The 60948-nt window shown below is 37.7% G+C and overlaps 1 protein-coding gene across 2 annotated transcripts; it reads right to left on the bottom strand.

Moving 5' to 3' along the window:
- Nucleotides 1-2164: 2164 nt before the first annotated feature.
- Nucleotides 2165-51203, bottom strand: SPPL2A (signal peptide peptidase like 2A). Of its 2 annotated transcripts, XM_087821450.1 has the most exons (16): nucleotides 51120-51203; nucleotides 37065-37184; nucleotides 36543-36725; nucleotides 36019-36108; nucleotides 35439-35572; nucleotides 31977-32128; nucleotides 29245-29341; nucleotides 28702-28803; nucleotides 27506-27587; nucleotides 26674-26748; nucleotides 23538-23594; nucleotides 23290-23343; nucleotides 22756-22858; nucleotides 17640-17720; nucleotides 16131-16291; nucleotides 2165-6444 (listed from the first exon to the last, which is right to left on the bottom strand). In XM_087821450.1, the coding sequence occupies exons 1-16, from the start codon at nucleotides 51180-51182 to the stop codon at nucleotides 6370-6372; spliced, it is 1629 nt and encodes a 542-aa protein (XP_087677576.1). In that variant the 5' UTR covers nucleotides 51183-51203; the 3' UTR covers nucleotides 2165-6369. The 2 variants fall into 2 exon arrangements, with proteins under 2 accessions (XP_087677576.1, XP_087677585.1); XM_087821459.1 differs by lacking the exon at nucleotides 23290-23343.
- Nucleotides 51204-60948: the final 9745 nt, after the last annotated feature.

Raw genomic sequence — 60948 nt, 5'->3', positions numbered from 1 at the left:
ATCAAAGACACGTCATTTTGCTCTTCTATATTTCAGCATACGTACAATGGAGCTGAAAAATTCCCATCCCCTTGCGACACTGTAGCCATCATAAGGGTGGTAGTGCAAGGCATTACTCACCTGTTTGTAGTCATGCTGGTGTGAACAGACCTACACCTACTGCACTGCCAGCCGCATAAAAGTAGAGCACACACAGTAATGTACTGTACATAATACCTGATGAGAATAAACTACTATGTTGCTGGCTTATGTATTTACTATACTTTTTATCATTATTTTAGACTGTATTCTAAGTTTACTGTAAAGCAGAATGCCCTGTCATGCTTGCATTGGTCTCACACGTTTACTGTGTCTCTTGATTGCATCATTTTCTCTTGTGTGATTTCACCTTACGCTGCTTTGCACAGTGACATGCTGTACAGACTTGTAGCCTAGGAGCAATAGGCTGTAGCTTGTAGCTTAGGTGTGTGGTAGGCTGTGCCGTCTAGGTGTGTAAGTGCGCTCTATGATATTCACATTTCCACAAATTAGCTTAACAACAAATTTATCAGAATGTATCTCATTGGTAAGCTGTGCATGAGTGTACATCTGTTTAAAAAACAATGGACATGATGCCATGATCACATCTAAAAAACCCCAGTTACTTGGTATTGTCTTCTATCTGGTTCATAACCAAAATTTCCAACAGTAGGCTCACAAATGTCTTTAGTTGGTTTGTTGAATTGGGATCCAAACAACATCCACACAAGGGATTTGGGTGTCTTGTCAGAGAAGTTTCTTTTAATTTAGAGCAGTCCCTCACTTGCCCCACTATGCTATTGATTTATTGCAAGAACCAGCTCAGCTGTACTTCAGAATGCTGCATATTCTGTAAGTTTTCTCCCTTGAGTAGTGTCATTTACCTTGTCCCCTCATCCTCCACATTTCCCATAGTTAGAAGTTTGTGCTCTAGATTTGATTCCATTCTAATTCTATTGTGTGTTGTTTTTTTTTGCCAAAACCCTTCATGGTGCTTTGTGCTTCATACTACATCACGATGAAAGGCGACAATGTCTGGTTGCCCCACTTTCAGTAATGCTGATTTATCAGTGATTTCGGGGTCTGACAGCTTAAGCCCTCCTTTCATCTAATGGTTTCATATGCTGATAATCAGCCTACACTAGTTATTTTATTTGGGATTTATAAAATGGCTATTTCCGAATTCTATCACTCATGAAGAGACACAGATCTCCTCCTGTACTCCGTGTAGCTGGGAAATGTCCTTCTCTGACTCTGGCAGAAAACGCGAGGTTTGAGTCCTGGAGAGAGTAAAACCGGGTGCAGCTGGCCTGGAGAGCACCAGTCACAACTGAGGGCACACACGGGTAACAAACTGAAAATGGTGTTGGAGTGAATGCACATAGAATGCTGAGACTCTCCGCTTTCCCCAACCACAGGACTCCAGGGGACTGGGAGAGAAAATGATACAAACAACTTACTATTTAACCATCTGCTAATACAGACGCCTATTATGAGGAAAATAATTCAACAGATTTTTATAATTTGAAATTCGAACCTTAATAGAAGCATTATTATAGAAACTGTAAAAAGCATGGGAGTGTACAGTGAAGAATATATCCCCTCTTCCCCGTGCCCTGGCCACCGTGCCCCGTCCTCCCAGAGGCAGACACTCTTGCCAGTTTCTCACGCATCTTTCCAGACATGTGGGCCTGTGGGATGAAACAAGGTTCCTCTGCAGCAGGCCATGGGGGACACAGGGCTTCCTCAGCATGTGGTCAAGACACACACACTACAGAAACATACCTGGGCCAACCGCATTGGAGTTAGAAAGAAGTACGATGGCCCAGCCGGGCGTGGCTCAGCGGCTGAGCGTCCACCTGGGATCCAGGCGAACGGGGTTCGATTCCCGGTCAGGGCACATGCCCAGTCGGGGGCGTGCAGGAGGCAGCTGATCAGTGACTCTCTCATCATTGATGTTTCTCTCTCTCTCTCTCTCTCTCTCTCCTTTCCTCTCTTTGAAATCAATAAAGATATATTAAAAAAAAAAAAAGAAGTACGATGGCAGCAGGATCTTAGCAATTTGTGGGAACAACTTCAGCAAAGCTAAAAATGCCAAGAATGTTCATCATAAGATGTACGATTATTTCTCGGTAAAAAAAGTATATACATTAATTCAGTAAATATTTATTAATGGATATTATGTATCACTATAAATTTCCAGTAAATCTGTCAGATGTAAATAACCACACAATTTTATAAGTGATTATTACCACTTGTACCTTATGGAAACACGATCGCGTACATGTTTAGTTCATTTTCAATTATGTTTCACCATTCAAAATAAGCATTCAAATTTTATTTTAAAATAGAATTTATTGCATACCATAGTGAATTCAATACATTAAAAAAATGTTTTTCTTGTCAGTATTGGCACATAACGAAGAGTTTTAAAGCACTGCTAATTTAACACTTCAAAAAGTCTTTAAATTTTAAACCATGTTCCATAAAAAAATAAAGCCTAATAGTGTTATTAAGTATTAATTCACACTAGCTTACATATCAAAGTGTTAAAAAAAAATCCCACTCAAACCAATATCTAAGAAGTAAAAATTCAATCAGATGTATTTTTCGAAAGGTGCTCATTTAAACAAAATACAACAGAAGGTATAAAACAGGCAAAAATCACCAAGTTACATTGACTTGTTCTATTGGGAAATCCTGCAACCAACCAGATAAATTTTGGATATATTTTTTAAAAAGTCCATATTCTAAAGGAATGTCATTTATAACACTTTTTAATGTCTAATTAAAGAAAAGCATGATGACATTAAGTATTCTATTTTTTCTTTTAGTTGCCTCTTAATTGCCACTAATACAAGACTATTCTAAAATTTTAGTTTAAGAAATCATTTTGTCCCCATTACCATCTTCACAGGTACAAAGGCTGTCCTGAAGCACAGAAACATTAAACAAGGAAGCTCACATATATGGCCTTTATTATAATATGGTCTGTATATTACTCTGTCAATCATTTTGTTTACTCCGAAAATTCAGTAATCCAAACATGAGTACTACACAATTTCTTTCAAATATCAAAAGGTTGATTAATTTGATTCCGATCTCTTGAATTTACAGAATATCTTTCTCTCGGGTACCATAAAGTGATTTATATTCAGTATTTTGATTTTATCTACATTACTCACTCCAATCTGTTTAGAATTATCCTCTGGGGTAAATCGATTACTGAAAATAAGTTTTTTAAACTGTAGAATTTGTTATTTGGCATCATCTTGAATAAATTCAACTCTTTTCCTTGTTAACAGAAAAATATAAAGCTTTTCAAACTAGTACGTTGCACCAGTCTGAAATGCAATTCCTATGTTTTTGAAATATCATTGGTTGAGATCCGGCTAAAATTTTAGAGAACAATCTTAAATAAAATTAGTTCAAATATTTTTTTAGTCAAATGTAAAAATAATGTTTACTTATACCTAAGGAAAAAATTGAATGAGCAAAAGAAAACTAGAAAGCTCATTTGTATTTACTATAAATGTATCATTTCACCAAAATCTCTATGGACATTTAACTAAAATCTATGAATGCCAACAGCAGATGGGTTAAAATTTTCTTCTTTCTAAGGAGAAATAAATCGTGGATTCTACTAATAAGGTTTTGCTAATCTAAAAAAAAAAATACAAGCTGGAAGATAATATAATGTACTGGAATAGCAGTCTTTCCTCACAAACTTCATAATTATCTTTGCTGAAGTAAACTGAAGGAAAAAAATCATCTATATTACAATTTGAGATATTTAGTGATTTCTGTTTGATAAGCTACAAATATGTTCATAGAGAATTTCTAAGCAGCAATATTTTTTCAATAAGTAATAATACACTGTATCTTATTGTTTTTAAGACTTACTTAGGAAAAAAACTTCTCTTCTCCTTATAGTTATTGGTGGTGGGAAGGCATCTAAGATAGGAAGAAATGATACAGCCCTTTAGAGACAAAGTTTCATCTCCCCTACCCTTTGTTTACTTTGAGTCCCCAAATAAAACATTTCTGTACTTTATTATAATTTCTCTATAAATATTTTCAGCTGGGTTGGTACAATAACTGTTCAAGTACAATGTAAAGTTGACACTGAGGATAGAGAAACTTAGGGAATTTCACTCTTTCTTTCTTATTTCTATTTAACCAATAAGATTTTAATAGCAAACTAGAAAAAGATTTTACCTCCTTGGTAGCTGATGGTTGGATAAAGTAGAATGTGTATCAAAGAGCTAAAATTTCAGCTTTCTAGATTTAAATTTTCTTTAACATTCTTCATAAAATGTGGCTGAGGTTCAGGCTTTTGAATACCAAAAAGCTGAGAGGAGAATGCAGATAATTTTACTACAAAAGCTATATTTTGGCAAACATTTTATTGATACTCAAAATGAAAATATAGTTGGAGCTTTAAAATGGCACTTCATCTGTTCTCTCTCTCTGACTCTGCCAAATAAATTAGATTCTTTGGAAAAAATTCAAGCTTGATATTATGGAGACAAAAAGAGGATTAACCTTTACTTGTCAGAAACTTACTTGTCATTTACCAAAGGATCCATAAGTGTATCAAGTGGACAGAGGGCTGTCAAGGGAGCTTCTCCATCTATAATTTACTCAGCAAAAGTTAGCAATTAAACAAAAGCATCTAGTTCCCTCAAATGCTAAATTTAGTTCAAATACCAAAGTTCTGATCCATTTTAAGGCATTAGAGCTTTATATTTTAATCAGCTGAACTGGCCTTAGAATGAAAGAGGATAGAGTGGTTCACATATCTTGTATATTACTTACAGAGAATGCAAAATTCTGCTGCCTCTGGAATTAGTTGTCATTCGAAAATTTCTTAGAGAAAATTAAAGAAAATGAAAAGATAATCTGACCTCTAACTCCCAGGAGAATGAATGTTCAGGGTACATTTGAGATTTAGCAAAGAAAGATAAAGACTTTTTTTTTCAAGTTGTAAGGTACCAGAGTGATTAATTGGTCTAACCTAGCGATTTCTAACCCAGTGCTGCAATAATTTTTAAAACATGCAATACCTCACTATTTAGTCAGGGGAACTGACCTCTTTCCCCCTAGATTGTCAAATAAAAAAAATGACAACAGCCAACACAAAAGCTGTCTGGTGTGAATGAATCAAAATTAGACCTATTTTTTTTTTTGTCAGATCAGCAAAAAAAAATATTTTTTGGTGTGCCACAGAATTTTAGTAATTAGTTTATGTATTCTATGAGATGAAAGAGGTTGAAAATCACTGGTATAACCTACTCATTTTGCAGATGAGAAAACTGAGACACCAATGTCTTGCACTAAGGCAATTTACTCACATTCTTGTAATGTAATTCAATTGACACTAACACCCAGTCTCTTGTCTTTTGTCTCCAATTCTTTCCTCTGAAGCACACCTGGTATACCAGTACACCACCCTCCACCAAAATATTAAGGGTTAACAGTGGTTTCCTTTGGGGAAAGGAGTAGGAATCAAGACAGTGGTGGGGGGAGGGGCTGTTAGGGATGTTACACTCCAATGATGAGCCATATGTATTAATATATAATTTTATACAAAATACTAAGCTTGAACATCAACAGAACCAAACTTTGCAGATCAGAAATACCATAGTGAAATTGAATGTTAATGTAGAAATTTAAGCTATACCTTCAAGGAAACAGCAGACCTTTTGTGGATGTCAGTTTTTGTATCCTTTTAATAACTAGTTCTATATATTATGTTTCTCTATAAGTGGAAAAATATTCTAATATAATACATAGCAATTCGAAGCAATTCAGGTTCTCAAGTTTTAAAAAGGACTGAAAATTTTTTAAACTTATGCTATAAAAATATGCACTTATATATTCCCAAATTATATTTTTTCTAACCTCTGCAGTGATAAAAGTCCAAAATTTTATTGTTGAACTGCCTTCTTGCATGATCTTAAACAATTATTTCTATAAAGCATAAATTTTGCATAATTCTTTTCAGTAAAATCTGTTCAGAAACTCACTTGGGCAGAAATACCTATCATTAGAGTTGAAAAGAAATAGATTTCAGTAAGAAAAATACAGGGGTGGATCAACACTTTTTTTTAGAAAAATATACTGTATATAATACATTTTGAAAGTTATACAGACCATATCCTTTTATTTAATGTGAAGGCACAACTTTAACATAGTTAAAAGCAAATATGTTTTAATTACTTACGACATAATTGTCAGTACCAGCTCTTAAAAATATATACTGCAAGCATATCATTGATTCTTTCAGATTGTCAATTCAAAAGTCTATTTGCAGAAAAATCTGACACATTACGGCAGGTTCACATAGTATTATTGTTGGACAATCTGTTCACCAGCAGTCACAGGGTTTTCTTCATTTGTTGCATAGTCTGGCTGGTCCATCATCTAGGCATAAACAAAAATGTGAGAAAATGCAAATTTTCAACTTGCCCTCCATATTCACTAATTTGGCAAAAGGATTCCCAATTATTTGTTGTTGTCGTCGTTAATCCTCACCTGAGGATATTTTTTCCACTGCTTTTCAGAGTGGAAGGAAGGGAGGGAGGGGGGAGAGACAGAGATCGATGTGGGAGAGACACATCAACCTGTTGCCTCCCACATGTGCCCCGACTGGGGAAAGGGAGTGAACCCTCAACCCAGGTATGTGCCCTTGACTGGGAATTGAATCCACGACCCTTCGGTGTGTGGGCCGATGCTCTAACCACTGAGACATACTGGTCAGGGCCCCAATTTTTTTTTTTTAAAGAAAGTTTTCTCCCTTTTTTTTAATTGATTTTTTTTTTTAGAGAGAGGAAGGGAGAGATGTAGGTATGTAGGTAGGTAGGTAGATAAACATTGTTTGGTTGCCTCCTGTAAGGGCCCTGACTAGGGTATGTGCCCGCAACCTGGGTATGTGCCCTGAACAGGAATCGAACCCACCACCTTCTGGTGTACAGAACAACACTCCAACCAACTGAGCCACACCAGCCAGGGTGATTCCCAATTTTTAAAAATGGCTCAGAGTGCTCTATAGAACTGAGTACTCCTTTTGGAGCAATGTACTGGTTCAACATCCATGCTCCTAAGGACATGGTCAAACTGACACTGAACCTTTCAAAAGCCTAATCAATGGACTCAGGGCCAATTTGATAATGCTTTCTCGGGATTTTCCACTATTTCCATTTCTCTGTATGAATACCGCCCTTCATGGCAGTGGGAACTCCACCACAAAAGGAAGATATGCCTGATGCTATTCCAGGACATGTCCACTCCCAGATGTGGCAAAACTAAAAGTGGTCCCACAACTGACTGTGAGGCCACTAGCTAGTTTGGGGACAATGTAACCTGGATGACACCTTGAATTGACCTTGAGATAATTTAAAAATGTGAGCCATTGCTGGTGGGGCTTCGTTGGCTGGGCATCATCCCATGCACCAAAAGGTTGCCGGTTTGATAACCAGTCAGAGCACATGCCCAGGTTGTGGGCTCGGTCCCCAGTGGGGGGCATACAGGAGGCAGACAATTGATGTTCTGCTCTCGCATCAATGTTTCTCCCTCTCTCCCTATCCCTTCCTCTCTCTCTCCAAAAACAAAAAAATCAATAAAAATATTTCAAAAAACGAAAATGATATGTGAAATTTTGGAAACATTCTATGACAAAAATTTCTACTAAATACAAATAACTGAAGGTACTTAAAGGTAAAGCGATATCTGAAAACAAAATCAAGAATATATCTGCTATAGGCTAATTATAGAGGAATTACAGGTTAAACTTCTCAAATGATCACTTTAGCTCTGCCTATAGTCCCATGAAAATCTATGTTTGGGAATGAAGGGAGAAGAAAGTGCTTAAATGTTTTTAGTGTTTTTACTGTGTTCTTCAGATAAAATTACTTTTAAAAAATTACTTAATGTCTTTGTGAATATTGTCAAAGATTTTTAGATGATTAAATTTCAGTATTGTGATACACTTTTTGCCTTCTCTTTATCAAGAATTAGAAGAAAGGACCAGCAGATAAATGTTCCAATTTTTGTAAACTGATTCTAAAAGTTTTAGTGTTTTCTAGGAGAGGAGGCAGAAAGAGGAATGACTTCCAAATGGGGTCTCAGGATTAGCCAGACAAGAAATACATGGGAACTGAGGCTTTCAGCTGACAACTATTTTAAGCAATGGAGACAACTTATACCACCCAAACCTGCTGACACTCTATGAGCCATCTCAAGTCCCCAAACAATCAGTTTTGAGGTTCTCCATTTGCCAAACATATCCCCTAGAATAGATGAAGGTAGTTACATGTTTGCAGCACCTGGGGGGAGGGGCAAATCAAGACAGGTAGCATGTTTATTAAGCATTTCACTATATGAAACATAAGATGAAGTCGTTGAAGAGTTGATTTTAGTTACAATTTAAATGAAGGAGGGAAAGAAGCATCTAAGATACATTTAGGCCCCCTTTCTTCTAAAGATTTCGGAGCTCTGGGTGTAAGAGGCTGGAGCTGTGGGGGAAAAAGAACAGAAGTAACCCCAGCAGAATGGATGGTGGGGAAACCCTTTTTCTTCCCCAAGACCTGTTTACCCTGGCAACTGTAACCCAATAAATAACAGCCTACATACCCTAAGTTATAAAATGCTGCTTCTTTCCTAATTGGCACTTTAATCCCTAAATATAGAAATATATTAGTTTTAAAAAAACACTTTCAAAAATCAACTTATTCAGAAGTAAACATCTCTACTCTGTACTTACTTTACTGACTTTTCAATAAAAACAATATAGAAACGTATCACTTACTGATAGCTCTGCCTATTTATAATTGAACCAGTCTCCAGAAACAGTCTAATAAAACACTCCCTAAAGTGGAGTAGCTGGAGAGTTGTTGATACTAAAGCGGGGTTGCTCTAAGTATTTCTATTCTCACTCATCAGTCACAGCTTGTGACTTCTAAAAATAATTAGAAGCACTAGTGACATTTAACAGAGACAAACCCATTGTTTACAGAATATCAACAAACTGAAAACTGACTTTCCACTCAGGGTAAAATTGCCCATTGGAGGTGGCTGCATAAATCTAACTCCACTGATTTAGGATTAGAAATAAACAAACAAAAAATCCCCTAAAATGACAATTTCTCTTAATTGTTTTATGTGCCAGAGTAATAATGCCACTGCTGATTTTTCTCTCTAGAGAAACACATCTTTATTTTCATTAATTAGAACTAAGAGGTTGAGTAAAATTAAATAAATGAAACATTTATTTACAGTATTCTAGAAAGAAAGTTCATAGAAAATATAGTGATAAATAACTTTGAGCTATAAAGAATATATGATTAAGATTTCCAAATTAGACTATTTTAGTGATATACTATAGAAAAATTACTTCTTTGGATCAGAGAAATTCATGGAAAGGGCTGAAAGACTTCAAGTAAAATACTAAAGTATTTCTATGAAGTCCCTTAAGTTTCAGCAACAAACAAGATATAATGTGCCCTTTGAAAACAACATACAAAGGCTGTCAGGGCTACCCATGACATTTGGAAGTCTCCAGTTGAAAGCTCTACTTTTGACCACTTGTACTGCACTCTAGTATCAGGCATTAGGATGAAACAAATGATGAACGACATAAACAAACATGCCATCATCTTTCATTCTGACTTTATTTTATATGTTTTAGATTTGGTTATTTCAAAACAATAGCAAAAAATTTTAGCACTTGCAAAAAAATGATTACATATATAAATTGCAGACATGTAAACTCCAGTTCAATGTTTTAAAAGTGCCTCACTATTACAAAACCTTGTAACAATTTTGGTGATTTTACGAGGGCTGCTAAAACACAATCGGGGAGCTTGTACACACACACAGAAATGACTAAAGGTCAGTGGATTAGAGACTGAACATTATAGCTGTTTCGCATGAAGAATTTCAGTAACACTAACAATGTATAGTGTGAAAAAACACTGCTGTCAATACTGTGGGCTCCTACACCTAGGAGCTAATAACTTAATGAGTAGTTAAATAGATACATAAATATCTATACTACAAGGCAGATAGATGTTAATAAGTATTTAAAGTACAAAGTCTGAAATAATATGGGGAAAGGTGAACTTAATTTCAATCGGAGAACTCTTAGATATCCTGCTTGGAGAAGGCAGACTTTGAGTTGAAAGTTCCGTAAGGGATATTCTGGAAACAGAGACTGGCAATGTTATAAAGATAATGAAAGTTAGGGGGAGAGGAAAGAAAGGAATATCATTACGCTGTTAGCCTAAGACATGAGCCAGTAACTGCCTGAGGGCGGTCTTCAGGGCGGCCCTCAGGCCTGTTCCACACAGGGCTGTACCTAGTCTCCTCCCAGTTTCACCAGGCTTGTTGAGGTTCCCTGTTCTACTTTCCTGGCGTCTGCCTAATCTTATCTGATTTCAACACCCAGCTGCCTCACCAAATCTTGGGCTAACTCACCACCATGGATTACACATTCTCCTACCTGCCTGTAGGTCCAACTTCATTTTATGGACAAGGAGACACAGTTTTAAGAGACTGAGTAATTTGCCAGAACTGATGCCAAAGCCTATAATATACTGTCTATATATAGCCTATACTATACCACAAATGACAACATTCAAGCTAAATTAATTTTAATGTTAAAGGTTAACATCTCTCAAAAGCTATGAGAGATTTTCTTTTTTCAAAAACCTTAACCAGGGAATAATTTTGTGAGGGTATTACATTCTATAAGTTTAAAAAAATGCTAATTTTCTAGAAAAATACACTCTTCGCAGTTTATATTCTGCAACTAGCTAGATTAAAATTTCAGCAAATATCCATTCTTTGTATTTAAAAATTTAGTGCAAAGTAGGAAAATGGCAACATTTAACAGATTTTTTTTCTCTGAGGCTGTGATGGCTATCAAGCCCTTTTACAAATAAGTTAAAGGAACCAGATTTAACAAAGACCCAAAGTTTTAATACTCAAAGCAGGAAAATGTAAATCTAGTAAATGAACTGAAAAATAACAGCCAAATCAACAAATAAACCAAAATAAATAAACAAAAAACCCCACACCAAATCTTACAAAAAATAATAGCAAATACATTTATCATGCTTATGCTGTGCCAGGCACCATTCTAAACATTTTGCATATATTACAATAATCCTCTTCAATAGGATGATTATTATCCCATTTTACATTGGAGGAAACTGAGACATTAAGTAGCTAACTTGTCTAAGGTCACATGGCTAATAAACAAAATCAGAGTTACAAAGTAGTCAGTCTGGCAGTAGACTCCACACTTTTTATTACCATGTGTTATTTTATATTCTGAATGTCTTTATCAAATAAAATTATACACTATAAAAATGAGAAGTGTATAACCAAAGTTGTCCTATCTTTTCAGACACCTTTTCAATGGATTTTCCTACAATTAACTGTCTTATTTAGCTACTACGTTGTGTTGTCAAAACCCTGGAGTCTGCCCTTTCGGGCTGTTTCCTACTGCTTTGTGTCCAGCTGCAATGATCTTTCCCTTTATTGGTAGCTGCTGTGAAGCAGAATCGGAACTTTTAAGAATGAAACTCGCATGGAAGAGGGCAGAGCATTTGTTCAAAGGGAATATAAATGTATCCCTTAGTTGAATTCCTTCCTTACCTACCATCCCCTTTCTCCTCAATAAACATCATAGAGAGAGAAAGAAGGGAAGGTGCTAAAATAAACCTGAGAAAAAATAACCTGTAGAATATTTCCAAAGAGACGCAATGTTATTACATCTACATATACAACGTCTCTAAACATTCAACTATTTATAGTATGAGTTGGCATAAAAAGATCTGAAGCTCCACATAAACTGTTCAAAGTAACTGCCCCTTGAGGGTGGGTGTGGGGATAGAAGAGTTAGAAAAACGCCTTCTGTGTTTACTTTAGACACCACTGTATTGCTTGTTTAAAAAATGCAAACATCGCCCTGGCCGGTGTGCTCAGTTGGTTGAGCGTCGTCCTGTGTACCAAGAGGTCGCTGGTTCGATTCCTGGTCAGGGCACATGCCCAGGTTGCCGGTTCAGTCCCTGGTCGGGATGCGCGCATACAGCAGGCAACCCATCGATGTTTGATGTTTCTCTCTCTCTCTCTCCCCCTCCCCCTTCCTCTCTCTAAAATCAATAAAAAAGAACAAAAACATTTAAAAATAAATAAAGTGGAATTAAAAAATGCAAACATGCATTACTTCGTAATTAAAACACAAAATGAAAAATAATCAAAGAAAAAGCAGGGTTAGGGTCCATGTAAAAGTGTTAGTTGATTAACTGCCAAAAACATTAACCTATAAGTCATTCTAATAGAACAAAGATGACCAGAAGTACTCTAATGAACATCTTTTCACATCAGTTTTGCCCAGATTTTTATTTTCTGGACAATCTACTGAAGAGAAGTGACTGGGCCAAAAGAAATGGTAAAATAATGTCTGGTACATGCACATGAAAGAATACTACATAGCCATTAAAATGATTTTTACAAGGAATTTAAAATGAAATAATTAACATGCAGTAGAGAAACAAGACAGAGAACTAGACTGTGGTATCATCCACTCACCTATCCACTTATCCAGGAAGGCATAAAAGGGAACTCACATCTTAAGAGTGGCTATCTCTAAGTAGTAGGGTTATTGGTGGACTTAATTTTCTTGTCTTTTCCTACATTTTCAAAATTTTCTGTAATAAGCATGTATTTTTATAATAAAATACTTCAAAGTATGTATAGAATGGGACAAAAGCAGGTTTACAGTTGTTAACATGGAAAGTAACACAATAATTAATAAGTACTAATACAAGAATGAACTGTGTTTTACATACTAACGACTGTGAACCTATTTTTGCTCCACCTGTATTAAAGGGAAAGAAATTTTTTAAAAAATATATTTTTATTGATTTCAGAGAGAGAGAAAGGGAGAGACAGAGACAGATAGAAAAATCAATGATGAGAGAGTCGTTGATCAGCTGCCTCCTGCATGCCCCCCACTGGGGATGGAGCCCACAATCTGGGCATGTGCCCTGACTGGGACTCGAAACTCGATCTCCTGGATCATAGGTCAATGCTCAACTGATAAGCCATGCCTGGTCGAGTGGGAAAGGAAATTTTTATGAATAAAAATGAAATGCTGGTGATGAAAATAAAAAGAAGTATATTTAATTCTGTAAGATATCACACGTGCTCTCACTAACAGCGCCAAATTTAAATTCTAACCTAAGATTTAAGGCTAACCCTAAACAAAATTCCCCATGTCGCTCATCTTCCTTGTCCTTATGTCATAATCAGTTAATCAGACAGGTGCCCTAATAGTAGAAACCACTTGCCCACAATTTTTCCTGAGTCTTTTCTTCCCCCTGTATGTTCTCACTCACTCACCGAGTATGCTGATGACACTCCCAAATTTCTGTCTCTAGCTTGGTCTGTCTCCTGCACATCAGGGGACATTTATTCAACTGCCTAGTATTTCCCTCTGCCTGGTGGTCCTATAGGTACTTCGAAATGTTTAAAATGGAATCCATATTCAACATTGAACTTGTCTAACACTGAATTTATTATCTTCCTCCGCAAACTTGCTGCCCTGCTTTCTCTCAGTGAACGGGATCACCATCCGCCCACTCAGTAACCCAAGCCAGAAACCTTGGACTCCACTTCCTTCTCCTCCCCTCCACGGAATCTATTACCACATCTCATTAATTATGTCTCTTAATTTCTCTCGACTTTGTTCACCTCTCTCAATCGCACTACCTTCCGAATTCTGGCCACCACTGCTCGCGTCACTGCAATAGCTGCGTCAAGTTCTGCTCCCTCCTTCGATCCATTTTGTAAATTTCTTAAAACCCTCAGATGGTCCCCAAAGTTCTTAGCATAGAATCCAAACTCTCTGCCATGGCTTACAAGATCCTACAGCTCCTTACCCTGTTTCCTTCTCCAGTTTCCATTTCCTACAGCGGCCCCACACTTACTCAACATCACTGTCATCCTAAACCTCACTTGGTTCCTAGAATATGCCATGCTCTCTTCGCTCTAGCTTCTGAAGACATGGTTCCCTCAACGTGGAACACATGGCTCAGTTCAAGTCTCAACATCAATTTAACAGTCTTTAAAAAGCCTTCCCCCAATCACCTTTGACTCTGTCATGAAACCATAAGCACTGGGTGTCCCCTGCTAGCTTTCACGGCACCTACCATCGCTAGTACATTTATCACACTGTATTCTTAGTGACTCCATCGGCAACCCCCACTATACTTTAACTTCCAAAAGGCCATGAGACTAGGCCTGTTTCTAACTTGTTCATATTTTATCACCAGCTCCTAAAATACTTCCTGGGGCATAGCACTGTTCAATGAATATTTGCTAAGTTAAAAAATATAAAATTATTTTTTAAAATGACGAAGAGCCACTTTTTGGGATGTGGCTTTCAAAGGCTAGTATAGTAGCAGAGTATGTGTTGTAGGACATACTTTATTTTTTTTAATCTGGAAAAATCAAAATAAAAACTCCAGCCCTAGCCAGTTTGGCTCAGTGGTTAGAGTGTCAGCCCATGGGCTAAAGGGTTCCGGGTTCGATTCCAGCTGAGGGCACATAACTCAGTTGCAAGCTTGATCCCTGGCTCCAATGCCGGAGGCAACCAATCAATGTGTCCCTCTCACATTGCTATTTCTCTCCCCCCCATCCCTTCCACTCTCTCTGAAAAGCAATGAAAAAATATCCTCAGTTGAGGATTTAAAAAATAAGTAAATAAAAAAAAACCTCTATGTGGGTATCCTCTTAATGGAAAAGTTGCAAGCTATCTTACCAGTTTAGTCATGGACCTTGTGATATATAAACTAATTCTATGTGTACAAATACATGTTGAGACAATGGCATTGTGATGTAGGCAAGGCAGGTACTGTTATTTTATCCAAATCTCATAGAAATTACAAGGTTTACCCAAAAGAATTCCAGACCAGTGCTTTTCCCAATTATAGTAGTCTAACTTTGTGTTAATCACCTCTTGTTAAATAAAGATGATACCACAAACCAACCACAAGATGGATATGAACTTTGAACTGTTTATCTACTAACAGACTTGTGTCATCCACCCAAAGTATCTGTTTTGTTCATGTGACCACTGACACTCATGCATGAGGGCAGATGGAGGAGGGCAGTTTGTTGTAACAGGGCAAAGCAGAGCTAACTGCCTCATGAAGGGTCAATGCCATGACCCTGGCCTCAATGGCCAGGGTTTCCCAACCCTCTTTAATTTCAAAGCAAACAGACTTTACTGGAATACCAAGAACATTCAGAAAAAGAAGAAAGGAATTTAACTTCAATGATGATCAAACATTATTAGAATCTGGTAGTAAGATTTTTTGCGTTCTGAAATTTTACAGAAAGTTGATCTTGATCCACTTAAATTTGAAAAGAGTGCCTTATTTAGTTTATTTAGACCCATTTAGATGCTGAAGAGGGTATACTTTTTTTTTTTTAAATCCTCACCTGAGGATAAGTTTTTTTATGATCTTAGAGACAGGAAGAGAGAGAAAGAGAGAGGGGGAGAGAGATAAACATTGATGTGAGAGAAACATCAACTGGTTGCCTTCCGTATGTGCCCCAGCTGGAGATCAAACCCACAACCTTTCAGTATATGGGACGACGCTCCAACTGAGCCACACCGGCCAGGGTAAGGATATACTTTTTATCTGCAAACCTTAGGACCCTCACTATAAATAGCTAATGTCAGTCTCAAAATTCAGTAAACATAGAGTTTTATATTCCATGAAGTCCACTTCTGTGTGGATTTTGAAAACTCATGTTGAAATGTGTTTTGCTTTTCCCTGATGCCCGCACACTCCTTCCTGACAGTTTGATCCTGAGTCACCAGGATTTTGGCATCACATTGCAGCGGTGATGAGAACTGATGATGCAGCAGGTGGACAGGAAGGGGGCAGTAGTGGAAAAAACTTAAAGGACTTCCTGAGAGATCCAAGATAAATTTTTGGCACTTAAAAGCTTTGATATATATAGGTAGTTCCAGCCAAAGTTAGTCAGTGAATTATTTCATGAGATAACTTGGTAGCTGAAATAGAAGCACATACCTGATAGCTGCTACCTTTCCAGAACTTTTTCATTTCTTTACGTCTCCAAGCCACAATTGAGGCAGTAATAAGTGTGCAAGGTACTAAATACAGGAGAGCAGGTTGCCCCTTTTTCATCAGCACCAGAACAACAAACGTAAGTATCATGCCAACAGCATAGGCTGCAAAAAGAATACCAAATATCAGTCATTTCTGAATGCTTCCAAAGGTGGATTTTTAACTTCCTCGTTGAAGTACTGGTTTTCAAATATTGGGGACGATTTTACCTTATGACTTCGTTTCATAATTTCGTATTTTCCTACACAGTAATTAGGAAAGACATTCTACAAAGCTTTTGAAAAATTTGGAAACTCATTAGCATTTCATATAATTACCCTAATCATCAACCATAGACAAAGATAATAACTCAAGAAAGTCTCATGTATCTGTCACCATTAAGGATTTTGAGTTGTCCCACATTTTAGATTAACTAAAATTTGGACCTGTAGGTAACTAATGGTTGCTTTGAAAAAAATCTTCCTAATATTTCTACTTCCTGGACTTGTTCAACAAGAGAATACCAAATATTTCACTTTCTTAATGACTCAGGGTCTCATTATGAACACAGGATCTGAGACTACTGGAACTGAAAGGGCCTTTACAGACAACTGAGTCTACCTGCTCATTTTACAGATGAAGCAATGGAGGACCAGGGAAGGTAAGTGAGCTGTCCAAAGTGACACAGCAGACCTGACAGACAGTCCTTATTATTCGCCTTTTCGATGAGTATTCTTTTATAGTACCTCACTAACTGGCGCTAGACTCTTAATATGTTAATAACCTTAGAGAGTACATACTTAATAGCCTCAGATTGCTCTTCTTTTTTCTTTGTTTCATCTCTTCATTCACTTAGCTATTCTTTCTAGTTGTCAGGGTACCTATTTCTAGCAAGGCCCTTCTTTATTGCTGACCTGTAGTTTTAATTTACTAGATTTAATTCAACTGTGGAATTGAAAACTAGAACAGTACCTAAACAGCTCTGGTATAGGCCATTTACCTAAAAGAACTCTGGTGTATAAACCTTGAAATATCTATCTGACATGTTCAGAAGCAGTATTTTTTGGCTTCCTTCCTGTTCTTGTCTGTTCTCAATAATAGAAACAGAGGGATAAGTAACAACTACCTCCGCTGCCCTAGGTGAGATGTTATTGTGCCATGAATTCATTTATATAAACACATAGTTTTTTAAAAATCTAGTCTTACATAATTTATTGACTACTTGTGTGCCAGGTGCTCTAATAAGCATTTTATATGTAGAACCTAATGTTTTTCTTTCACATACAATTTCCTTGTTAAAACTCAAGAACCTTGTGATATAGGTAGTGAAGTCTAATTATTCCTTTTTGATGGAAAAAAACATTATCTTATTAGCTACTGATAAAGAATTAGAATTCAGAGTTCCTTATTTTTAGACCTCTAACTTTTCCTACGAATAATACAATTCAATATAACAAAAAACAAAAAATTTACCAATTGTGGAGGAGACATAGTATATAGAAGAAGAAGAACCAGTCTGCTCATCAAATCTTCTACAGTACGCAATCAACAGGCCTTAAAAAAAAACACTCCACGTTATTTTCTTAAAACCACAACAGCAACTATGGCAACAGCACACATTCTACTGTACTGTACTGTATTGTATTTATTATTTATTTTAAATCCTGACTTGTGGGTATTTTTCCTATTGCTTTTCAGAAACAGTGGAAAGGAAAGACAGAGAGAAAGAGAGAGAGAGAGAGAGAGAGAGAGAGAAACATCAAAGTGAGAGAGACGCATTAATTGGTTGACTTCTGCAGGCGTCCTCACCTGGACTGGAGTGGACTGGAGTGGACTGGAGCTGTGTGAGGGGAATCTAGGGTAGTGGGCTCTGGAGACAGAGCTCAGAGGGCACCCCTGTGCCGAACCATTCCCCCTTACTGCAGAGGACATCTTTCATAGGCAGATATTTACCTTCCAAGCAGCTTTTGCCTGAGGGGAAGCAATTGCCCCACCTTGCTGGAAAACCCCTCACCCTACCCTAAGGAGTTTCTACAGCCTGAGGCTCATTAAGAGACTGATAACAACCAGATGCCACACCCTGAGGAGTTCCTACAGCCTGAGGCTCATTAAGAGAAGCAGATTAATCAGTCTGCATGGCAGAGGCAGACCTCACAGTGCTTTGAGTCGTTGCCTGATCTGCTTCTGGACCCAGGCCTTGGAAAAGCAGACTTTGGTATGCATCTTGGTCCAGTTCAACAGCACCCAGCTCTAGGAGAGGGGGCCTCAAGCTGTGGGTGGATAGCTCCAAACAGAGTACTCAAGGCCAGTCACAAACAGCGTCTGACATTGGCCTGCACCAGAGACCTTCCAAAAAGATTGAGAGTCCTAGCAGGCCTATCTAATACACAGAAACAAACCCAAACAGGCAGCGAAAATGGGGAGACAAAAAAACAAGCCCCAATGAAAGAACAAGAGAAGTCTCCAGAAAAAGAGCTAAATGAAATGGAGATAAGCAATCTATCAGATATAGAGTTCAGAATACTGATTGTAAGGATGCTCAACAGCATGAAAAGAGATATGGAAAATACAAAAAATGACCAGTCAGAAATGAAGAGTGACATAGCAGAAATAAAGGAAACACTGGGGGGAATAAACAGCAGATTAGAGGAAGCTGAGGATCAGATCAGCAAATCAGAAGACAGAGTAGGAAAAAAATCACTCAACCAGAGATCCAAAAAGAAAAAACAATTTAAAAACAGGAGAACAGACTAAGGGAGCTGTAGGATAACATGAAATGTAGCAATATTCACATCATAGGAGTGCCAGAAGAGGTCAAAAGTAAATGTTTGAAGAAATAATGGCAGAAAACTTCCCTAACCTGGTCAAGGAAAAAGTCACACAAGTTGAGGAGGCACAGAGAGTCCCAAGCAAGAAGAGTACAAAGAGGCCCACGCCCAGACACATCATAATTAAAATGCCAAGAATTCAAGACAAAGAGAGAATATTAAAGGCAGCAAGAAGAAAGCAATCTGTTACCTACAAAGGAGCTCCCATAAGGTTGTCAGCTGACTTCTCATCAGAAACTCTATAGGCCAGAAAGGAATGGAATGGAGTACTCAGGGTAATGTAAAACAAGGATCTGAAATCAAGACCACTCTATCCAGCAAGGCTATCATTCAAAATAGATGAAAAAAGGCTAAAGGAGTTTATCACCACCAAACCAGCATTGCAGGAAATGTTAAAGGGACTGCTGTAATAATAAGAAGAAATAGAGAGAGAAACATAGGCATAAAGAATTAATATGGCAATAAATAAGGACCTATCAATAATAACTTTAGGGGCTTTAAGGGAGAGATCAACAGCAATATAGTCATAGCCATGGGCTTTAACACCCACTGATTTCACTGGGTAGATCTTCCAGACAAAAAGTCAACACAGAAACAGTGACTAAATGGCACACTAGATTTAATTGATATCTACAGAACGTTTCACCCCAAAGCTGCAGAACATACATTCCTCTCAAGTGCACATGCGTCATGCTCAAAGACAGAACACGTTAGGAAACAAAACAAGTGTCTACAAGTTCAAGAAGACTGAAATCATATCAAGCATCTCAGATTACAAGGGCATGAAATTAGAAATCAACTACAGTAAAAACACTCAAAAACACTCAAACACATGGAGGCTAAATAGCACGTTATTAAACAATGAATGGGTTACCAATAAGATCAAAAAAGAAATTAAAAACTTCCTGGAAACAAATGAAAATGAACACATAACCACCCAAAATCTATGGGACTCAGTGAAAGCAACCCTGAGAAGGAAGTTCATAGTATTACAGATGTACCTCAAAAAGCAAGAAAAAATTTTAGTAAACTCTCTCACCCTATAACCTAAAGAATTAGTAAGCTCCCCTGTGAAGCTGTCTGGACCAGGGCTTTTGTTTGCTGGGAGTTTTTTTTATTGCTGCTTCGATTTCATTGGTTGTTATTAGCTTATTCAGGTTTTCTGATTCTTCCTGATTCAGTTTTCCATGATCTCACTCATATGTGGAATCTAATAAACAAAATAGACTGAGGAACAAAATAAATCCAGAGACATAGAAGCATGGAAGAGACTGATGAATCTCAGTGGGAAGGCAGGGGTGGGGGAGTGTGTGAGGAGAGATAAATCAAAGAACTTACATGCATATATGTATAACCCATGGACACAGACAATAAGTGTGGTGAAGACCCGGCGGGGAGGGCAGATGCGAGGTGGAGGGGATCAATGGGAGGAAAAAAGGGGGATATCTGTAATACTTTCAACAATAAAGATAAATTAAAAAAAAAAAAAGAAGAGCATCGAGGATGGCAATTTCAAATTGTGGTAAGTTTCCCTTCCTAGCCCTGGCCAGTGTGGCTCAGTGGTTAGAGCATAGGCCCAAGTACCGAAGGGTCTCAGGTTCAATCCCTGCTCCAGTTGGGGAATGTTCAGAAGGCTAACAACTGATGCGTCTCTCTCTTCCTTCCTTCCTCCCTCTCTCCCTCTCTCCGTCTAAAAAGCAATGGAAAAAATATCCTCAGGTGAGGATTAACCCCTCCCCAAAAAAGTCTCCTTTCCTAAGAGAATAAAATGATTTGGAGTTTTAATACAAAGAGTTCATATAAAAATTAAATATAAGCTCTCATTTGTAAACATGCAAATTTGCAAAAATAAACCACTGTATTACCTATTTATTATTTTGTTAATCCTCACCTGAGGATATTTTTTCCATTGACTTTTAGAGAGAGTGGAAGGGAGGGAGGAAGGGAGAGGAAAGGAGAGAGGAAGGCCGGGGAGAGAGACAGAGAGGATGGACAGAGAAAGAGATAACAAACATTGATGTGAGAGAGGCACACCGATTGACTGCTTTCTGCATGTGCTTTGACTGGGCTGGGGATTGAACCTGCAACCCAGGTACACGCCCTTGACAGGGATCTGTACCCGAGACCCTTTGGGGTGTGGACCAACACTCTAACCATTGAACTACCTATTTATCTATTTATTTATTTATTTTAATCCTCACCCGAGGATATTTTTCCCATTGCTTTTCAGAGAGAGTGGAAGGGAAAGACAGAGAGAGAGAGGAACATCGAAGTGAGAGAGATGCATTAATTGGTTGCCTCCTGCAGGCACCCTAACCAGGCCCGGGGATCAAGCCTGCAACTGAGGTACGTGCACTTGGCTGGAATCGAACCCAAGAAGACCCTTCAGTCCAAGAGCTGACACTCTAACCACTGAGCCAAACTGGCTAGGGCACTACCTATTTATTTTTAAGAAATTTGTTGACCCTCTCCAAAGAGGTTGTTTCAGGTTGTATTGACTAATTAAACATTGTTATGAAACAGTAAGAATGACATCTGACTATCTAAGCATCATAAAATAATTTTACTATTTTAATTGGTTCTTTTGAATTAATTAATTTACTATTTTCATTGGTAGTTTTGGTCCTTACATAATTAATCAAATAAGTTCCTTGATAGTTCCTTCTTACTTTTATTACATTAAATGTTTAATCACATTTCCACATGTTTAAAAAATGTACTCCATCTCCCCAAATCAGAATTTAGGTTTTAGAATTAAGTCATGTATTGTCAAAAACTTTGCTCTTTGGAGAAATACTTGTTTGACACCTTTGATACTTCAAGAATGTTATATTTATGTTTCTGCCCCCAAATTCAATGCTTAGTGCTATATTAAGATTATAGCACTTGTTGTGCAGCTGGTAAAATCAGGGGTAAGTTTAAAGGTATTTAAGAAATCTTAAGGTTACTCAATAGAATGCTCCCCCTACTTTATCAGTTATGTAAATGAAGACTCACTGAACTAAGATCATTGCTATATTAGACTTTCCACAGGCAACACTGTTAAATTTTCTCTCTACCTGGCTTTACTATGCAAATGAAAGGTTTTTTCCCCAAAGAACCAGTACCTTACCCATCCACAGGCAGTTAGCACCCAAGGAGATGGTAAGAAAAGTAAGGAAGGACAAAGTGTCAGCTGATTGAGAAATATTAGTTACTTCTAAACTATATTATTAATAGGCTAAGATGAAGTTTATTCTACAGGTATCCCAGGGAGGAAAATAATGCAGAGCTGCAAAAACTGTCAGAGAAGACAGGCTAGGAGAGCTCAACATCACCACATGCTGTATTTGTTTGTATTACAGGGCCCTATAGAGCAGTGTTTACTGTTTCCCCTCTAAATCACTCTTCCTAAAACATAACTATTATTTTAAAATAGAAGTAACAGGAACTGTAATGCACTTGCTATTATTAAATTCAACTTTTAAAAAGGGTTTGATATATATTAGATATAGTTCCTTAGGGAAAAAGGTGAAACTGATCCTAGTTGCTTCCTCTAGGACACTTTTTGAGCCATGGAAGATATAATTTTGGCTGTTGCCAATTGGGCTTTGTCTTCTACCACTCAAAACACTTTTTTCTTTCTTTGTCACTGACCCCAGCTCTAGCAATAGCCAAAAAATACTTACTACAGAGTAGGTCACTTTGAACAGATACCATACATTTGACAAATTTAAACAATCAGTACATTTTTACTGAAATTGTTACAAATAATTGCTTACCTGGTACAATAATGTCTCCAAAGCCCAATATGGAAACTGGCATGAGGCACACACTCATTACTGAGAAATAGGCCAGTTTTGGTACTTTGATGACTACTGGTAACTGTAATTATAAAAAAAAATAAAAAAATAAAGTCACCAAGAAACCACTTAGGAATCTTTACCCTATCTTTTAGAAAGGGAAGGATTAATATTAGGATAACTGTTGTAACATTTTAAAATTGACATTTAGAAGAACTTGAAATCAGAGAACATAAACTAGACACATATATGCTCTGAATGTATAGGAAGCTTGAAAGAAATAGATACATAGTTTTGGAAAAACAAAACACACATAGGGTTAACAGTATTAATTCCGGTATCCCCACATATAACCTTTATTCCCTTTTTAGCAAAACTAGGACTCAGGCCTTGAAACAGATTTTTTCTTCTTTTTTTTGGCAATCTGGATTTTTTTTTTTTCCCCAAAGAAGAGTCTTGTCTCAGAGGGTATAATTTAAAGTCCAATGAACATATCTGAAACACAATCCTTACTTTCTCATGGGGAGCTGAGGGCTGAGCAGTGGCTTCCACCAAGTTTCCATCATTCTAGGATGAAACCCAAGTCAATAGGTATTTAATAATTTAGAATAACTAAGAAAAGGGCTATATTTTGTGAGAAATAAAGTTTTACAATACCTTAACATGCACTACATGACCAATTAATCACACAGGAAGGCAAATTATTAACTGGACACACATACACACACTGGCAGCCATTTCTGTTTAATTGCCATCGCTACCTTTTCATTATTGCCAAAAGGTCCAGCTGCAAGTTCAACCATGATACTCTCGCCGTTCTAAAATTGAGAAGGAAGATGAAAGAAATTGTCCCATCATTTAAAGAGAACAATCTGCCAGTATTCAAGAATTATTTGGCCCCGTAGTTCATGGCCTACTACAAACTGATTTTAGAAATGTGCCATAGACTTCTTTTTTCCTAAAACAGACTCTGTAGACAGAAAAAACTGGAGTCATCTAAAACAAAATCCACCTAGCACACTGCTCCACTTTCTAATGGACTATAAATTTGTGTGCTTTTAGTTATAGTATGTCATATACTATGTGTCCTTAGTGATTTAGCAATAACAATAATAGGGATACAAGAAATACTAATTTTTTACACATATTTAGATTTGTAATAAATATTGGTAACTTTATTTGAATAAATATACATTTGACCTCTGGCTACTCACCACAATAACAGTGAAGCCAAACTTGAATAGATCCAGCCCTAAAGAACTTGAGAAGCTTCTTTAACCTAACTCCAGTCCAATGTCAGCCTTGCCTACTTTTACATCCCAATCAAAACATTAACCTTAGCTGAATTTCCTCCCTTGTGTCTGGCTCAGGCCTTTTTATGTGGGCTGTGTGAGGAGTTCACTAAAAAGTTCTTTTCCTAACAGCCAAATGTGTTGTGGAGAGGGGAAATGTTTTGAGATAGCAAGCTTCATGTTATCACAGATGTATCACCAAAATGGGTAGTGGGAAGATAAGTAAATGCCGAATTTCAGGAAAATTGGATTTACTAACTATAATTTTGCATGTGGGTGGGGTGCATAGAAGTCACTGGAGTGTTTTTAAGAGGACTTCACTGATACCATTGCTAAGCAGAATGAAGGACCAAATCCCTACCCACAGAAATCTTTTCCTCATGTGAAGCTTCAGGTTTCCAAAGGGTTAAGTTATAAGAATTTAGAAAAATAAGCTAATATTGAATACAGTTCCTTACAGCCAACTCCCATCATGTGATTCCATTTTCAGATAAAGAGTTTGGTTTGTTTTCTTTTATTTAAAACATTTAACTGAAGACCATCATTGACATTCTCATATATTCAAACAAATCTGAGTAACTACTATTTGCAAAATACTATACTGAAAACCACAGCGGATGAAATAAAAAGGAAGCTGGGCTCCTATCACCTGTACTCATAGCCACTGGCCCTGCCAACTCATCAAAATTTACTAATACCAGGGTGAAGAACATGTTTAGAATGTCCAATATTTAATCCCTGAAATTTTCAGTGAGAACCACAAAAATCGGAAATTACATATCTGATTTTCATTTTGAGTTACCTACTAAAAGTCTATAGCCTCAATAAAAACAAACCAGACTGAGAAGATGGTGTTAAAGTAAATCTGTAACAGTGAACACAGCAAAGAGCACTTAGATCTTTTCCACCTGGTCAGACTGCTAGAAGTCACATTCCTAGTTGGTGGGAGCTAAGATGGAAAAAAGGAGAGGAACAACTCCCTAAGCACGGTAGGAAGGAAGGGGGCTCAAAGACATCTTTATTACTACCCTATACCTTGAAAATTCTAAAACTTTTTACATGTAGGGATAGGAAATAGTTTGCTGGCAGACACGTTTGATATTTAAAAAGTGATACCAGTGTTAAAACAGAATGGAAAAATTATTTTAAAACAAGAATTTAGTTATAGTTTATAGCTATAGCCATTGTAAAATACGTTTCATATGCTATGACAATCAACATGTTGACCTATGACAATGGCCTTACTTTCATTATGAGATCTCTGATGGAGTTACTTACAGAAACATTTTATTGAACCAAATACACTGATAGAAACTAGGACAACTTTAGATAGAATTTTTTAAAATGCTTTAATAAGTTAACAACTTTTATAATAATCTGTAATACTAGTTCTATGCTTTTGTAGGGTATTATTACAAATGAAGTCAGTGAGTCAAATGGCTCATCATGAAGGCACAGAAAGGTGCTAGTAAAGCAATTTGGGTAGCTGTGACTTGGGGCAGTTTTAGCTCCCCAATGGGGCACATGCTTGTCTTATGCCATTACGGCAAGTACGGGAAGTGCAGAGTTTTAAGTGATATCACAGGTGGCAGGGGTTAAAGAACGGATAAAGAACTAATGGGGAAAAAAGTAGTGATTATAGTATCAAATATTAAATATGTGAGAGTGACAAAGGATAAAGAGATGACAGAAAGTTAAAAACCAAGATCAAAATAAAACGGGGAAAGTAGGAGAATGAAGCAATAATTGATATATTCGTGAGACAGAAATAGGGACAAAGTAGAAAAATTGGGCAAATAATGAAAGACTACCACCCAACCCCTGTCCCCTATTCTGAGAACAGCACCTTCATTTTATTGAGGACCTAGTGGCAGAGCTGCAAACAGATGACCTAGGACCTGTCAGCTGCTATGGTTCTAACTTCATAGAAAAAGCCAGTCTGAGACAATGAACAAGTTGACAGAAGTGGAAAGGGAGCAGATGTGGCCCTGGGAATAGTTTCCCCTGCAGCCAGCCCCATCCTGGTCTCTACACACGTCCTGGGTAGATGGGACCTTTTTTGGGGTTCTGTTAGTTGCAACCAAAAGAATTTTACTGATGGAAGAGAGGATGAAATGGTAGTAATACTCCTTCACATGATGGACTAGGAAACTGAAACACAAAGAGCTAACTGGCTTGCCCAGGGTTACACGGCTACAGAGCTACACTTTGGTCTTCAGATTTCCAGTACGGTGCTCTTTCTTACTCTCAGGTGAAGGCCATAGAAATGGAGGTAGCAATGACATATTTTCATTATTTTTGCTATCTGTATTATCTACAGCAAACATTCACTGTTTCACAATAATAAGAAAAGTTACTTTTAAAAGGGTAGAAAGCAAACTGACAGACATTCTCATGTTCACATCAGTCAAGAGACATTTTTTATTTAGCAGAATGGCTTAAAGGCTTGAAAATATCCTCTATTAAAAGGCCAATTTCAATGACAATTTTCTTGAGAGAATTAGAACTCACTTAGGAATAAACATCTGCAAAACCAATAATCTAAGAGCAGGTTTAAGATTCTCATCTTTTACCATGTTTCTCATGGATTTCAAAATATCATTACCTTCGTGATGAATGGTGTTATGAAAACAAAAAACACGTCATAGAGGAGGAGAAGGCCTAGAAGTATCACACATGACTGTTGAAAGAAACAAATTTAAAGGTCAAACTTCCCTTATCTAAATTAAGAGATTATTTTTCAAGTTACAAATAAACATGTGAACATACATTTGTACACTATTTTTTAAAGCATTAATTGTTAGTACAATTTGTAGTTTTATTCTACAAATCCCATTAAAAATTTTATGTTCTTTCTCCCATGCTTTGTTAAAAAAGAATCACTGAATCAAAGAAATGTTCTTCCATGATATTTAGTCCTGTAAGAATTTTATGAATTAGGCATATCATCTAAATGATTGGCAATATTTTAGCTAGGACATCAGTGGTTATTTGGGGCTGGGGTTTAGTATTGATTGCAAAAGGGCAAGATATAGCTTTGGAAGACATGAGAAACGTTTAACTTTATTGAGATGGTGGTTACAAAGTTATATATTTGTAAAATTTCAATAAACTTCACACTTAAAATGGGTACATTTAATGTATGTAAATTATACCTCAATAAAGTTGTTTTAAAAAGAAAATATCGCCCTGGCTGGGGAGCTGAGTTGGTTGGAGCGTTGTCCCAGACACCAAAAGACTGAGGGTTCAATTCCTGGTCAGGGCACATACCTAGGTTGTGGGTTTGACGCCCAGTGGTGGCGTGTACGGGAGGTAAGTGATCAACATTTCTCTCACATTGATATTTCTCTCTCCCTTCCTCTCTCTCTCAAATCAATAATTAAAAAAACAACATTAAAAGAAAAAATTATTTTAGCTAGCAGAGTAGTATACCTTACCTTGAAGTTGGGTAACTTCAGTGTTTTAATTAAATTCAGACAGAAAGCAATCCCCAAGATATCCTGTAAAATCCAAGCCCACCTAAAATCAAAAGAAGTTACTCTATTGTTTTATCTATTTTCAGATGGAACTTTTCAAAAGAACAAATCACTACAGTAAAAACTGTTCAATTGCAATGACGTGATTATTCAATAATTAAGCAGCAATTATAACAATAAAAAACCACCTCTCCTACTCTCCATATTTAGTAATTTACTGTCCTCGTAGAATAATGAGTTGAAAGGCTACCTCAGAAGAACATGTATCACACATAAATGCATATTTATCTTTAATCTTTAAATTTATACATGTCTCTTTCTAGAGGAAGATAACTTATAACAAAGGATATTGCTGTTAATATACACCCAGATAGCTAGAACTTAAAGGAACAAGCTATACAACATACTCTATCAGAAACTAACATGCATAATTACCAACTGATTTATCAGACTTGAAGCTGCCTAAAAGTGTATGAACTTTGCTCCCAAATTTTAGGTCATTAAATCCTTTGGACTTTAATAATTTTATTAATAAACCATTAAACAAACAAATATATATTTTTTTCTGGTTATTCATCCTGCAAATGGACGAACAGCTATATATTTTCTTATATCTCCTTCTTTATTAACTGAGAGGTAGCCTACTCTAGCATACTTACATTCTTTTGCACTTTGCTTTTTTCACTTAAAAATATATTAAAAATGTAGATATATTCTGGAAAAAAATATGTGTGTGTGTGTGTGTGTATACACGCACATGTGTGTATATATATATATATATTCTGGAAATCACTGCAAATCAATTCAGAGATCTTCATTCTTTATAGCCACATTGTACTCCATTGTGCGGCTATACCATATTAAGGACATTTTAACGTACTTAATTAAGTACTTAATTATGGCTATACCATAATTAAGCATATACATAATTAAATCTATTTTAGCTTAGATGTTTAAATCATGATTCATATTTCCTTCTCTACATGACCTCCTATCCATTAACACAAGATCTGCTTATTTAACAAGTAACTTTTTCAAGCTATAGTGTTCTGGGATAAAAGCAAAAAACTTCCATAAGAATCACGATGAATAATTACCAGGGCAAGACATAAAATAATCCATCCATAATCTAAATCAAATAAACGAAGTATTTATACCTATCTTCATTTCTAAACACAGCCCAAACAGCAGCTATTGCTATGCACAGTCCAGAGAGAAAAATAAGTCTCACTTCAATGCTTTTGCCACGACAAGCAATCCTAAAAAAAACCCAAAACAGATGTAAACAGATTAGTTTATCCTGCAGATGAAATAAAATGTTCACTTAATGTGAGAAATGACAAGTGTTAACCACAGTCATAAGAAAGCTACTGAAATACCAATGTAAAAGTCTTGATTTTAAGTAAAACATAATAAAATAAAATGTTTATCAGGTCAACAGAACCTTCTGTGATGATGGAAATGTTCGATACTGTGTTGTTCAATACAGTAGCCACTAGCTCCATGTGGCTATTTAGCACTTGAAATGCAGCTAATGAAACGAAGTAAATTTTTAATTTAACTTAATTTTAATTAATTTAAATTTAAATAGCCACATGTATATTGAACTGCACAGGTTTAAAATAAGATTCCTACTTTTTCTTGTATTGTTTTAAATTACAAAAACCAACATTACAGGATTCTTTGTAAGAGATACATACGTGCATTGTCCATATGGTATCTTATGAATTAGTGCGGCAAGACAGTTGTATAGACTCATTGCTGATGCTATGCAGAAAATTGCTATCATAACATAAACTAGAAAGAAAACACAAGAAACTAAATTATATGAGAACAGAAAAAAATGTAACAAGAAAATATTTACACAGCAATACTAATTCTTTAGCTTTCTCACTGGATAGTGATACTTTCAATGCACTGACCATATAATTTGAACTGGTTACTAAATTGAAAATATTTAGATCTTGAGTTTTAAGAGTATTTTGTGTTGTTTTAGTTCCATTATACATTGGTAGGATCGCTCAAGGGACTGAAGCTGGCTCTACATTTATTATCATTTAATGATTTAACGTATATTCAAAATTTCTATGAAGTGAGTTGCAGACATTTATGAATATTTAATTTTAATATAAGAATGGAAGAATAAACCATTATAAACACTTTTAAAATGCAGCTTAGGGATGAGAACTGACACCTTAGACATTAGCCATGCCATCTATATTTTCCTAAGGTAGAATTTATCTATAACTTGACCAGAGGTAAAACCAAATCCCTTCAGACGAACCTCTGTTATCACATAATACTATCATAAAACAGTTAAAATTGACAGGCGTTTTTCTATAATAACTATACGTAATTGAGAATTTTTTAAAATTAAAGACATTTTATCTCTGTTGTTAAAAGGGGGGGATTATTGTATTCTAAAATAAAATAAAAATAATTTGTTTTCTGAACTTTATCAAAATTTCACAATGGAAATACAAATTTTACCTGAATATTTCAAATTCCACTAAGCTGCAGAAAACTGTACCTATGCTGCAGGTGAGATAGAGAAAGTAACCCAGAGACAGTGAATTGGGGATACCCACTCTCTAACTGGTGATCTTGGATAAGTTACTTTTTTAGTCCTCTGAGTCTCATCTTTAAAAAGTGCAATGTAATAATACCTGTCAGGGTTATTGTGAGGTTTCAGATAAGTTAATATATATAAAATGCTTAGGACAGTATCTGGTACATATAAGCTTTATATAACTACTTGTTGTTATTTTAATTATTGGTTATATATGGTAATAGGACTAGTAAGATAGAGAGTCAAAGACTGCCATGTTAAGTTTGGCAAGTCATCCACCACAGGTCTCCCACCCAAGTTTTACAACACTGGTGGAAATCAGGCTCTTGGGGCCCTAACAGATTTTAGGTGTCTCATTCAGTATCACACTACAGTCAAGAAAATGATTAGGCATGGAAAAGAATTTGGTTATAACTGTGTTTAGTTATGTCCTTAAGCACGACAATCATAAAATGGTAAGGGGAATCCTAGCAATTTAGTATAGTCCCATTATTTAATATATTAAGAAAAGGCAGCATATTTAGCCATAAGAAGTCATTTGGAGGTGAATTAAATCTTACAATATCATATAAGATATTCTTAGAGTTATAATTGAATCTCATGTCCTGGGATAACCTTGATGTTTAATGATTTTTCTCCTATATCAAAAATTACATTTATAAACAGGGTCAACTTTTAAAATATCATTCAGTGTAAGGAAATATCTCACCAAAACTTAAAACATGCTTTAGGACAGAGTACAGGACCCTCTCTTTTTCTATTAAAGACCACTAATATATTGACTGAGGTTCAGATACAAATAACTGAACGCTATTAAAATAGAAAAAGTAGCCACTCGATGACAATGCAATACAAAGAATACCCTAGAACACACTCTCCAACAACAGATTGAAATATGAGTAATAGTCAAAGAATGATTACTTTCTAATTGGAAATATATGTCATAGGTCTTTTTTTTCCCCCCTGACTGGGAATTGAACCGGCAACATTTCGGGCATGGGATGATGCCCAACCAAATGAGCCACAGTGGCCAGGGCATAGGTCATAATTTTTGAATTGCTGCCACAGGACACAAGAAACTGAATAAGCTGAAACTAACCTTAGGCCTCAGTTTTCTAGTCTAGAAAATTATTCTAATGTTCTCCAAATAAGCTTTATAGCCTTTGGTGGTTTTTACAAAGGGTTTTTGCTAGTTCTCATAAGGCACACTTCCCTTGTCCCTGGTCTCACCACCTCGTCTTTGTGCTGTACACTGGCCAGAAATGGCAAATTTCCATCCTATCAGACAATTAAGAAGACTGTCCAGGAGGTGACAAGCCATTATGCTCCTAGCCCTGCCTACTTAAAGGAAAAAGTATCAGTTACTCTCTAGATCACAGGCAAGTACCTGTGTGTCATTAGAGGTAGTATGATCCTGTTTATACAAGTAAAACAAATTTCAAGTAATACATCCTGATTTGCAAACTGACGAAAGAATAAACTACACTTTGGGGGCAGGGATAAGCAAAGGCAATGAATCAGTAGTTTTAATAGCCTTCTATTTCATGTAACTAAATATAGCCACCAAGAAGTCCTTAGCCTGCTCTTTAGATATTAGGATTTCATGCTTTATCTTCAGGGAGGGAAATGTAGAGACCATAGCAATTTTTCAAGTCATCCATGAAGAGGTGTTCTTATCTGAATTTTTTTTTATCCCAGAGTAGCAGGGACCTGATACTTCTAACCATTTAAAAAGATAGTATCACTTTTTAATTATTCACTTGAGTTTTCCAGGTAGAATGCCTTAAAGGAAAAGATAAATCTGGCCAAGTAAGTGAAAAGATTGCATGCCAAAAATAACAAATATAAAACATGACTTCTTACCCAACCATTTGTAGAAGAAATACAGTAAGACCATCATAACACAGCAGATGGCCACAAATATTACAACTGTTAGAGGACTGAAAGTTAAATATTCATCCTTCTTTCTCCTAATTTCTCTGTCTTCAGTGTTTGCCATTGCCTTCATGCTTTCCCTGAGTAAACATACACAGGAACTTCAGCAAATCTCTTCCAAGTACAAGCATTTTTAAAATCTATCTTCAACGAAACTTAAACATGTTATTGACTATAAAGTAATACACTTAAAAAAAAACCCAAACACCAAAAAGAAATACTTAATCCACAAATGAAAAACTCTCAATTATTCTACCCTCCAGAGATACTGTTTTTAACCTTTAACTTTAGGAATAGCATTTTTTTTCTGGAGGCAAAATTATTGAAATAGATGACATATATTATATAAACAAATTAATGTTTGTGGATATTTATATTATCTAATTTGGAAACTATGATGACAGAATAAACCAATTCTTACACACTTAATATTATCAATTTACACACAGTAAAGTACTTCTAAGATTAGATTTTTTTTTTTTTTTTTTTTTTTTTTTAAATATAAGGGAAAGGGAGAGAGAGAGGTGAAACATCAGTGATGAGAGAGTCATTGATGGAACCCACAACCCGGGCATGTGCCACGCCCGGCCAGGCTAGATTATTTTTAAAATACATATATATCTTTATTGATTTCAGAGAGAGGAAGGGAGAGGGAGAGAGACAGATAGAAAGAAATGTCAATGATAAGAGAGTCATTGATCAGCTGCCTCTTGCACATTCCCCTAAGCCCACAACCCGGCCACATGCCCTGACTGGGAATTGAACCTCAATCTCCTGGATCACAGGTCGATGCTCAAACGCTGAGCCACGCTGAGCCACACTGGCCGGACTAAAATTTGCTTCTTTTAAATGGAAACACTAAATTCTTCTATCCATCAACTCAGTATTTACTATATGCTCATCAGTGGATTATGGACTCACAGGAAGTTCAAGACATAGCTTTGTGCTACCTTGATTTAAGACAGCAAAATATAGTTTCTAATTCTTCCAACCAATTGTCCCTTGTTGAGCAGTCTTTGTTCTGTCACCTAGTGTCTCCTCCCAGTTATATGGAAGACACTGCACACTTTTCCAGCTCCAATCCCGTCAATTCTGGTCTGCTAAACTCTGTTCCCTGGGTGCACTCCCTGACCCTTCTCATCAGGTATCGGCTCAATACAAACTTTAGGTTAAGAAAAAGTTTACTTCTATCAAATTACACATTTGCCAAACTGCTTATTTAGCAACATGCCATTTTCTTATTAGAACCTTGCTGACTGGGATGGCCAGCACATTAAGCATCTGTGACATTAGGAAGGCTACCTGGGAAAACAGAAGGGAGAGTCTGGGGAAAGACACACAAGCACCTCCTTGAAACTGTAGAGTTACATGGTTATTAACATAAGTTTCAATAAAAGCGATACCCAAGAAGGAAAACGTGCCAACCTATGGTATCTATCATTACAAAAAGACACATTTAAAGACATTTTTTTAATCAGAGTACACATGTAAGCCATAATAATTAAAGATTTATATATTTGTATTCAGTGTAATAGACAGCACGAGGCAATTTCTTGAAGGGGAAACATATACTAGGTTTATATCACATTAAAATACTACAACTCATCTTTATAAAAAAATCATACTCTTAAATTTCTCAAGAGCCACATGCAATGGGCAGAAGCTAAGCTTTCTTCCATGCCATCTTGAGTTTATGAAGCTTAAGGATCAGAGGTCTCGTTATAGTAAGACTTTAAATTTCTACTGAAAAGTCTTTATATGGAACCAAGGCATCTTTCCCTTTTGCATAAGGTGCACCCTGCATTTGGCAGGGGGATTCTGGGTTACAAGGTCCTGTTCTGGCAAAATTTCCCTTCCCTAAGCCTTATTCTCTTTCACTAAATGATAATTCTTAAGTTCTTTATAATTCTACTTTTCATGGAAATTTTTCCTTTTTATCACTGAATCATATTCTCTCTCTTTATATTGTTATCCCTACTCCCACCCCAAACACACATACACTTACTTCTATCTTTATCTTATCTCAGACTCAGCCACCTGAATTTTAAAATCCATAATCTTATAGGTAAACATCTCCTTTCCCAACCTGGCTGTTGAAGACAACAAATTCTTTGTTTCTGCCTATCATGATGATTTATCAATAAAAAAGCTTATATGCACTCCTCTCCCATCTCCAGTTTTCTTGAGGAGGAGCCTGCCCTGACATGCATATGAAGCTTGCCTTGCTAACTCAAAGTGTGGTCCATGGCCAGCAAAATCACTTGGGAGCCTCACCCCAAACCTCTAAAATCTGAACGTATATTTTAGTGAAATCTCAAAACAGTTTTTACACACATTACAATTTGAGAAGCACTACTCTAAAGAAACAATCTACATAGTAATGGAAGTATAGGGTAAATCTATATTAAATGGGAAAAGGTTTTTAATGAATTGGTAGCTTTTGGGAAATGATAAGTTTCAACAAATAGTCTAAAAATAATTAGAGGCCTCCTTAAATACTATGCTTTATGAAGATTAATATTAATGAAGAAAAAACAATGCTTACATGAAAACGTGACCGATATATGTTAAAACCTGTTTTCCAAATATGTAAAATATTTAAAGTTTAGTACTCCAGGAATCTACACTTGCTAAACTTCTTGATGTAAATCAATCAAATTTTAGTATTTTAAGAAATTACAAATAAGCTTATTAGCTTCATTTAGTTGCAAATAAGCCCTTTAACCAAAATCTAGAGATTAATTCACAAGGTGAATATATGCCCTTTATGAATGAAATAATATGCTCTGAGCACCTTTTTTATTCAGAATTATGAATATGAACTGATCTTTCTCTACCATATCGCCTGCTTTAATCTAGAGCCAAAGGTATATAACTGTAAGAAGACTGGGTTTAGGTTATTATTAAATAGGAATATCCAAATTTTATGTATATTTGAAATTTCTACTTGTAAATTAAAATGTGGACATGTTTAATATCCTCAGAATTCCTAAAGCATTGAACAGAATGATGAGGTCACACTGTAATGACTCAGCTCAGAAGGAGTTGAAAAACTCCCCACCGTTATTTTCTTCCAATTGAAATAAATAGGCATGTTAGGATACTAGGTATCTCCATCTTTACTGGGAGAGATAATTGAACATCTTAATTTAAAAGTCTTTGATGGAATACCAGTGTTTCCCTGCCAGCAGAAGTGTTAGAGGTACCTATGACTCCTTCCTCAGTGAAAAGTTAAATGACCCGTATGAGGACAGACAGCAATCTGATCTTATCTGCATTATACTCTGAGGTCAGGAAAAATTTTAAATGTTGTTACATGATTTAAATGATTTCAAATAATAATTTTTGACTATTTATCACAAAAAGACACTGCAGTTTAATTAAACTTACAATTCAATTAGTCCACTCCAGTATCCTCCTAATGCCACAGTGAACACAGAAATTGCAAAAATAACCACCATAGTATAGTCAAAGTTAGGCCATGATGGAGAATACATTTGCACAGTAATGTTATCTCCAAGAGTCTGAAAGGCAAAAAATGAGAGTTAAAACACCAGAATTGGTTTTCTTTCCACTACAGCACATGGCAGCAATATTCCAGTTTCACTCTGGAATGGACTCAGCATCAGACAGTCAAGAATACAAGAACTAGTTTTAACAACGTGATATATCCTCTTGTCAAAATTAGGAGGCTATACTTTGGTTTATTAAATCTTGAAAGTGGAGTGTTCCACACAATCAGAAGTTTTTAAAGAAGTCAAAACAAGTAAATAACCTTTCTACAGTCAGGGCTCTGAAACACCCTGTGCTAAATGGGAGGTGAATACTTTCCAAGTAAAGACTTGGTTGGCCTTTACAGCTTCGTGTCAACTAGTGGAGCATGTATAATAATTTAAGTTAAATATCAGTGGTTAAAATTCAAGAGTTGTACTATTTATGAACTTTGTCTAATATGTAATTACTAATTTACCTGCTTCATGTCTTTAAAGTCTTTGTTGTATATAAATGCAATCAGTATTTTCACATCATGAAATTCAGATTTGTTCCCTGAGGGAGCAAACTAGAAGAAAAAATATATTATGAGAACGTATAAACTAATATATTTCCAGAATAAAATCAAAATTATTCCATTAAATATAACATTAGATCTTTATAAAGTTATAAAACAAAGTTTCATGTGTTCTTAATATCATAGCAAGAGCTCTCAAACTAATAGATACAGGCATATCATACACATGTAACACACACACACATATATATATACTTGTTCCTAACAAAGTCGTGTCTACTTTAGGAATAGAAAAGAAACCACAAAACTTTCCAATGAAATGCCTATCATAACCAGAATGTTTATTTAAAAAGAATCCTACCATCAGATTCAAAACTCAGCCCCTAAACCACACACAAAGAAGATAGTTCAATCTGTGAAATTTAGAGTCATGAGCTCAAAAGAAGTTACTATAGTTTTATAACTACTATAGTTTTATAACTTACTAGGACACTGTTATTGGCAACCAACAATGCTTCAGCACCTCCTGTTTGTGCAATTCTGGCTTTTTCAAGAAAACTGCAGGTTCCCCACTGTACCACGACTGCTTCATTCTTTATCCCGTCAGGAGGAATATCAGAAAGCTTGCACAGTGATGTGGAAGTCAAATTCCTCAAACTAATGGAAGTCTGAAAAGAAGAAATGTCTTTAACGTGATACCATATTTCACCCTAAGTGCATTTAGTGACAAGGTATTTACTGATTTAATAAAATTAAATTAAATACTTTTAAATTAAATTTAATTACTTTTAAATTTAAAATATTTTATGATGATCAGGCTTTGAGGTATTTTAAAATCCCCTAACTTGTTTTTCCCAAAGAGAAAAATACTTAAGCTAAAGCAATAAAATAATTATTATTTATTAATCACATATTACAACTAGTTCATACACTAAAACATAATAATCACTCACTTTCACCTTTCAATATTTTTGTTTACAAATAAACAGTAACTGTGATTTACTTACTGCGTTTTCTAGGGAACTTGGAAGAGCTGTCCAGTAAGGGTTATAGAGCATGCAGTAGTCCTTAGATGGTGAAGCCGTGCCACTTCCAGACGCGTGCAGGATCGCTTCCTGAGCAGCTGTCTAGGACATGAACAATAATTTTCACACTGGCGATAATCTGACTTGCCAACAACTGAGGATTTTAATAAAGCTATTTATATACAGGTCTGACCACATTTCCATAAGAAGAAAGGTCTTCCACTGAATTTACTTTTTCTTGTTTGAGGAAATATTGAAACTATACACATCTGCCTAGAACAGTCTTTGAGGAAGTCCCTCTCTTTCGGGGATCCGATTATGGCCCTTGTTATCTGCCATATCCTAGGGAGGGTTCTTGCTAGGACGTGATCATTTCAGTACTCCTGTCACAGCCTGAAACTTTCCTTCTCAACCCTTAGGAGCTGTTACTTCATTGTTTACATTCTATAAGAGAAAATCCACTTGAAATCCCTTACCCGGTCGTACCTTCCATATTCTATGAGTAACTAAGGGTTAAAAAGTACAGTATTATTTCCAAGTGCTCTTTTTGGAAAAGAACCGGAGAACTCTCAAGTTTTGAAGATCCTGCAACTGCCTATTCAAAAAGACCAAACCAGAGTTTAAAGTGAGGACAAAGAAGAGCTAGAAAAATATTCTTTCCTTGAGCCTCATTTCCTACTATCTAGAAAAAAAGAGAGACAAGAGGTAAGAAGTGACTGAAAAAGTAACTATTACACATGAGGGTGGGAGTGGAGAGTAAGGAAGGCTGAAACACCCTAAGACCGTGAGAATACCGCTCCACACCACGAGTCCCTTCAGACTTGGACCAATCCCAATCCCAATCCCAATCCCACCGCCCTCCTCCTCTGAGCAAACCTTTCCCTAAACATACGGGAGAAAAGACTGCTTGGCAGGCGAACATGATGGACTAAGCCTCCACCACTAAAGCACGCATTAGGTGGAGCCATATCAAATTGCTGACGTTTGACCATTTTGATCCATCAAGTTGGTAGTTTCATATAAGACAATCTAAATTTTTAATGAGAACAAAATGCTCTAGTCCATGCTCTATCTAAAATCTCCCTTGAACATTTGGGAATGAAGGCTTTTTGGCATAGTAGGGGCTTCATTAGCTTAAGGGTCTAAGCAAGTGTAGGGAATTCTTTTAAAATGCCATTAAATTACATAGAATTAGATAAAGGTATTATCTGTGAAAAAGAAAATGTTTTCATTCAGCTATATATTTGGTGGCCAAGAATGGATTCTGAGACCAGAGGTGAAATCAATATGTTAAATTCTTACTATACACCAAGTTATTTTTAAATTATAAACAAACTATACAAATGAAACAAAAGTATATTTAGGTCACATTCATGCATTTTTCTGATTCAATATCACTGTCTTACAAATGAGGGTTCTGAGATTCAGGGAAATTACTAATATGGCCTAAGTAAGGTCAGACAGTGGAATCATCCACAATTCTAACTACAAAGGCTACTCCTCTGGATAATTATGAGGGCTGATTAGGTTTAGATTAAACATTTTTGAAAAGAATGTCCCATAAGTGAATTAGGTACTTCTTATTGCACCCAATAAAATGGCACATGAGGTCAGGATGTCCCCCTACTAGTGATGGCTTGTTTGATTATTTGGTTACATAGTAACGGCAGGATTTCTCTCATGTAAAGTTATATATTTTTTCCCTTTGTATTTGGTAAGTAAAGTAATCTCTCACCTAGTGTTTTAGCTTTCATGAGGATCCATGACTGAATTTTATTTTACATATTACATTGGGGATTGCAAGACGGTAAATGTTTTTTAATACTGTCATTCCTTCTACATTCTTCTTTTATAAAGTTTTAGTCTCTCCCTCTACCACCTTCTGTTTAGTATCACAGAGACACACTGATTATTAAAAATCCAATGCAGTATAACAACAATTATGCATTTGGTCTTCAAATTGTCCCAAATGTGGCCAGCAGAAACTCTTCCAGCTGGCTCTCACAGTTACATTCTTAGGGGTTTCCCTTATATCTTTCCAGATACTATCTATAAATATTTAGGGGATATATATAGAGAGATAAAATGTATATAATATTTGTTTTACACATATGAGATATATAAGACCATACTATATAGTGCTCTGTAGCTTTTCTAAAATTAAAGTTTTATAAATTAGATTTTCCATATTGATACAGAAACATCACCTCCTTTCACACAACTGTATAATATTCAGTGTTACTTCTATAATTACAAAAACTAAGAGATTAAAAAAATCTTAAATGTCCAAGGAAGAAAGATGTCCAAATATGAGTAAGATTTATTGCTATAAAGGTATTACAATATTTCCTATAATAGCAGAAAATTCATCATTTGTAAAAATAAAACTCATTGATATGGGAATTACTAAGGCAAAACACAAATTTTAATGGAAGATGAATACAAATGAGGGAAGTATAACCATACACATCGCAGACTAGTTAGACTGAATGTGGAACATGCAGCGAATTTCATGAGCGAGCTAACAGAACTAAACAACGTAAGCATTCCCACTACATTTTTTAATATCTTAGTAAAATTTCCCATAGAGGGTGTACAGCTTCAAAATATGTCATGAATTTTGGAACGAAAGACCTGGGACAGAATGGCAGTTTCACCATTTACTGGCTATCTTACACGTCACATAGCCTGTCTTAAGCTTCGACATCCTTGGTTTTGAGATAATAAATGTCAGCCTCACAGAGTTGTCATGAAGATCGAGTTAGATAAGCCCTGGCCAAGTGGCTCAGTTGGTTGGAGTACCATCCCATACATCAAGAGGTCAAGGGTTCGATGCCCAGTCAGGGCACACTAGGTTTTGGGTTCGATCCCAGTGGGGGCATGTACAGTAGGCAACAATCAATGTTTCTCTCTCATGCTGATGTTTCTTTCTCTCTCTTTCTCTCTCTCTCTCTCTCTCTCAAATCAATAAAAACATATCCTTGGGTGAGGATTAAAATTTTTTTTTTAAAGATTAAGTTAGATGATGTAATTGTTTGCACAAATTAAGCTCTTAATAAATGGTAACTATTATTAATAGTACATCTAGCACCTTGCTAAGTACTGGTATCATGTAGAAGAAATACAAGGTAATTAGAGGTTGCTTAGGTTTGGTGGGATGTGGGGCTGAGGGTGATAGCTAAAGGGTATGGGGTTTCTTTCTTTTTTAAAAAACTGACTTTATTTTTTAGATCAGCTTTAGGTCATAGCAAAACTGAGTAGGAAATACAGAGTTCCCACATACCCCCATACCACACACATGCATAGCCTCCCCCATTATCAACATGTGCACCATAGCAGTACGTGTGATACAACCAATGAACCTACAGCGACACATCATTACCACCCAAAGTCCATCGTTTACATGAGAGTTCACTCTTGTGTTGTAGAGTCTATAGGTTTTGGCAAATGTATAATGGCATGTATCCATCATTACTGCCCTAAAAATCCTCTGTGCTCCACCTATTTAGTTTCATTTTGAGGTGAGGTAAATGTTTTAAAATTGACTGTGGTAATGGTAGTTCATATCTGTGAATATGCTAAAAGCCATTGAATTGTACACTTTAAATGGGTGAGTTGTATGGTATGTGAATTATATCTCAATAAAGCTGCCCCTTCCCAAAAGAAACGCTAAACAAGAAACTATAGTCTTACTGGGAAGATTAAAAACAAATCTGAAGGTGTAAGGGATTAAGCACAAATTGCCAGTTATAAAAATAGTCATGGGGATGTACAGTACAGTATAGGGAAAGTAACCAATAATACAGTAATTGTAATCATGTTTGATGTTAGATGGCTATTAGAGTTATGAGGGCAATCACTTTGTAAGATATAATATGCCTAATCACTATGTTGTACTCCTGAAACTAATACAATATTGTACACTGTAATTGAAAAATAAAATTTAAGAAATAATCACAAATAAAATTTGATTAGAGTCAGAGTCCCTAGTAAAAGCTTTAGTGGTTATGAGGGTGTTAATAATGCAAATTCTTGGCCCATACTAAATCAGAAACCCTGAGCAGTATATATTTAACAAGCCCTTCTGGAGATTCTACTTGTTAAAATTTGAGAACCACAGCTACAGAAGCAGTGCCTCTCAAGATTTACTGTGCACACGAACCATTTAGTGATCATATTAAAAAGCAGATTTTGATTCAGTAGGTCAGTAAGAGTATGAGATTTTACATTTCTAACAAGCTCTCAGGTGATGCTGATGCTGCTGGTCTATGAACCACACATGGCTATAAGAGAACAGAGTAGTGGAAACCACATTGCTATGGGTCAATTAAATTGAGAGCATAGCAAAAAAGGTTTAAAATTCAGTGTCCCTTCAAATATTATAAGTACAAAATTAGGTGAGACTTGTGGTACACCCAATCTAGTGTTAGATCATCTGACAAAGATCCTATGGTGGGAGGGCAGGATACCTTCCTTTACATCTTCCAAGTTAGAGGCATGCTCCAAAACATCTAAATTGTCCCCTGTAATTAACTGTGGTCCAGTCTTCAAAAACTTTACTCAACTTTTAAAATATATGTTCGTATTTTCAATCAGTAATGACAAAATTCTTAGTAAAAAGCTCAGTATGAAGAGCTTAAAGAAATTTAGAGGTAACTAATGGGTCCCTCCATTTATAGTTCAAACAGATGCAAAATGATCAAAATAAAGTGGTCTCAGGGCCAGGATTAGAACTGAGCTCTCTGGGACCCAGAGAAGTAGTCTTTCAACTCCACTATCACTTTCTTCATGCAACCAGTTCCTTCATGCAACCAGATCTCTAAGAAGCTCTTAGTGCCCACCACCACCCTCCAGTTTTAATACTGCTGGCACGTATCTCTGTATTAGCTGGCGCGGGTCTCCTACCACCATTCAAATTCTTCTAATACCCAACTGGTTCCTTCTACATCCTAAATATCTCAAACTCTAAGCCCTTTCCTTGTTCTCGTACAAATAACTCCCAATTCTAGGACTCCAGAGTTCCATGGAATTCATTTCCCTGTGACAAATGCTCCTTACTGCTTACCCCAACTCTTCCCTCTTCATGCCAATTCCTATAAGCACTGGTCACGGAATCAAGTGTTCTCCAGAGCCATCAAATCATCAATCTCACACCAGTGCCTTTATTTTCTGCATTTTACTTGACCCTCACATGCAAGGGAAGTTAACTAGCCCATAGTATAAAGCAGTACTTCCTTTTTCTTGACTCAAATTTACCTCACATAAAACTTCATGGGACATGGACACAGACGACAGTGCGGTGAAGGCCTGTGATGGGGCAGGGGGTTGGGTGGAGGGGGGCAAAGATGGAAGGGAAATAGGGACATCCATAATACTGTCAACAATTTAAAAAAACAACTTCATGGGGTACCTGTTGTTCACGAACAATTCCTAATTTACTTTATTCAGATCACTTGACTTCAATCATATTCCATCATCTTCTTTTCAAATCAAAGAGTATTGATGATTAAGTCTATCTTAATGTTACGGCTGCCTATTCCTTTGACCATTTTTCTCCTAAATAGCTTTTGGTATGACAAGTGTCAAATGATTACCAAAAATTTAAAAAAGAACTGTAGTGGTCTCTACCAGACTCACATCCTTGCAGGTATACTATCACCAGTCAGACCTTAAAGAGGGACATGCATCAGGACTTTAATTTTGTAAGTGGACTTACACTGAGTCAGTCTTGCTCTGACCTTCGAATCCCTGTCTCTTGGGGCTGTGTTCATGCTTTACACTCCATGCTTTACACGGGCATTTGAAATCCTGGCCTCTGTTCCAACAGCCTCTTGATGCTGACTCACCAGCCCAATATTAACTTACTGGGAACAGGCCTGTTCTACTCCTGTGCTAGCTAACAGCACAGTTCGAGAATTCTTCTTTGACCCTGGCTAACAGGTTTGGTTTGTCTTCTACCCTTCTTTCTCCTTTAAAAGGTATCTGAAAGCACTGGATGTATTTTCCAAATTTAAGTCTTCACATATTCTTTTTGAAAATAATAATTCTCTAGCCAGAAATTTACCTAACATACTACTCCCAACCCTGTATCCATGTCATTCTTTGAGTATGCCAGGACTCGGTACCTTGGCCCATTTTCATCTGATCAAGATTAAGCTCTGAATAATGCAGTGTTAACCTTTATCTATGTATATATTCAATTCCCTTAGAAAAGAAAAACCTTTACAGATTAGTCAAGCATGGTTTTTCTTTCTTTCTGGAGATTATGCTCAGTAATCTATGCAGCAATTTCTTACTCTTTATTACAGTGCTTCTTGAACTTCAATGTTCTTATTGAAATGCAGATTCTGATCCTGTAGGTCTTAGGTGGGGCTTATGATTATGCATTTCTAACAAGCTTCCAGGTGATTCTCTGATGTCAGTCCACAGAATACATGGTTATAGACTTCATCCTGAACAGCAGTGAAACTTGAAAGTCTTCTAGACATTATTGGGGAATTCCTAGGAATTTTCTCAAGAGGTAAGAGTCACATCATACCTGCAGTCTGCTGCTGGTATAGCCAATGTTCGTGGTTGGCCAGCAGTTTCCCCATTTCATCCATAAGTTCTTTCAAGTATATGTATGATTGTGACCCAGCTTCCCCAACATCCTCCAGCCCCAGTCTGTTCATTGAATCTGGTTTATGTTATCTGTACAGTTATCCATTAGATGTACTTAATCCTTTCCTGTAATCTTTCTTCATAAAATCTACAAATTAAACTATTCTATTTTTAGACAACAAACATGAGGGCTGGGGTTTTGGGGCAAATTTTGTTAATAAACAAACTTTACTTACAATAAGAACTGGCAATTAAAAAAAACAAACCTGTATTCCTAAACCAAAAGATATAAAGTTGCAATGTAATCAATGAATTGATAAATGCTGAAGAGCTACAGTCACCTACACTATTACCCTTATATGGTAAAGTAGGAGGTGTTCCTTTCTTCACAAACATCTTTCATCTTTACACAGATGTGAGTTTTAAGTCAATAGCAATACAGTAAAACAGGCCTCTATAGGGATGGCAGAGTTGGGGTTGTGTGTCTGAATGACACATGTTCCAAAGTCAGGCCTAAATAACTTTCTGATCGTTCATTATTATATATTCTTTGCCTCTTTCCTCCCTAATAACCTATATAATCAAGACAACCTACATTATTCCTACTCCTACTTTCAGTATTCAAGGTTTATGGATACACTAAAAGTGACTGCACCCAGACCGACAGTGATTAAGTGTAATCTTATTAATTAGTGGTTTAGTGGGAGCCAGGGCATCAAACAGGGATTTACCGGGAATCCGAGTCTGTGGGCCAGGGAAAAAGGAGAGCCAGGATTATTCGTTGCGCTTGGAGAATCTGAGGACGTGCAGTACACAGGCTGAGAGATACTAGGTTTGGGGGAGGGACAAGGTAACCCTGCATTCCTTCAACACTCTGCAGTCTGAGGTACTAGGGGAGACAGCAGAGAATGAGTTAGGTAGGATTTCTTCTTCATGAGGCTTACATTCTACTTGTTACCTAGATCCAGCCTTTCTCCTGGTTTTCCCTAAATAACCTTACTACTTAATGATATATCACGGATGTTAGAGAATTTATGATTTATACTAGAATTCACAAACTCAAATGCTTACAAGGTTAAGCTGGGAATATAAAGGCACAAATCAGAGCTGATTTAAGACCACAGGACATGGTAAAGTTTGGCAAATTCTGGCCTAAGGCAATCAAAATTCTTTAAAAAAAAAAATAGTACCCTGGGGTAGTCCTAAACCTGGAGACTTTATGGTCTAGATTTTTTTTTTAACAAACCCAATTTCAGTGATTTTTTTAACAAAAAAATTTATCAAATATATAATAAACATGACTTCTCCTGTTTTTAAACTGTTTCTTATGAATAACTTCACAAATTTATCCAGTCTTTTGATCTATTTTTCATTCATAAAAACATCATTATTACACAATTTAGTGAAAAAAATAAGAAATGTCTAGAATCCCTGGGTTCTAGTCTTTTTCATGACTTCCCTTTTGATCTAGGATGTCATAATTTTCCTGAACCTTCTCGGGATTATTTTGAGTTTCCAAGGAGATGTATATGTAGGAGTTGCATTTGGAGAAGATACACAGCTATCAGTGACTTAGAAAGCAGACAATGAATGAGATGCAGAATCCAGAGACAGCTCAGAAGAGAGAGGGTAAATGAAAAATTGGGAAGAATCTCCAAGTTAAAGGAGGAATGTAACAAACTAGCATGTTTAAGCTCAGGCTGCCATAACAAAATACTATAAACCGGATGGCTTAATCAATAGGAACTTATTTCCTTAGAGTCTGGAACTTAAAAATCCAAGAGCAAGGTGCTAACATGGTTGATTTCTGGCAAGGGCTCTTTGTCTGGCTTGTTGATGGCTGCCTTCTCCCTGTGTCCTCCTCACATGGTAGGGAGAAGTAGGAGGGAGGGAAGGAAGGAGGGAGGGAGGAGAAGGGAGAGGGAGGGGAAGGGAGAGGGAAGGGAAGGGAGAGGGAGGGGAACGGAGAGGGAGGAAGGGGGGGGGCAACAATTCCATCATAAGGGCCCCACCCAGGTGACCTCATTTCAAAGGACCAATCTCTAAATACAACCATATAGTAGGTTAGGGATTCCGCACAAGAATTTGGGAGCACACAAAGTGGTCCACAGCATTCTGCCTCTGGTCCCTAAAATTCATGTCTTTCTCACATGCAAAATACATTCATTCTACTCCAACAATCTCCAAAGTCCTAACTCATTCCATCCAGTATCAACTCTAAAGTCCAAAGTCTCATCTAAATATCATCTACATCAGATATGGGTGACTCAAGCTATAATTCATCTTAAGGCAAAACTCTTCTCTGGCTGTGAACCTACGAAACTAGACAAGTTATGTGCTTTCAAAATACAATGGGGGCAGTCAGGAAGAGATTAACCAAAGAACTTATATGCATTTATGCATAACTCATGGACACAGACAACAGTGCAGTGAAGGCCTGGGGGGACAGAGGGAGGGGGTAAATGGGGGAAAAGGGAACATCTGTAATAACTTCAACAATAAAGATACATTTTTAAAAATATACTGGTGGACAGATATTGGCTAGACATTCCCATTACAAAAGGGAGAAACTGGAAGGAAGAAAAGGGGTGACGGGACACAAGGATGTCCAAAATCTAGCAATACAAATTCCTTTAGATCTTAAGGCTCAAAAAGAATGCTTTGACTCAATGTTCCATCTTTCAGGCCCAATGGCGTGGCAGCATCACCCCCACGGCTCTGTGTGATGGCCCCACTGCTGTGGCTCTGTGGTGTCCAGCCCCCAAGGCTCCAAGCAGACGCCTAAGACTTGCTGAAACTGAGGCAGTAGCCCCGATGACCTCTGAGTCACCTTTGGGGCCATGTCTCCCTCTTCTTGAAGAATAGTGCACGTTCACAGTCACATAGCTTCATCATCCCATCCTGTCAAATCCAAGATGTCCAACAAACTTTCTTCATTTTGTCCCATCTCCATCTCCTTCAGTTCAAAATGGCAGTGCTCCTGCTCAGATAATCCCATAAATTTGTTGTCAAATGGCTGTCTGGCCACACCCATAGTGCTCTTTTTAGAAGAAGCTTTCTCATATTTTACAATACACGTAGGCTGAGAATTTTCAAATCTTCAGATTCTAGTTCCTTTTTGCTTAACAATTCCTTCCTCAATTCCTCTCTCTCCTTTTGCATCAGGAGGAACCAAGCGGCTCCATGAACACTTTGCTCAGAAATCTCAGATGATATCTAATTTCATTGCTCACAATTCTTCCTTCCACAAAGCACTAGAACACAATTCAGCCAAGTTCTTTGCCATTTTAACAAGGAACGCCTTTCCTACAGTTTCCGAAGACACGATCCTCATTTCTGTCACACACCCCACCAGAACTGCCCTTAATGTCTATATTTCTAGCATGGACCCCAAACCTCTTCTATCCTTCACCCATTATCCAGTGATAAAGCTGCTTCCACATGTGTAGGTATTTGTTTCAGCAGCACCCCACTCCTGGTACCAAAATCTTAAGTCAGCTTCGGCTGCCATAACAAAATACCAGAGTGGGATGCTTCAACAGAAATTTATTTTCTCACAGTTCTAGAGACTAGAAGTCCAAGATAAAGGTGCCACCATTGTTGGTTTCCATTGAGAGGTTTCCTTCTGGCCTGTAGATTGCCACCTGCTCACTGTGCCTTCATATGGTCGGGGGGTAGGGAAGGTAGAGGGGAGGAACAGACAGGAAGCTCTCTGGTGTCTCTTCTTATAAGGTCACCAATCCCATCACAAGGGACCTACCCTCAGACCTCATCTAAGCCTAATTATCTCCAAAAGGCTCCATCTCCACATACCATCACATTGGGGGTTAGGGCTTTAACATGGATTGCGGAGGGGGCACAATTCAACACATAGCATAGCAGCTCAGAGAGCCTGGATAGCAGAACACACCTAGTTTCCCCCGGAGGCTAAGAGAGGAGGGCAGAAGAGAAGGAATTAAAGAAGATTCTTTGAATTGGTGTAATATACTAAAGGAATACAAATTTCAGCAAGAGATTTTTCTGCTGAGGATCCTAATTATCACTTCATTGCGGTAAGTTCAAGAGGTAGCTATATAACACTTTAGAATCTTTGAAGGTATGAAAAAATGAACCAAACTTTTATAAAGACATTATGAGAAAGACTCAGGATTCTTCAGAGAACTTTGAAGCAATTTTAGAAAACTGACCCAGACTAAACTTCACTCCTTCTCTTGGAAACAACTCTGTGACTATGTCCAAATAACACTGTGAAATAAAGGTCTATCCGCTGGGGCTAGGAGTTGGGTTGCACTGGGAAAGATGAATGTGAAATGGAAAATGGCAAGGCCAAGAGAGAATCAACTACCTGTGAGGCACTTTTAAATTCTAGACTTAATGTTTAATGGGTTTAAAATTCATTAAAACAGCCAGAGGTGCAGTAGCTTGATTTCAATATACATAGTGAGGTCACTGACGTGAAGAGGTCAAGATGAGGAGGGTAGGCTGGGTGGTATGAAGGGCCTTTCCAATACTAAATTCTCTGCCTCTCCCACACAAATGGGGCAGCGGTTTCTGGAGTACTGCCTCAGATGAGGATGCTGGCCCTGCTCTTACATGACCAAGGGGAAAGGTACCCAGCAGTGCCAGCTTCAAGAGCCCAGAAAGGAGAAATGAAATGATTAAGAGGACATCACTAATTCAAATGAACTCAGCCCCTCTTCCCTAGGGCTGTATTTTAAGGAAAGAGGAATAAACAAGGTCTTCAAGAAGAAAACAGTAAAAGAAAATAGTAAAAGAAAATAAAAAATAAAAAATAAAGCAAACAACCAACCATCACCAGATAGTGTTGTAGGAAAGGAACTAAGTATCCAGAAAGTAAACAGAAGGGAGAGCGCTCCAGCTGAAGAAAAGGGTACCAGATTTATTTGAGTCCCTCAGAAAAGGAATGAGAAATAGATCATTTCAGGAAATTAAAGGAAGCGACAAGAGGAAAACAAACCATTGAGAAAGTAACAAGAAACAGAAAATCAATAATACTAGTTGGCACTGAAAAAGATCTTTACAATTGAGAAAGTGCTTGTGGGTTTATTCCGTTAGCAGCACAGTACCTGGCATATAACAGATACACACTAAATATCTGTGGAGTGAAAGAATGTTACTGAGTCCTGTGGGGGTTCAGAGCTAGTGGCCCCCAAGATGTGCCCCTGTGGTATGGGGATTGTTTTGAGCTAAGGGCAATTTTACCAGGGGTTGGAGAAACTTCTATCCCTCTCTTGACTACCTATAAGAACTTGAATTAGGGGCCTTGCCCATAATGGGAGATCATCACAGATAACCTCTTTTGAGCTGTCTGTAGGGCAGGACAAACTTCTACTAAACATCTGCTTTTCTTATTCTGCAGTGCCTCTTTGAAGGCCCCAAGTGACCACACCTCATCCCTAGCTCAGAATGTTTTTTATTTTAATCCTCACCTGAGGACAAGTTTTTCATTGATTCAATCTAGAGAGAGAAGGGAGAGGGAAAGAGAGAAATATCGACGTGAGAAACATCCATAGGTTGCCTCCCATACGCGCCCTGACCAGGGATCGAACCCTCAACCTGGGTATGTGCCCTGACCGGGAATGTAACATGCAACCTCGCGGTGCACAGGACAATGCTCTAACCACTGCACACCATCCAGGGCAGAATATCTATACACCCATTTTCCTTTTCTGTCTCTGAACTTCTTGTGTGCATGGAGTTCCCATACATATGTATGTATTAAACTTGGTTATTTTCTCTTGCTAATCTACCTCATGCTTATTTGATTATTAGACCAGCCCAAAGAACCTTGAAGAGAGAGGAAAGTTTCTTCCTCCCACACTCCACACAATCCTGGGGCTGAGGAGTACAGAACCCAAGATTAACACAGTAAGATATAACAAAATACACACGTGCAATATAAAAAGAATAAAATCTAGAATGTGGAAGTGATAGGCTAGTTACAATTTAGAACAAGGACAACCTTTAGATTTGGCAAGCCCTTGAAATTATATGAAAATTCTGCTTTCATTCTTCTATTGAGAGGGTTCAGAGCTTTTATAAAAATTTCAATGTGAGTTTATGAGCAACTGATGTGTTATTTGGTTAATTATTCATTTGTGTTGAGAAAGAATTAGTGGGAATGTGACAAAGAAGATACATTCCTATAATTAGCTTAAGAAGTTAAAATGAAAATGAGTACAAAACCACTCAGACAAGTTTTATATCTAGGTTATAGATTTATGTGCACTTACATACTACCTGAATTGTTATCTTTTGGACGCATTTGATTACATAATACCTGAAAGATCCAGTCTAACACTGCTGCGTTGTTACTTTGCTTATGTTGTACTCCCCTGCACAAGCAATTTTTAGATTCATTACTTCATTCATGCTCCTAATGTTGCCTAGCAAATTATGACTACACCAAAGGTGCTTATCCATTTTAGGTTTTGCTTTTGGTTTCTTAATAAATGTTAAAAGACATTTCCGTATTGAATATATTCACGAACAGTAATCCTTTAAAGTGGACAGTATGCAAAATACAGTCTTTCAAAGAAGTTACACATTCTACTGGTAAGAGCTTAACAGGCAAACATCCTACAGATTCTGTGTAAATGAAGCTCGTAAAAGTTTCCAACCCGAACCTCCCTAAGTGAAATTTACAAGAAACACAAACTGAACCACTGAACACTGGCTTCTGACCCCCCCCCCGGCCCCCCAGAAGCTCCAGTTGTTTGATGCTGAATCTTAAAACATTACCACTTTCCTGTAATTACGAAAACAAACTTGTGAACACGTATTTGTTACTCCTCTCCCCTTTAAAGCAGGCAGAAAACCAGAAACCACTGAAGGCATCCGACTTTCTTGTGTTCTTTTAAAAGTTACTTTAAATTATTACTATTATCAAAACCTCCCAGAATGGAATCAAAAGAGCTCTAAGGCGAAGAAGGAACTGCAGAGGAAAAAACACACCAAAAAAACCCTATTAGAGCAATTAAACTAAAGCGCAGTCCTTGAACAACGGCTGACTTTCCTGGAACCGAGTACATTTTTTTTTCTTCCTACCGAAGAGGCAAGAGATTAAGAAGCAGCAGTAAGAAAAGCTAGACGATCAACCTCAGAGGTCAATTAAAAATGCCCAGAGAACTACAGAGAAGCACGAAGGTCAATGTGGCAGGAGGGGCTCCGCAGAGGGCTTTCCGGGGGTTAGGCGCTCCGGCGGCTTCAAAGGACAAGAGTCGGGGGTACAAAGGTGGAGGAAAGAAGGTGGAAAGGAGGCTGAAAGGAGAGGGAAAAACCAGGGCAGGCCAGGGAGGCGCGGGCGCGGAGGTCGGGGGGGGGGGGGGGGGGGGGGGGAAGGGCGCCCCGGCCCCAGCCCCGCCCCGCCCGGGGAGGCCCGCCCGCCGCCCGCCGCCCGCCGCCCGCCCCCCTTACCAGCGGGAGCAGGAAGCCCCAGAGCAGGGCGGCGGCGGGGGGCTGCGGCCGCGGCGCCCCCATCGGACTGCTGGGCGCCCGGCGGCGCGGCGCGGCGCTGCTCGGCGGGGCGGGCTCGGGGTCCCGCCGCGGCGCTGCCTCCGTGGCCGAGCGGACAGGGGCGGGCGGCGGGGCTGGGCCGGTGCCGCCGCTGTTGCTGGGGCGGCCACTGCTACGCCGACTTCCTTTTCCGGCCACGCCCGGAGGACGCGGAAACCCCCGCGCGGAGCACGTGGAGTCCGGAGGCCGCGCGCGTCCCGGCGCCGGCGGGCCCCCCGCGGCGGGGCGGGTCTCTTTCCGGATGCTGGACCTGGATTCTCCCGCGAGCCCGGGAATGCGAGGGACTTTTTCAAGGTCCTCCTCCTCCTAGAAGTCGGCCAGCGCTGCTCTGTTCCCCAGCAACTACCGAGGTGCTGGGGCCTGAACCTGCCGGCTCCCCAGCAGGCCCTGGCCACCACCCCGTATCTATTCCGAGGCCATGCGCATTCCTAAACTGCTGCGGCCACCGCTCCGGGCCACGGCATCTGTCTCCTCCGAGCCGGTCTACGCGGCAGCCCTAGGAAGGTCTTTTTAAAAGTATAAATCAGCTTATGTCAATCCCCTTCACACTTGGAACAAAATCAGAACTCTGGTCTGGCCCGCAAAGTTTGCATATTACGGTCCCTGCCTTTTTCTCTGATCCCATCTTCACTGCTTAACCACCTTTGCTGCCGGGGTGCCTGTGGTCCTCTGGCCTTTGTTCGGTAGTCCTCCTCCCTGCTGCAATGCTCTTCTCTAAGTACCTGGCGCGCTGGCATTGGCTTGTCAGCTGCTGTCGTTTCTCCAGAGAGAACTTCCTGACGTACCCAGTCTCATGTAGCCCCCCAACACTTTCACATCAGGTGATTTAATTCTCTACAGAGTGTTTTCACTCATATTCTCTTACTATTTATCTGTTCATTTTTTTACGGCACCTTCCAAAGGATAGCAAGGAGTACCTTTGTGTTCTTTACTGCTATGTGCCCTAAACCTACAACATTTGGCACAAAGTAGGTGCTCAAATATTTGTTGGATGGATATTCAACACCAAACACTGAGTAGGATGTTCTCCCTGCCATCCCACAGCAGTTTGGTGAGGAACAGAGATGTGTGAGCAAACACAGTTCAGGTTGAATATTGACTCTTTTGTTTGCACAAGACGCTATGGGAGTATCAAAGGGACATATAAAAGGGGTGCCAGGAAAAATTCCAACTTAAGCTGAGTCTAGGAGGGTGAGTTAATTTTAGCCAGGCAATGGGCAAGGGGAAAGGGGAGACTTCTGGAAGAGTGAACCGTTAGCGTCAAAGCCAAAGGTGACAGTGGAGGAACTGTATAACGGGCTTGGCTTAAGTTATGAGTGGTGAAAGATGAAGTGAGAGAAAAAGGCAGAGACCGAATCAGAAATAGATCGATGGTTTGCTTGGGACTTTAAACTTCACCCAGTTGGTGGTGGAGAGCAAATGGAAAATAAGTAGAGCATAATAGACAGTTTTGGTTTTACAAGGCGCTCTGGGGTGGCAGGTGAAGTGGGAGATATTCTGAAATAGGGCAAAGTAGAAGGAAGCCAGCAGACCTGTTACACAACTGTAGTAACCTAACCCAGGCTAGGGATTGTGAGGGCCTGAGCTGAGACAGAGGCAGAAGAAATCGGGAGAAGATGGATCTGAAAGATTTGTAGCAGAATTTCGTAACTGAGAGGACACAGAGATGGAGGAGAGAAGGAATGAGTCCCAGGATCCTGCCCTAGGCCATTTATTGAGATGATCACCACCAGGGATGGTGGAATAGGTGAGGAAGGGGAAAAACTTTTGGACATGAGTTTGAAATGTTTGTGGGACATCCAAATGTAAATGTCTGTAGATTGCTGGCTAAGTGGATTGGTCCAAAGCTTACTGGCACAATGAGGCCAGAGTTCAGGTCTCCTGCCTGTCAATCCTAGAATCTTCTCACTTCCTAGCTGCCTAGGGCAAGCCAGGTTCCCCTTTTGTAAAATGGCTAGATGACTTCATCTCTAAATATTTCCCTTCTGCCCATGGTGGCCCTTTGCCTAGTGAATCTCCAAGGTGGCTCCTGAGGCTGTCTGAAATCTCTGTTTTTCTTTCTACATTTATGCACATTTTTCCTTCCCCCTCAGTTGGAGAACATTTTGTACATGCAGCCAAAGAACCTGTTAGACACTAGATCCTTATATAATTTTTTGGCCTGCTTTAGCTTCCTCAACTGAAAAATGTGGACAGTAATACCTGTTCTGCCTGCCTCACACGATTATCATGAAAATTACATAATCTATAGTTTGGGCAAAATTACTCTGAAAAAAAAAATTTTTTTTTAATTAAAAAGGAGGAGGTGTGGGGAAGAAAGGAGAAGGGAAAAAGAAGGCAGTGTTATTGCTGTAGTCCAAAGTGTCAGCGCTGTTTGTCACAATTCTTCTGCCAGAATGGTTTCTCCTTGGTCAAAGGCCAGTACAGGATGAAGTGAAGGAAAAGAGGAGGGTTAGTGGAAGATTAAAAGATTCTTGATTAATGACTTTACTAATGGAATGGCTGGCTGTTAAAGTTTATTTGGAGTACACCTCTGTTCTGCATGAATTTCCCTGCAAGTATTAGGTAGAATAAAGGATACCTGGATAATTTTTACTCAATATCCTTATTCTCCAATTACATTATATATAAAACCCAATTTTGGAAAATCAGTATCATTGGATTAAAGATTGTTTTACTTTCTAAATACATTTTGTTGGTGGAATTTTTTACCTGTGTTAAAAGATAGAATGTTATTGGTTGCCAGAACCTTTGTATATTATAGGAAGTGGCCAGCAAGTACTTGCTCCATCTTACAAAAGAAGAAACTGCTAGGTTGACAGCAAAAGTAGAGGAGCTAAAACCCAAGTCCCTGCCCCAGCCCGCTGGATCCTTCATACAGTCCGTGTGTCCCGGCACTGCACGATGTTTTTACTGAGGGAACACTGATGAAGTGTTGGTAATGAGCCCCCAAGGCTTTCTTGGGCACTGCAGAGAATTACTTTAGTATAGGGCAGTGATTCTCAATCTTGACTCTTTATGAGAATCACATAGAAGAGCTTTAAAGGATACCGGTGCCTGGGTCCCACTCCTTCTCCTTTCCCTGTGCAGATCCTAAATTTAGTTGGTCTGGTTGTAGCCTGTGTGCTATAGTTTTTAAAGCTCCTTGGGTAATTCTAATATGCAACCAAGGTTGAGAAACTTTGGCTTCGTCAGTGATTATTTCTTAAATAATTTTTTATTTTCCAATTAATATTATATTAGTCTTAGGTGTACAACGTAATGATGAGACATTTATATAATTTACGAAGTGATCACTCCCATAAGTCTGGTGCCCACCCGACACCTTACATAGTTATTACAATATTATTGACTATATTCCTTATGCTGTACTTTACATCCTCATGACTGCTTTTAGAACTGGCAATTTGTACTTCTTAATCCCTTGCCCTTTTTCATCCATCCTCCCCACCCCCTTCCCATCTGGCAACCATCAATTTGTTCTCTGAACCTATGAGTTTGTTTCTGTTTTTGTTTGTTCGTTTATTTTGTTTTTTAGATTCCACATATAAGTGAAATCACATGGTATTTGTCTTTCTAGTCAGTGATCTTCAAGTGTGGTTTCTGGGTCAAGCAGTATCAATATCACCTGGGAACTGTGAGAAATGCAAATTTTGCCAGACCTACTGAATTAGAAACTCTGGAAACAGGGTCCAGTAAACTGGGTTTTAATAAGCCCCCTAAGAAATTCTGATGCACGTTAAAGTTTGAAAATTATTGGTTTAGAGCAACATTCCTTAACTCTGGCTGCATATTAGAATCACCTGCAAAGTTAAAATAAAAACAAACTCCATGCTCCAATATTAATCAAACTGAAGACATATAGAAAAATCCATAGTTATAGTTAAAGATTTCAGCACTTCTCTCTCAATAGTTGAAAAAACAAGTAGTTTAAAAATTAGTAAGGTTGCAGAAGACTTGATCATGCCATCAACCAGCTTCACGTAACTGGCATTCATAGGACACTCCCTCAAACAACTGCTTATCTTCATGTGCACACAGGAGCTTTGCCAAAATAAACCATTTGACCATAAAAACAAGTTTTATTAAATTTAAAGTTTCACATCATACAAAGTATGTTCTTTGACCACAACAGAATTAGATTAGAAATCAATAACTGGAAGATATCTTGAAGATCCTCAAATAATTAGAAACAAAACACATTTTTAAAACCCATCAACCAAAGAAGGAATCACAGGGAATTAAAAAAATATTTTTTATTGAAGGAAAACGCAAATATGACATACCAAATGTTGTGGGTTGCAGCTAAAACTTTTTTTAAGTGCTTACAAAGAAATTTGTAGCACTTATAATAGAAAGGTATAAACAGTTAATGACCTAAGCTTCTACCTTAAGAAACCAGAAAAGAACTAATTAAATTCAAACATGAGTAGAAGAAAGGAAATGGAAATATCTGAGCAAAAATCAACAAAATAGAAAACAAAAAAGCAATAGAGAAAATTAGTGAAGCCCGAAGACTGGCATTTTGTGAAGATTGACAGGATTGGGAAACTAGACAAATTGATTAAAGGAAAAAGAGAGAAAATACAAATTACCAATGTCAGGAACAAAAGAGGGAATATTACTAATGGTCCTCAACCAGCCAGGACTGGGAATGACTGCTATAGATAAATCAACTCCTTGTTGCTAGTAAATGCAAACAATTTCTAGAAGTTTCCAGTCAAGGAGGCTATGTATCAGAACTTATTCCTTCTTTCTTCTCTGCTCTACAAGTGGAAAAAAGTACCCCACCAGTTCTTGTTTAGTGTTCATGTGTTGGTATCTATCTCTGAACATAATTTTTAGACGACAATGTGCTTATCACTCTTTTTTTGAAACAGCTCTATTTGAGGTAAAATTGACATACAGGCATTGTATATGTTTAAGATACAAATTGATACTTCTATACATGCGCATTGTGAAATGATCACCACAATCAAGCTAATGAATAAATCCATCATCTCCACATAGTTACCATTTTCTTTTGTGTGTGTGTGTGTTGAGAAGACTTAATTTAAGATCTGTACTCTTAGCACATTTCAAGTGTACAATACAGTATTGTTAACTATAGTCACCATGCTATACATGAAATCTCAAGAACTTATTCATTTTTGCATAACTGAAATTTTGTACCCTTTGATCAACATCACCCCATTTCCTTCTGTCCCTTGAGCATCTGGCAACCACCACTCTGCTCTCTGCTTCTATAAGTTTGACTATTTGGAATCACATAAAAGATCAGGCAGCATTTGTCTTTCTGAATCTGACTTATTTCACTTAGCATAATGTCCTCCAGGTTCATCCATGTTTTTGCAAATGGCAAGATTTCCTTCCTTTTTAAGGTTAAATAATAGTCCATTATTTGTGTGTGTGTGTGTGTATACACATACCATTTTCTTTTATTGATTCATCCATGGACAGACATTTGGGCAGCTTCTGTGTCTTGACTATTGTAAACAGTGCTGCAATAAACAAGGGAGTGCAGATATTTCTTTGACGTCTTGATTTCAGTTCTTTTGGATATATATCCTGAAGTGGGATTTCTAGATCCTATGGTAGTTCTATATTTAATTTCTTGAGGAAACTCCACACTGTTTTCCATAGGGGCTGCACCATCTTACCTTCCTACAAACAGTGCAGAAGGGTTCCAATTTCTCCGCACCCTTGCCAACACTTATCTTTTTGGGGGGTTTTTGATAATGGCCATCCTAACAGATGCGAGGTACTATCTCATTGTGGTTTTGATTTGTATTTCTGTGATGATCTTCATATGCCTATTAGCCATTTATATGTCCTCTTTGGAGAAACATTGTTCAAGTCCTTTGCTCATTTTAAAATTGGGTTATTATTTTTTTACTATTGAGTTGTAGAAGTTCTTTATATGTTTTGGAAATGAATCCCCTGTCAGATACATGGTTTGCAATTATTCTCTCCCATTCCATAGGTTGCCTTTCACCGTGGTAACTGTTTCCTTTGCTGTGCGGAAGCTTTTCAGTTTGCTGTAGTCCCACCTGTTTGTTTTTGTTGCCTGTGCTTTGGGCGTCCTATCTGTGAAATCATCATCAAGGTTAACGTCATAAAGCTTCTTCCCTGTTTTCTTCTAAAAGTTTTATCGTTTCAGATCTTATGTTTAAGTCTTAATTCATTTGGAGTATTTTTGCGCTTATCACTGCTTTTAAATTTAAATTATAAGAGAAAGTTTATTTGGAAAGTTACAGAGGTAGTAGAAGTTAGCCAGCTAGACTGTGTAGGCTCCGGAAGCAGGTTACAGAAGCAAAAGAAGGGCCTTATGAGAGGGAAAAGCAAAGGCAAGGTGCCTGGGGAGGGAGAGGGGAAAGGGAAGCGTGCAGCGTGCTCCCTGGAGGGAATAATCAACGTTAGTACCTCAGTCTCAGTCATTATCTCGTCCACCGATTAAAAAGCTGCTTAGAATTTCCTAGTTTTGTTTTTCTGTAGCGACTACCTGGCTCTGGTTAAATGCTTTCCTACCCTAATACCTGTTTACGAGGCATTTCTCCTTGAGCAGAACCTGTGACTCGAATGCTTCCTGGTTCACAAAAGGTGACCAGAGCAGAGGTGAGCTGTCCGCTATGATTTCATCACTAGATCTTCTCTTTACCTGGTCCACATACACATTTATTACTGTGCTGGACAGACCTGCCTCCCCGCTGGAATTTTGTAAATCAGTGAAACATAGTAGACACTTCCTATGAGAGGTGAATTTAAATAATAACCTGAATCTCGGTGCGCAGAAAAGAAGTATTCAATAGATGGAAATATTGGGAGAAAGAATTTCCTGAAGCTCAGAGTTGTGGGGTAGCATGTGACCAAAGGTGATAAACCAAGGTTCAGGCTCTGGTCACCTTCTCTTAGGAAATCTTTGTACGCTCTGAGCAAGGGAACTTCCTGAATACAAAGCCAGGCAATGTTTAATAATAATGTTTTATAAACTATTATTATTTTAAAGCTCACATTTATATCTGTGTTAAGTACTTTATATGTATTAGCTAATATAATTCATTTGAAGCAATTTTATGAAATAAATTATTACTCCCATTTGCAGAAGAGAAAATTTAAAGGTCAAATTAGGCCTAGGAAATCTCCCAGTAAGATATGGAGCAGGAATTTAAACCTAATCAGGTAGGATCCTGGAAAGATAGCAGACAGGGAAACACCAGAAATCTGCCAATTGGGTTCCCATTTATATCATTGTAGGTGCTCAATAAATATTGCCTAAGTTAAGAAAATTTGACAACAATTAAAAAGCCTATGTTGTGATTTTGAATATTTTTTTAATTGACTAAATTACCTCTAAAGTGTCTTCTAAAGCTTAAACAAATCTAGTCTTTGAGGAATAGCTGGATCTTATTTTTCAAACAAAATAAGTTCTTTGGATTTTTTTTTTTTTTAATATATCTTTATTGATTTCAGAGAGAGGAAAGGAGAAGGCAAGAGAGACAGAACATCAGTGATGAGAGAGTCATTGATTGGCTGCCTCTTACACGCCCCCAATGGGGATCAAGCCCACAACCTGAGCATGTGCCTTGGCCGGGAATCGAACCCCGATCGCCTGGATCCTAGGTCGACGCTCAACCACTGAGCTACACCTGGCTGGGCTGGATTTTGATTTGTCTAGAAAATCAGAGTCTTCTCACTGGTAACAAGGAGAAAGAATTTTAAGTTGAAGATTCAATATTAAGATCATTCTTTTTGGCCATAAGAATCATTAAACTGCAGAAATATTTTTTAAAGTTATGCAACTTTCTGAACTATTTAAATTTACCAGCTGAATCTCTGATAATAGCTTAGATTTTTTTGCTTCCAGGACATATTTCCATACTAAAAATGAGTAAGATAACCTGAAACATACATATGATAACCTTAAAGATAGGTTATATATGTGTATCCTTTTGTATGAACTGATAATTTTATAATATAACATTTCTAAAAGAGGTCACCTATTGTAAGCTAGAGTTATATTGTTCTTGGTGTTGAGGCCTGACAAGTGCTACTGTTTGTACAAATCAGTGTGACTGGGAGGAACAGTGGTTGATTTTAGAGTAGCTGGGAAAGGCAAAGCCTAGCCAATTGCCAAACTTCCCAGGCATAACAGATTGACTCACATGTTACTAAAATCCCCCTCTGGCTCCAGATGAATTCATTAATTGACATAGTTTTCTTGCTTGAGTGCTGCAGTATTATCTATTGACATGTTGAGACTACTCTGGGCTCTTCACTTTTTCTGTCTGACTTACTTCACCTAGTACGATATTCTCAAGGTTACTCTGGGCTTTGAAAAACCAAAGTTGCTTATTTATAGGAGCCTCCAGATTAATAAACTAACACCTACAGCAAGTCAATGCCATCACACACTTTTTCATGCACAAGATACTTCCAAGTTTCTAGGATGCCATTCATTATACAACACAATGTATTCCACATGACCTTTCTGGCTCTGTTTTGCTAGGATTCTATGAACTATTAACTGCTTAGGGGAAAACAGAGTCAGGACTTTTGACTAATAGTCCAATTCAACAAAACTATATTGAGCCCCTATTACGTGCACAATGAATAAGGGATATTTTTGGTGATAACTAGTGCCTCTCCTCCCCCCAGGTCAATGATGACACCAAGTCACAAAAAGAAATTAACATTTTAAGTCAATATTTTATCAACTGTCTCATTTGGCACAGATAACCATATGTCAGCTGACCCCATGAGTTCTTCGCTGAAAATACAAAGTATATAATTATATTTTCTCACTAACAGGCCTTGGCAGGATTAAACCTCCCCCTCCTCTCCTTGTTTTTCATTAGCCTACACCTGGCATCCTGTGTCAGGCGTACATACCAGAGATCGTGGTGATAGCGCTGCATAACACCACCAGCCAAGTCTAGGCATTAGTGTGTGACCCAGTCAGCAAGTGCAGCCGGTCATTTCCAGCCACTTGGATCAGCTGAGGTGAGAACGTCAATTTAAATGAAAGTGTATTTAGGGTGGTGACCCACTGTCACGAGATAGTCTTCAGGCCATGAGTTTAAAATTCAGTGATGAAAGGGTGAACACAGGAAATGAGTGACAGAAGTGTTTTACACTTTATGAAAATAAAAGAGCACTATATGTCTTTAAATTAACTTTTTCTTGAAGTATAATATACAGACAGGAAAGTACATGTTGTAAGCATATACCCGGATCCCACACATCTGTGTATCCAGCGCCCAGTCAAGACACTGAGCATTACTAGCTCCTTGGACACTTCTCTTGCGTTCCCTTCTAGCTAGTAACTACTTTTTGATTTTTTTTTTGCCCCAGTGTTAGTGAAACATAATTGACATGTAACATTGTGTATGTTTAATGTATACAATGTGCTGGCATATTTATTATGAAATGATTACCAAAATAAGGTTAGTTAACACATACGTTACCTCGCATAATTACCTTGGGGGTTTTTTTGTGGTGAGAACATTTAAGAACATTTAAGATCTTATAAAATTTCAAGTATAAATACAGTATAGTCATCAGGCTGAATGTTAGATCACCAGAGCTTATTCATCTTATAAGTGTAAAGATGTAGCCTTTGACCAACATCTGCCCATTTCCTCCACCCCCCAGCCTCTGGCAACCGCCAATCTACTAACTGTTTCTATGAGATAGGCTTTTATATATATATTTTAATCCTCACCTGAGGATA

The sequence above is a fragment of the Miniopterus natalensis genome, chromosome 1 (assembly GCF_054644295.1).
Source record: "Miniopterus natalensis isolate mMinNat1 chromosome 1, mMinNat1.hap1, whole genome shotgun sequence".
In the NCBI taxonomy this organism is placed as follows: Eukaryota; Metazoa; Chordata; class Mammalia; order Chiroptera; family Miniopteridae; genus Miniopterus; species Miniopterus natalensis.
The sequence above is the reverse complement of the archived record's forward strand: the minus strand, read 5'-3'. Positions and strand labels throughout refer to the sequence as shown.

Bases quoted from the DNA above. Each gene is read 5' to 3' on its own strand.
- SPPL2A (XM_087821450.1), bottom strand. From the start codon at position 51,182: ATGGGGGCGCCGCGGCCGCAGCCCCCCGCCGCCGCCCTGCTCTGGGGC. The intron at 22,859-23,289 runs GTAAGGATTGTG...TTATAATTACAG, and splicing joins CCTCAGCTCCCCATGAGAAA to TTACCAGTAGTCATCAAAGT. The intron at 6,445-16,130 runs GTATGTGCTTCT...GTTTATGCCTAG, and splicing joins GGAAAGGTAGCAGCTATCAG to ATGATGGACCAGCCAGACTA.